Raw genomic sequence first — 72089 nt, 5'->3', positions numbered from 1 at the left:
CACCACCAAAAAATTTCCCTCTGGAGACCAATCTCGAGTAGCCTAATGCCCTTTAAGCACGCACGTTCACCACCTGCAAATATTTTTTTTCCCATTTTTTGAAATTTTTTATACTTCCTTCTCGCAGATTGTCTGGTGCGCCTGGGACGCGTTTCGCCTAGGATTTCATAACTAACGTGATGTTTGATTCTCTTGTTTTCCCTTTTTTGGCTTCAGGAGAGAAAAAAGAAAACTACAAAGATTTTTATTTCATTTAATGAACAAAAAATTTGTTTTTCAAATTTTTTAGTCGATTCCCTCCTCCCCCCTCTTCTAGGATTTCCAAGTAACGGAAATCTGAACTTTTTCGGCGCTCGAGCGGAAATTTTATGCCACTTTTTTGTGGAAATTTTATTTTTTGAGGCTCAAAAGCTTTTGACCTACACCATAGGAGCTGAACAACTTTGGTATTTTGCAACTAGGGTAATTAAGTAATTATATAAACTCAATTATGATAGATAGGAATTAAAATTTTTGTACTAACCAAAAATCATCTAAAATTATAGACTCTTCTAACTGACTTCTTAGAATTTAGAATTTTGGCATTTTGAAAATTTCAAGAATCTAGACACCTCCTTAGAGCGCATCTTCAACCATGGCTTCCAAAATTTTTTGCAACTTCTCACAACTCTTGTCAGAGATCCATCTAATTCTGTAGTTATGCATGACTCATTATAATTTTTTAAATGTGAAGAAATCCCACAAAATATTTGAAATCTGTGTTGTACACCTCCGCTTTTTGAGTCAGAAAATGTTCGTTAGTGTCTGCTTAGTAGGCTTAGCCGCTTTTTAGAGTTCTTGGGAGCTGCTAAGCTTAATTCAAAACGCGAGACTCAAAAAATAGTTTTGGAAATTTTTTTTTGTTTTTTTGGTCAGTACACTAACCAAAATGTTTGATCATTGTATTTTAGAAAGCTTATCCGACGAGTTTAAACCTCTATAGTCACTAAACCCCAAATATGTTTTGGCTAATTTTTTCAATTAAAATTTTTTATTGGCCAAGAAAAAATACACTGACAAAATTTTACACTGACAAAATTTTTGTGTCCGTGTACCAATCTGAGAAAAACTAGTAACCAGAAACCACTAGAGATGTTTTCCTCAAGTACACAGCGCCTTCACTGGGCAAAGCTATTTGGTTCGAAAAAGCGTTATTTTTTCCAAAAATTCTTTGAAAAATTATGGTGTCGACACCAAAAAAAGTTCACTGACTAAAGTTACACTAGCAAAACTTTACACTGACAAAGTTTTTTACACTGACCAAAATGTTTGTGTCACTGTAAATTAGTTACCGGAAACTTCTGGAGATCCTAAGCCAAGTCCTCAGAGCTACACAAGTTTTTTTTCACTTTGCCTAATTATCGTGCTGAAAAAATGATCACCGACGTAAAAACAGGAGTAAAATCCGATGTTGGTGTCAAAATTTTGAAATTTTGAGCCAATAACGGTGAAAATTTGTGAAAAAGCACTATCTACAAGGTTTTGACTCCATTTTCCGATTCTACGAAAGTTTTCACATTTATTTTCAAGTTTTCAAATTTCAAGTGTAAAATGTAATAAGATCCGGTGTTTGCGTACAATGCGTCATACTTTACGGTACTTTTTCTGATCGTGCTGAAAATTTGGTAAACCATGTAAAAGGTTACCCTAAATCTACCGCTGTTTTTAGATTTTCCAAAAAATTGGTTTTTATAGCGAAAATCGCGCAAATCGCAAATTGCTGTTACTTCCCAAGTTCAGTCTCAAAAATAACCTATTTTCAATTTCAACTTGTTTTCGCCAACCTTATTTAAGCACCTGCCTCATCTCCTCCCTCAATAGGTCACTGTGTCCCCAGACACCCCTGCGTCTCTTACTCTCTCGTCTTTTCCAGAAAGAGTCACACCTCACCACTACCACACACCAACTAACTAATCAAATTATTCAACTCCTTTTTTTCTTCTTTTTTTGCTCCCGCGGAGATGTTAAACGGGCTCTTTTTTCCTTTGACCGCCAACCAGGACTAGCTGACCTTTTCCCTCTCTTTTTTCTCTATGATTCTATTTTTGATGACAGCTTCTAGGAGTAGGGGCACCCCCCCCCCTTTGTATAGATGTATTATGTTTCATAATTGCCTTCTCCCTTGGACGGAAAAACTTGCTCTTTTTCCCCTGAAAGAGCGTCAAACACACTTCAGAAGTGGCCGGCGCGGACACTTTTTTTCTCCACTTTGATTATAAATTTTTTGAGAAGGAAAAAAGATTTTTGATTACTCAAGAGGTCCTTTGGCGTCCTTTGGTGTATCTCAAGGAATTTTTGGTATCTTGGTACCAAAAAATTTGGGTTTTTAGACTTGTATACCCAATTTTTCAGACGGACTGCACAAATAGTTGTACAATGTGAATTTTGACCAATAGACCTCAAATATTCAGGTTTTGGAGGTCAAAAGCTGATTTCCCGGCACCTTTTCCATTCAAAAACTGAATTTTTTGAAATTTTTCAGTTTTTCCATTTAATGTGAAATTTTGTGCATCTTAAGTTTATAAAATTTCAGTTTCGGCAAAAAACCATTATTTTAAGCCCAAAAAACACAAAAAAAGCCCTAGAAATCGAGATTTTCGGGTATCCCGTAAATCGACTCTAGACTCCGTAAATCTACACATAGCTAAATTTCGCATTTTTCTAGCGTTTTAAATTTTTTTAATGTTGAAATTCGCAATTTTCAACCCAAAGAACCTCTAACCCATCTAAAAAATTTAAAAAATCACAATTTTTAAAAAGTCTCGTAAATCTACACGAGAACCTCCGTAAATCTACACAGCAGTGATTTTTTGACTAATTCTTGAGGTTTTTAGTGGTTTCTATGCATAAAATCAGGTTTTTAATGCCCAGAAACCTCTATAAACCAGACCCGCCTCAAAAATTTTCAATTGTTCTTTAAGTACTTTTTTTTCAACTTTGAAATCCAATTTTGTATCCCAATTTCCAAATTTTTGTATTTTTCTCGCAGATCAAAAATTGCTCTCCATTTTTGTAGTTGGCACCTTTTTGATAACTCCGCCCACTTTTCAGATATGCATCTCTAAAAATAGGCAATCACAGCGGGGAGACGCAGACAGTCAGACGCTCTCCTTTCTCTGCGTCTCTCCTCCCAGGTGTCTAACTTTAAAGGCGCATATCTCGAAAGCGTGAAGAGCTATTGAAAAATTGTCAACTACAAAAATGAAAAGCGATTTTTGATCTACCAGAAAAATATAATAGTGAATATAATGGAAGCCATTTTTTTAAAAGTTTTTTGTTCCAAACGAACAATTCTCATTTCCCCGTAAAAACCTAAAATTTTTCCAAGGTATCAAAACAAAACCAAAAAAAGGTGTGTGTCTCCCGGGGGGACCTCCACAATTTTCCGCCTATACGCGCATTCCCCTCTCTCTGTGTGTCAATAGACCTGACTCCATTCCATCTCCACAATTTTTTTCCACATTTTTTTTGGTGTGTGCCTGCTTGCTCCTGCCTTCATAACACAATCTGGTGGAGCCTCCACAGCTAAATTCTTATTTTGGAAAAGGAGGAGAAGGAGGCGCGGGTGGTATGCGAAATTTGACACTTTCTCGTTCTGAAGACCGGATTCTCCACGGTTGGCTCAAAAATCCAAACTTTTGAACATTAGGCTTTGAGCACTTGATCATTTTATGAAAATTTTCGAAATTTCAAAGGTACCCTGAGATTCATAAGATTCAGCACCACTTACAGTGTCGTTAAGTATAATTTACCCATGTCTGCTCTTGAAAGTCCAAATTTTTGAGGATTAGATCCCAAAATTTTCAGGTTTTCGAGCTCAAAATCGGATTCCCCGTCACTTTTTACATCTATACCCAAAATTTTGAAATATTTTAACAAAGTGTCGTAAGTTATGACGCATTGTACGCAATCACCATTTATAGTGTTAGCGTACTATGCACCATATCTTACGACACATTTTCTAATCATGCTGAAAAATTAGTCAGTAATGTAAAAAAAGAGGCGTAGAATCCGATTTTAGCAGAAAAACGCTGAAATTTTGAGTCAAAGTCGGAAATTTTCAAAGTTTTGAGTCTATTTTCAGATTCTACGAAACTTTTTACATTTATTGCCAAGTTGTCAAATTTCAAGTGTGAAATGTCGTAAGATCCGGTGTTTGCACACAACGCGCCATATTTTACGACACTTTTTGAAAATTTGATAAAATACGTGAAAACGGGAGTAGAACCCGATTTTGATGACAAAATTTCAACAATTTTTCCCAAAAACGGGGATTTTTTCCAGTTCAAACTTAGAATTTGACAGTCTCTACATTTCGGCTGGAAATTTGGTGTGAAACCGATCTCAAAATCTTAGAATTTTATACATTTTTCCGAAAACCGGATATTTTACCAATTTTCTCGATTTGAAGGTTCGAAGCGGATCAGTAAGACCAACTTTTCGAAATTCTGAGAAAGCTTAAAAATTTCTGAAAATTTATTCAATATCGTTTTTCAAATGTCTTCTTTACTACTTCTTTGTTCTCTCTCACTTTCTATTTTTGAGTTTTTAAAAAACTTTTTTGGTGAGACGACGTTCGTTAGGAGGTTTTTTCTTCTTTCACTCTTTTTTTTACTTTTTTTTCAACTAGCTACATAACTAACACATCATCATACTCATCACAGAAATATTATTCACTACTCGTTTCCCCTTCACCCCTCCGGGCACTTTTTCGAGTAACGAGTAGAAGGAGAGGCGGATCGATGCACCAAGTGTATAATTATATGTGTACTCCTCCTCTTTTTTCTCTTTTTTTGCTATTTCGTTTGAGAAATTTTTCGCATTTTTCTATATATCTTGGTGAGAAAGATATTGATAACGAGGACAATAACGATAGTGACTAAGGTAACCGGTAGAGGGTAGCGTGTGGATTTACGGAACTGTAAATTTACGGAGGCCTAAGAGAGCTTAGTGTAGGTTTACGGGGAGAGGTGTGGATTTACTATTTTACACGTTGTAGATTTACGTCAATACCGTTTTTGGTGTCGATTTACGGTGTCTGAGGTTTTACGGTGTAAATTTACGCCCTGACGGATTTTAGTGTCGATTTACGTGGGCTGTGTAGATTTTCGATCGATACTGTTTTTCGGTGTAGATTTACGACGCTATATATGTTTTTAGTGTATACTTACGCCCGAATTGACTTTTTTGTAAAAATTCACTAAGTTTATCAGTTTTACGTGTACACAAGCTATCCCCACTCCGTTTCCCCCCAAATTATTGTTTTTCTGATTTAAAGAATTGAAGTTGTTCCTCGTCCGTCTGCCATATCTTCTTATAAAAAACAACACAAATTTTGTACTCTCTCTCTTTCTTTCTCTTGTCTGGAAGCCCATTTCAGTGATTCATATCATATTTTGACTGGTTTTATCCAGACTTGTCAAAAATCGGGCCGGGCCGGGCCGGGCCGGGCCGAAATTTCTCTTGGCCCGGTCTGCCCGGATTCAAAAATGGGAACCCGTTTTTACCAAATTTTATTTGAAATTTTTAGAAAAAATAGAGTAAAAATGCTTAAATTATCATACATATTCACATTTTTCAGAAAATTTCAAAAAATTCCAAAAAAAATTCAAAAACTCCAAATGTTTCAAAACAAGCCGAGCGGGCCGGGCCGGGCCGAGATTTTTTTTGACCGGGCCGGGCCGGGCCGAGATTTTTCCTGGTCTCGGCCCGGCCCGTGACAAGTCTGGTTTTATCGAAAAAAATTGGACAAAATTTCCGGTTTTTGAAGAAATTGTGAAGTTTTGTCATCAAAACCTGCCTCTACGCCTGTTTTTACGTTGGCGACCAAGTTTTCAGCACGATTAGAAAATGCGTCGTAAGGTATAGTGCATTGTACGTAAACACTATAAATGGTGATTGCGTACAATGCGTCATAGCATACGACACTTTGTTAAAATGCTTTAAAATTTTGGGTATAGATGTAAAAAGTGACGGGGAATCCGTTTTTGAGTTTGAAAACCTAAAAACTATCAGACTTGCAAGATTCCGGGCCGGGCCGAGAAAGCTCCGGCCCGGATTTGAATTTTTGAACTTTTTCCACTACAATTTTTTGTCCAAAAATTAATTTTCTGAAAATTTTTCATATTTTTCCTCAAGTATATTTTTCAAAAACCTTCGAAACTAACAAAAAATTGTTCTTAAGAAATATTTTTCAAAAAAAATCGGGAAATTTTCGAAAAAAATTTTTGAATTTTTTTCAGTACTGAACTTCCGGACCGACCGGGCCGGGCCGCGGGCCGGGCCCTAGAAATTTTAATTCCGGCCCGGCCCGGCTCGTTGCAAGTCTGAAAATTAGGGACCTACTGCTCGAAATTTTAGATTTTCGAGCCGCTGTAGAGCAAAAATGTGAAATGGCAAATAAATTAATTTCTTTTAGTACACTGACCACCTCTAATGTAGATTGTAGACACTGACCACACTAACACTCTCTATGATCCGCTTTGAAAGTTTATCCGGTCCCATCTTTAAGAATTAATTTTTAGAAAGAAAATAAGCAAGATTTAGAGAAGGAGCAGAGCAAGAGCACAGAATATCGGAAATGTGTCATTTCCTCGTCCTAACAAGCGTCATTTTTTTGCTTTTCTTGCCTTTTTCTCGAAACTTTGTGTTTTCTTATTCTTGAAAAAAATTGTTTTTTCGACAACAAATTAGCTTCGTCAGTATTCATAACTGTTTTTCATTTCTCTTTTTTCGTTTCGACACGTACTTTGCATATCCAGCGTATTCTCGGAACTCGAAACCTCCCGTCTTCGAGAAATTCGTTTTTTGTAGTTTTAGAATGCAAAACTTGAGTTTTTGACGCTCGAAAATCTAAAATTTTAAGCATTGGGCCCCAAAATTCCCGGGTTTCAAGCTCAAAAACGGATTTCCCGTCACTTTTCACATCTATGACCAAAATTTTGAAGCATTTTAACAAAGTGTCGTAAGTTATGACGCATTGTACGCAATCACCATTTATTGTGTTTGCGTACAATGCACTATACCTTACGACACTTTTTCTAATCGGGCTGAAAACTTGGTCGCCGACGTAAAAACAGGAATTGAATCCAATTTTGGTGTCAAAACTTTGAAATTTTGAGTCAACAACGGTGAAAGTCGGAAATTTTCAAAATGTAAGTGCATTTTTAGATTCTACAAAAGGTTTTACATTTTTCGCCAAGTTTTTAAATTTCAAGTGTAAAATGTCGTAAGATCCGGTGTTTGCGTACAATGCGCCATATTTTACGACACTTTTCCCGATCGTGCTAAAAATTTGGTTAACCATGAAAAATTTGGCTTAAAATTTAAGTTTGACGTCAAAATCTAAGAATTTTATATGTTTTTCCAAAAAACTGGATATTTCACCAATTTTTACGCAAAATTTGGTTAACCATGTAAAATGCAACCCTAAATCGACTGGTGCTTTAAAATTCTCCAAAAAATTTGGTTTTTATAACAAAAATCTAGTTCTAAAGAGCTTCTATTATTTGTTTTGATGTTTCCTTTCACTGTCAGAGTCCCCCCCCCCCATCGTTCTCTGAAAACGAAAAGAGAGAAGAGAGAGATGGAAATAATGAAAAAACTCTTGAAATCCCCTCCGGAGCCCTTGTGTAAGTAACTAGTTAACTATTCCTCTTTTCTTCTACTTTTTTTTGAGAGGGAAGAGAAAAAGGAAGAAGAAGAGAGGAGTCAGAAGTCAGTGTCACACTCGGGGACACAATTTTTTGTTTTACTTATTTACATGACGCTGATTTTTAGTCTTTCTATGTTTAGCTGGTTAAAAAATTGTCGAGAACTGCTGAAAATGTCGTGAAATTTTGTCATTGTATCAATTTTTTGAAATTTTGCGCAGGTCACACTGGATTTTTCAAAAGTTTTTACATTTTTCAAATTGTCGTAAAATACTGAACATTGTACGCAAACAGTATGAATGGTGATTGCGTACAATGCGTCATAAATTACGACACTTTGTTAGAATATTTCAAAATTTTGGGTATAGATGTAAAAAGTGACAGGGAATCCGATTTTGAGCTTGAAAACCTTAAAATTTTAAATTTTCGAGCCGACATGAAGCAAACAATGTATTATACCTAACGACACGTTACAGGATGCAAATGCAAATCACTTAGGCATAGTTTACTATTCTAAGATGCGATTTTTGAGTTTTTACCAAATTTTATGTCTCAAATTTATGTCCGTCGATTTCACGCATTACGGCTCAAAATTTGATGAAAACTCCGTCTTCCCTCTTAAATTACCCAAATTTCAAGTTTAAATAAACAAACTGTGAATTACCGCCCTGATTACCTTAAAATTATAACGTAAATTCAGATTCTTTGATGAAAATTTCGCTTCGAGATCCAATTTTTCAGGTAACGAGCTCAAAATCACCAAAATACCGTGTTTGCGTACAATGAATCATACCTTACGAAACTTTGCACAAATCTTGATACCAGGCGTAAAATTTTACGCTGAATCTTATTTTAATGTCAAAATTTCAAAATTTCCCGAAGAAAACGCTGTAAATTTGCTCCTAACCTTTCAAATCCCTGAGCTAAAAGGTTTGACGTCAACCTTGATGGATTAATATTAAAATCATGGTCGACGCCAAATATTTCAAAAATAAAAAATGTTGAGTCATTTTTAGTAATTCCATAATTAGACACTCCAAATGCGTCACACCTCCCGTTTTGATGATTTTACGCTAGTTTTTTCGAAATTTTCTGATATATGTATATCATATGACTACACATGTTTGTCCATTCTCTCCTGAAATCTGAAATCCTTCTTCTTCCCAAAATCCGAAATCCCCCAGCTCAGTTAACGATCTAGGTCGCACCAGCTGAGCTGGTGGAGCTAAGCACTTCTTCACAACTCTCTGTGTGTGCGTTGCGATGATGACGTCAGCCGCCCTTGGGTTTACACGGATAAGGATTTTTTTTTCTTTTTCTGAAATTTTTCTGAATTCGAGGATTCATTATACCGTCAACACTACAGTAACCCAGTATAATCTTCAATTAGGCCAACTGCCCTTTCTTGTGACTACAGTAACCTCATTTAACCACAATGCGTCATACTTTACGACACTTTGCCTAATTCTGCTGAAAAATTAGACGCCATCGTAAAAACAGGAGTAGAATTCGATTTTGGTGCCAAAACTGTGCCATTTTGACTCTTTCTTAATGAACGTTAATTTTTTCAAAGTTTGCAGTTCAAATACGTTAAAAGGAGTGAGGAACCGGATTTTGATTGCAAAACTTTTAAATTTTCGGATTCCTCATACAATTTTACATAGCAAGTACTAATTTTAAGATTTTTGCTCAAAATGCCGTAAAATACAGAAAATTGTGCCCAAATATCAAATACAGTACGTTATTGAATGGAATTTTGAAAATTTCGTAACATACGTAAAACTCGATGAGAAATTCAAGTTTTTATGTCGAAATTTGGAAATGTTTCCTTTTAAATGCTTTAAACTTAGATTTTCTCAAAGAACCTCAACACTCTGACCATTTGGCATAGAATGTGAAAACCTACCCTCATTTAGACATTCTCAGGCATCTAGACATTTAAATTAACAATAAAATATATGTTCGGTCACATTTTTAGTACCAAAATGTACCTCCCTTCATAACAAAATGAAATAAAAAATCAACTATAGCATCCCCCATCTTCCCTCATAAATAATTCCTGGACCCCTCCTCCTCGACCTCTATTATACCCCTCACTCCGTTTAGCAGCCATTTTTTTTTCGTTTTTTCAACTAAAGGTCATGTGGGCCGCCCGAAAATAATTTTTTGGAATTTCGGCGTCAAGGAATCCTTAGATCCCAGGAGAACAGCTTCTGTCATCCCCCGCGTCATATGTTTTTGGTCTAAAATTTGAAAAAAAAAAACTTTTTCCGTGTCCCCCAGTGAAAATATTCAAATTTCAAAATGATTTGAATTCTGAATTCCGACCAAAAAAAAAAGAAAGAAAAGAACCACCAAATGGTGAAATTGGAGACTTTTGAAAGCTTTTAACGAATTTTTGAGGTCTCGACGTCCCCCTTTCTGCCGTTTTTTTTTTGTTTTTTTGTTTAGTCATTGGTTTTGGCACTTTTGAGACCAGAGTGACAACATAACCAAAAATGTAAACGAGATACTTGAACTTTGAGGTTTTGAGGGAGGGATTCCATTTGTGTTCTATGAAATTTGTCACAGATTGTTTCATTTTTACACTGTTTACACTATCTTACTTCCCATTAAACCGCTATTATATCTACCAAATATAATTTGCACTCATATATTTACATTTTCAACATCAGAATTGATTTCTACGTCAAGTTTTACATCACATGCCGAGTTTTTTGAAAATTTGGTGCAAACTGTCGGAAAGTAACGATGATAGGAGGTTTTTTGAGAATTTTCATCCCGAGAACTGAAATTTTAAGTTTTCGTGTAAAATGTCGTAAGGTATAGTGCATGGTGCGCTACAACTTTGAATACAGATTACTTAGTCAACTTTGGCCGAAAAACTAGTGAATTTTTGAGTTTTTCATAACATTTTAGATTAGGAATCAGGTTTTTTTAAAAATTTAGTGCATCATATCGTAAGGCATGGTACACTGTACGCAAACACCGACTATTTTACGCTAGCATGCTCAAAATTATATAAAAACGTTGTTTTTTCTCTTAAATTACCAAAATTTCTGGTGTAATATCAATTTTTTTTTGAAAACTAGCAGTTTTCGAAAAATTGAATTTTCTCATCTGAAAACTTTGACAATTTCCATTTTTCACTGTTCAAAATGTTTCATTTTAATACCGAAATCGGATGCTACACCTGTTTTTATGTTGGCCACCACCTTTTCAGCACGATTAGACAAAGTGTCGTAAGGTAAAACGCATTGTACGCAATTAGTTCAAACAGTGTTTGCGCACTATGCATCATACCTTACGACACTTTGCGTAATCAAGCTGAAAATTTGGTTACCGACGTAAAAACATGCGTAGAATCCGATTTTGATGACATGACCCCTAAAATTCTTTATTTTCTCTCTCTTTCCCGAATCTAAAATGTAGCCATTCTCAAAGCTTTTAAATATCAATTTTCTTACATTTTCTCTATTCGCTCTGTATATCTCTACCGATTTCTCTATCTGAAATCTTTTCTAGCCTCATCCGACGGCCGGGAACACCGGTACCGTTCGCGTCGTCGTCGTCCACCAACGTTGTTGCAAAATTTGTTTCTGTACCGGCCAAAGCTGGCGCCGGCTGGGCATGGTACCGCCGTCCAGGCCACAGCAGGCGCCAACCACTTCTATACGACCGTCCCACCTCCAACGACAACAATTAATAACAACAATAATGTGTCGAAACCTGGTGTCACGACACCCCTACCTACAGTATCCCCGGGTATTTCCAATGACATGATGACAGACGCCTCGCGGACACAGACACCCTCCACGTCATCCAATCTCTTGGTGCCAAGCTCCCCTGGCGGTTCCCTACAGTACCTACAGTACGCCGAGTGCCCACCATCCCCGGTGTCACCGAATCCACCTATCAAACGGAGTATCTATCGGATAAAGGAGGCGTATGAAGATCGGAATGGTGGCAGGGAGAGGATCTACACAACGAATCTGGTTACGGTATATTTGGAGAAGGTGGTACCAGATGAGGAGGACGGGAAAGGTGTCAAGAAGCCTGGGCCATCAGGAACAAATCAGCCGGAGCTCCCAGAAGAGCCTTCCACTAACGTGTTTTTTGGCGACGGGTTTTCAGCGCCGGTGCACAAATCGATAAGCTATGCGGCCACCGACCAAAAAACATGTATCACCACATCAAAAACCGCTAGCAGTCTCCCACCAAAGTATCCTCATCACAGGGATTCCGACCCGATGCGACAGCTCCTCACATTCTCGAAATCCTTCAAAAAAGTGCGTCGTGTCAGATCAGCAATGCCACGCCGTCGGAAACGGCGTCGCGTGAAAATCAAGAAATCTCGAAGCTGTCCGATCCTCTGGAAAACTGAGAAAATCTCAACGATTCCGATGAAAAGCAAGAGTATGACGTGTCTACGGGTACCAAAACGAGTATTGATTTTGCCCCCTCAGAAGCCGAAGACGGTGAGAATGAAGATGCCGGCGGTGAGATGCGAATCGGATTCAAAGGCGCAGCATCATAAGAAAAAACAGCTGTTGGAGGTTTATAAGGATCGAGGAAAGGTGTGGGCTCCGGTGAAACGTACAAAAAAAAAGAAAAAAAGGAAAAATCGAAAAAAAATAATTTAGGGACAAAAATTTTTTTTGCAGGGCGATCTAGTGATAACGGTAGGTACGAGGTACCGTACATGCATTTTTGAGATTTTATGAAATTTACGTAAGATTCCGATGGAGCGCACTTGCAAAATCCCAAATTTAAGAGCTTTAGGCGCCAAAATTTTTTTCAAAATTTCAAAAGTTTGATAACGCACATAGTATGTACCGCACTTAAGCATTTTTTGAGATTTTCAAAAATTTACGTTCGATACCGGTAGAGCGCACTTTCTGCTTGCAAGCTTCTAAACCTAGCTTCTAAGTTTATAAGTAAAAAAATTTGGCGCCAAAAATGTTTTGGTGCAATTTTTTTTGCAACGCGCTCTAGTGATAATGGTAGATGCCGTACTTACGGATTTTTGATGATTTTCAGAAATTTTCGTAAAATCCCGGTAGAGCGTAATTGACAAAAAAGTTGGGCGCCCAAAAATGTTTGAGAAGATTTTAATGAAACGCGCACTACAGATACCGTAAGTTCCTTGAAAATTTTGAAGCAAATTTTCAAGCAAGTCAGATGGAGCGCGCTTGCAACCACACCTACTAAATTTGTTTTTTTTGCAGAGCACAGTACTCGACGGCAATGGATGCTCGGCAGCCAACGCCTTCTACAAATCAATCGATGCGGCTCCCAACATGAATGTGGCTCGTACCAAAACGAGCATCCCATTGGTATCGGAACTTGTAAGTTTTTCTTTTTTCTTGAAATTTTATAAGCTCGACACAGTTCTTACAACTGCGCTCCACCGAAATGCCTTTGAAAAATGTCTCTTTTTCTCTGTGTCTCTCAATTTCACACACAATTTTCTTCGGTTTCGGTAGAGCGCAATTGCAAGAAGCGTGTCGTGCTAATAGAGATTAGTAAGGAACTTCTAATATGATTGATGTATTTATAATTGCACCAAAACTACTACTTTGTGAACTTCTTCTCTGAAATTTCTATTTATTGTGTATTAGAAGCTTTTGATATGATTCTAATATTAAATATTTTAGGAAAATGAAAATTTAGGAAACGTTTGGAAAAATTTGGGTACAGTACCTAAACTATAAAAAAACTTAGAGGCCTAAATTTTCCAAACTTTTGATTTCTCTACTTTAGCCATAAAATTTTTTATTATAACCTAAAAGACTTGATTCCCGGAATTTAAGTTTCTAGGCCTTCAGGCAAGGGACTAATTTTCAAATGCTCGGATTTCTAGGCCATCACGTCAAAAAAGTTTTTAAACTAAAAAAAAAACAATTTTTGTGACCTCGAAATCTAAAAATCTGGAAAAGTTAGGCCACCAACAAAAAAATACGTCTTCGTTCCAAAACCCAAAAAACGTGCGGGGACTAGTTTTTCACCCGGTGGCCTAGAAAACCAAAACTCGGCCACTATGCTGAAAATCATCAAAGCTTCTGCCCAAACCCTTTAAAACCGCTAAAAACCTGTCAAACCCTAATTTTTAGCTAATTCTGAGTGATGGCCTAGAATTTCACTTGATGGCCTTGAAACCCAAATAACTTTTTTGCGAACAAAAACCCAAAATTTGATATTTATAAAAAAACTTTTGCACCAATAGGTTCCTAGAGGACCTAATGAAAATTTGTTTTGGTGAAAACTCTACTGTGTAAGAATTTTTTCGAACAATTTGAGTCCACTTGAGCACACTTACCCCTTCAACCTTCTTCCCGTGTTTTTTCCTATCTATCCCTCAAACCATCACTATCTTCTCCTAATTATACTAATTATACCATTTTTGCACAATTTCAGGTTCTAAAGGTAAGAAAGACACCCAACCATCAGCCGATAGGGGATACCGGTAAAAAATGTATTGGCTGAAAACGAATTTATTTTTTTGCATCGCTTAGACCATTTTATTCTTTAAAAACGCTATTTTTTGGTTATATACTTTATATACTGCAACAATATTTTTCGAAAAAAATTTCAAAAAAATTTTATACAAAAAAATAGTTTTTAAGTTTCTACTTTTTCTTTGCATGTTGCTTAAATACGCTGATTTTCTGGTTTCTCATTTTTTCTTCATTTTCCGCTTCTCCCTTCCGCCCCCACCCTTGGTTGCTTTAACAACGTTTACAGATTTAATTTTTCAACCAATTTTTCAAAAAAAAAAAAACGCGCTCTGATGATTATCAACAGAGCGCGCTTGCTATACCTGATTTTGCATTATACATAACTACTGCATGAACTACAAGCTTAGCATGACAGGGGTTACTGTAGCAAAGTTGCGTAATTTTATTTTTTGTAGACAATGGCGACGAAAAGAGCGCAAGCCGGGTTGGCGAATGCGGCGAGGACGACGTTTGCGGATACGGAACTGGTGAGTGGGTTTTGGAAGATTTCAAAGGAATTTGGGGTGGTAAAACTCAAAAAAATAGAAAAAAATCAATAATAACGCAGAAAAATTATTTTGAGCAAAAATTTTTTTTTGAAACTTTTGGACCAAATTTTTATTTTAAATCGTCAAAATTTTCAGTTTTGGGATTTTTTTCAATTTTGATTCCTTATTTCACTGAAAACCAATATCTCCCGATGTGTATTTCACGTGGACAAGTTGAATCGCAATTTTAGATCGGTCGTATCAATTTTGGCGATTTTACGGGTTTTTAATGGATTTTTACAGGTTTTTATGGATTTTTGTAGCAAATTTGAATAAAAACAATGTGATAACGTTTTTCTATAGAAAAAACCTTTTAAAAACATGAAAAACTATCAAACCGTGAACTATTTCAACATGTCCACGAGGAGTACACGAGGAGTACACCACTGGAAAATCTGGTCTCAGTGGAGCGCGCTTATAAATACATATTTACTCAAAGTCTCCGCTAAGAATCAACAGAAAAAAGTTATGAAAAAATAACTAAAAACGGACTAAAATTTGGTCCAAAATTTTGAGCTCTTAAATTTTTTCAAAAATGTTTTTTTTGGTTACTCCACGAGGAGTACGCGGAAAAAAGTTTCAGGAAAATGTTAACCACGTTTGTATCAGTCTCTTTGAGCATAATTAAGTAGCACTGAGAGAAAAAAAACAAAACTTTACATATAAAATTTTTAAGGCAAAAAAATGTTGAGCACCAAAAAATTTTCAAAATTATTTTTTGATTACTCCACGAGGACTACACGGGGAAGCATTGTAGTGATAAACACGAATAACATTTAAACCAGCTAGTATGAAGAGAACTAAACTAAACAAATTTCTGGCAAAAAATTTAGGGAAAACAATTTTAGGGCAAAAAATTTTGTAACAAAATTTTGTAACAAAATTTTTTTTGACAAAAATTTTTTCAAATTTTTTAAAGCATACAGACGTAATCCACTTCCAATTTTTCTAGAAATCGCACGTGTACAAGAAGACGCTCCAAGCTTTGATCTACCCAATCTCTGCCACGACCCCTCACAACTTCGCGACGACCACCTTCCAAACACCGACATTCTGCAACGAATGCGAGGGATTGCTATGGGGATTAGCACGACAGGGACTACGGTGTACTCAGTGTAACGTCAAAGTACACGATAAGTGTCGCGAATTGCTAAGTGCGGATTGTCTCCAACGGGCGGCCGAGAAGTCGTCGAAACACGGAGAGGCCGACAGGACACAGTCGTATCAGAATGTTATCAGGGATCGAATGATTATTCAGGAGCAGAATAAGCCGGAGATATTCGACATGATCCGAAATATATTCGATGTGCAGGAGAGCGTACAGAAGGACACGTTGAAGTCGGTGAAGGCGTCGATTCTGGAGGGAAGCAGCAAGTGGAGTGCGAAGATTACGTTGACAGGTGAGCATTTACGGTGGGGGATTGTGTAGATTTACGGGAGCCTGTTACTGGTTAATTTAAGTTTTTTTTTCAAACTTTGCAGAAAAATAAGTGAAGTTTTGAGTTTTTTATATTATTTTTTGTTAGAAATCAGGTTTTTTAAAAATATAGTGCAACATATTGTGAAGCGTGGCACATTTTACGTGAACATCGACTATTTTACGGTAATAACACATTTCGGATCAAATTTTTTATATAAAAACATTGTTTTCGCTCTTAAATTACCGAAACTTAAAGTTTAACGCGTTGTTAACCCCTGATTTCCTCAAAATGATAGATTTTCAACGTCGAATTCAGATTTCTCGTGAAATTTTGCTTCGAGACCCAATTTTTCAGGTCGTGGGCTTAAAATGTCATGCATGTTTTCTAAAATCCATTTTTTTAAGTTTTTAAAGTGTCGTAAGGTATGATGCATTGTACGCAAGCACTAAATACCGTGTTTGCGTACAATGCACAATACTTTACGACAATTTGACAAATGTGAAAACTTTTGAAAAATCCAGTGTGACCTGCTCGATATTTCAAAAACTTGATACAATGCCATAATTTACAATGACAAAATTTTACAATGACAAAATTTTACAACGACAAAATTTTACAATGCCAATTTTTGTTTCGCTGTCTAATGGTGATTTACAAGATCTGTGTAGATTTACGCTATTCCATATCAATTTACGCCGTTTTATATAAAAAAAAAGTTTCCAGTTCTGTGCGCACAAGGTCTCATCGCAAAAGACAAAACCGGCAAGAGTGATCCGTACGTGACGGCTCAAGTGGGAAAAACGAAACGAAGGACACGCACCATACACCAAGAATTGAATCCCGTCTGGAACGAGAAGTTTCATTTGTGAGTTTTCCCGTTAAAAGGGCGGAGCCTCAAGTTAATTATGATGAGTAATTACAGTGAATGTCACAACTCGACGGACCGTATCAAAGTGCGGGTGTGGGACGAGGACAACGATCTGAAGTCGAAGCTCCGTCAGAAGTTGACGCGGGAATCCGACGATTTCCTTGGACAGACTGTCATCGAGGTGCGGACACTCAGTGGAGAAATGGATGTGTGGTATAATCTCGAGAAGCGTACCGACAAATCAGCCGTCTCCGGCGCCATACGTCTCCATATCAATGTGGAGATCAAGGGAGAGGAGAAGTTGGCGCCCTATCATGTACAGTATACCTGCTTGCACGAACACTTATTCGCAGCTCACTGTGTCGATGAGGAGGTCAAATTGCCGAAGGTCAAGGGAGAGGATAGCTGGAAAGTGTGCTTTCAGGAGACGGGGCAAGAGATTTCGGATGAATTTGCGATGAGATATGGAATTGAGAGTATTTATCAGGTTATTTATTTATTTATTTATTTATTTATTGACTGGGTATAAATCAAGAAAATTAGACAGGAGACCAGATCATGCCCAGGTTGGTGCAGCAAGAGAATTGTGTGGATTTACGAGGCTAGCTGTAGATTTACGGGGGAACACGGATTTAAGTTTACGGGAGTGCGTGTAGGTTTCTTGAGGTCTAGATGTAGATTTACGAAAAAAGTTTATCGGAAACTTGTGTAAGTTTACGGACGTTAAATGTAGATTTATGGGAAATCGGCACCGATTTATGGGAAAACAGCACTGACTTGTATTTAAGGAGAGTTGAGTTTACGGGAGTTCTGTGTAGATTTACAAGACTCAATGTAGATTTACGGAGGTTGAATGTAGATTTACGGAGGCTGTAGGTAAATTTACAGACAATAAATGTAGATTTACAGGGTGTTTTGTGTAGATTTACAGAGATTGAATGTAGATTTACGGAAGTTCAATGTAGATTTACGGAGGTTGAATGTAGATTTACAGAGGTCTCGTGTAGATTTACGTATATCAAAAAGTAACAAGGTATTCTGTAGATTTATTTAGTGTAGATCTTTTTCAAAATAACTATCATTCAAAGGATCGGGGGTTCGATCCCCACAGTGGTCGAAACTTTTCGAATAATTTGTTTTCTTGTTTTTTACCCGGTTCGACGTGTAAAATAACCTAAAAATTAGTGGTTTTTGAGTGTTAGCACTTTTAGATTTGGTGTTTTGGGGGGTAAAATAAAAGATTCACAAGATTTTGTGTGTTGATTTACGGAGCCTCTATTTATAAGATAACGCGTAGATATACGGAGTCCTGTATACTTTTATAAGACTTTGGATAGATTGACGGTGCTTAGGTGTCGGTTTACGGAGCCTTAAGTGTGGATTTACGGGGGTTAGCCGTGGGTTTACGGTGCTGACTGTTGATTTACGCCGTTCCGATTCCCAAATTTTTAAAAATTCCAATAAATTCCAGGCGATGACCCATTTCGCGTGTCTCTGCACCAAGTACATGTGCGCAGGTGTCCCAGCAGTCTTGTCAACACTTCTTGCCAATATAAATGCGTAAGTTTTTGTTTCTTTTCCTGATGAATTGTTGTATGTAATCCGATACCTTTCTCTATTCCACATGATGGAAGAAAAAGGTGACGTCTTCTGGCAATAGAATAAGAATAGACACTTTTTTTGTATAGGGAGCGTCTAATCTGCTAGACAAATAGACGAAGAAATTTGTATTATTATTACTTATTTATTTTTTTATACCTTTTTGTGATATCAGAAGATTGACGTGTTAAGAAGCCATGAGGTAAGTTTTTTTGTGGGAAAATCAAAAAACAGGCTGAAAATTAGAAAAAATCCTAATTTGAGTTGAATTTTCATCATGTCCCCTTGGTGACACGTTATGTCCCAACTGTCCCAAATTTGAATTTTTCTGGTAGATCAAAACAAGGGCTATATTTTTGTAGTTGACAACTTTTCTATAACTATTCAGGCTTTTGAGATATAGCAGTTTCAGACAAAAAATGGAAAAAAAAATTCCTAAATTTTTGATGGATTTTACAGAGAAGCATTGTCAAAAACACAACTTTCAACCAACAAAATTCAAAAACTTAAAAAAGAACAACATTTGACCAAAATCCACCTAAATTTAGCCGAAAACTAGTTAAAAAATCCGCCTATTTTGACAGTTTCTAACTTTTTGAATTTTTATATAAATTTTTAAATTTTAATATTTTCTGATAGATCAAAACCGGTGCTACATTTTTGTAATTGTCAATTTTTTGATAGCTGTTCACGCTTTTGAGATATGCGCCTTTAAAGATTAGGAGACGAGAGAGCGTGCGAAACGAGGAGGGCGTCTAGCTTCTCTGCGTCTCTCCCCCTCTCTCTCTCCCCCTCTCGCGCACTCTAAAAGTAGGCTGTCTTTAAAGGTGCATATCTCAAAAATGCCAATAGTTATAGAAAAATTGTCAACTACAAAAATGGAGTTCTAGACTTGGTCTACCAGAAAAATATAAAATTGAGACAGTTGGAACATAACGTGACACCAAGAGGACATGTTAAAGTTGGGCGATTATTTTCTTATTTTCTGGTTTTTATGAAAGTTGTGAAGGGATTTCAAAGTCCGCAAAATCCTTAAAATCTATCTTTACCAATAACTTGATTCGACGTCTTGACTTCCATTCGAAATTTTTAACTCAAAATAGGTTTTTTTTCTAATTTTCATGCGGATTTTTAGAATTTTAGTCTTATTGACGCTGTCTCAAAGAACTCCTTTTTCCAGCTACTACGCTCACACCACCGCCACATCCGCCGTCTCAGCTCCGGATAGGTTTGCCGCTTCTAATTTTGGAAAAGAGCGATTCGTGAAGCTACTCGACCAACTGCACAACAGCCTACGGATAGATCTGTCCGCGTATAGGGTGAGTATTTCTACTAGTACGCTTCTCGCAACCGCGCCCTACTGAAACCAAAGAAAAATTGTGTGCGAAACTGAGAGATTCAGAGAAAAAGAGAAATTTTTCAAGAGGATTTCGGTGGAGCGCAGGTGTATGTCCTGTCCCAAGATAATATACGTAATTTGTTATTCTTCTTATTCTTCCAACCCACGGATACAAATTCCCATGTAACCTACGTAGGTCGCGCCTAGAGAATTCCCACACACTGCTTATATGAGTTTCAGATTTTTTTTGTGTTGACAACATATGTATTATTACTTTTATTATATCATATATGGTTTCTAAGCCTCCATTCTGAAATTCTTACGTCACCGGACACCCCCCCCCCCCTCCCATTTCGAAAAGTTTACGATATGGTAAGTTTCCGGTTTTTTTTTTCAAAAGTCACAAAAAATGTTCCGGGTTTTGAGAAAAAATAACAAAACAACATACGCTAGCGGCCTAACTTCCCAAATTTTGATTTTTCTAGGCCACAAGCACGTTTCCTCAAAAATAATCCTTTATTGACGTAAGTGAAACCCTAGAAAACTGACTTCCTTGCATTTTTTTATGAGAATTAGTCAAATTTTTGGAGTATTGTTCTTATAATCAATGTTTCGAATTTTTTGGTAGTTTTGCAAGGATTTGAGATATGAGTTTTTAAAATTCTGTTATTTTAGTGGAAAAAATTGATGAAGTTTGAGATTTCCGTCCCGGAGCTACTTCTAAACCAGTTTTCTCCAAAATCCTGAAAATCACTTAAAATGCAAAAAAAATGGCAGTAAAATCAGTGAATTTTAACATAAAAACCAACATAAAAGTTAGAAGTAAGCCTATTTTGAGTTAAAAATTTCGATTTTTATTGAAAAATCGCTCAACTTTAACATGTCCCTTGGTGTCACATCATGTCCCAACTGTCCCAAATTTATATTTTTCTGGTAGATCACAGTCTGGGCTTTATTTTTGTAGTGGACAATTTTTTGATAACACTTCACGTTTTTGAGATATCCGCCTTTAAAGATAGGCGCCCACAACGGGGGACAGAGAGAGAGACGCAGACAGTCAGACGCTTTTGTTTCTCTGCGTCTCTCCTATCAGGTTGTTAACTTTAAAGGCGCATATCTCAAAAGCGTGAAAAGCTATCAAAAAGTTGTCAACTACAAAAATATAGCGCTGGATTTGGTCTACAAGAAAATGTTAAAAATTTTCAAGTTGTGGCAAAATTCGAAAAGTTAGAAGCTGTCGAAATATGCGTATTTTTGACTAGTTTTTGACTGATTTTGGTGGATTTTGGTCGAATTTTTGTTATTTTTAAATTTTTAACTTTGTTGGTCGAATATAGTGTTTTTGACGGTGTTTCTCTGTAAAATCCATCAAAAAACTGGAAAAAAGTCAACTGTGCTCAACAGTGGTAACGTGACGGAATCTCAAAACCTGACAGTCAGCCGCTCTTGTTTCTCTGCATGTCTCCTCCCACTTTTGAAGACGCATATCTCAAAAGCTTGAGGAGATAGATGGAAATTGTCAACTACAAAAATGAAGCCCTGATTTTGATCTACCAGACAAATCTAAACTTGGGACAGTTGGGACATAACGTGACACCAAGGGGACATCTCAAAGTTGTGCTATTTTTCAATGAAAATCAAAATTTTTAACGAAAATCAGTTTTTTTTTTTGAAATGTTTATAGCTCAAAGAGGGTTTCGTGACGGGATTTCAGTTTTCAGCAATTTTTCACAAAGATTATCCAGAGAACACCCCGTTCCACACGTATTTCCTCTTCTTTTCCCACCAAAAGATGCACATCTCTCTCTCTCTCTCTCTCGATTTTTGCCACATAATTCATTCACTAATCGGGGTGTGTCTCTCTTCCTTTTTCCTTCTTCAATATTAGATATATGTCCCTCTATCTCTTTTCTCAGAATACATATGTATCCTTCCATCCCCTTTTTTCCACCACTCCTCACAGCTCTTAGTTGCCGGGGGAAACCGAGAGAAGTGTCTTCCCCCCCCCTTTTTCTGGCTACTCTCAATCCTTCCCCGTTTTTCCCTATTTCCTAGCATGTCTTATGTCTTTTTAAATGAGATTTGACGGCGAAAAAAGGGCAATTTCGGAATTGTTTGTCAATGGGAGGAATGAGATCTTCAGAGGGAGGGGGGGGGGGGGGGATATTGAAATTTGTACGCGTCATTTTGTTTGAGATGCCCCCCTCCCTTTTTTTGGTGTTCCTGGTTTAAAATTGAATTTTAGAGATTCTGAAGACGTCTAGATTCTGAATTGACAATTATATTGGTTAGGGCTAGTTTTTTTCATACTTCCAAACCAGGCCGAACCGGGCCGACCCGGGCCGGCTCGTAACTCGCTTCAAACTCAATATTATGATTTGAAAAATATACCAAAATGTAGATCTCGACGAGTTCTATGTCACTGACATAATACGGACCGAATGTCTATTCGTTAATGTGCCGCGGGCCGTGCTAGAATGGCTTTTTGGTCATTTTCGCGTTTTTTGGCACTTTTTCCCAGCCCGCGGCACATTAACGAATAGCCATCCGGCCCGTATGATATCAGTGACATAGAACTCGTCGAGATCTACATTTTGGTATATTTTTCAAATCATAATATTGAGTTTGAAGCGAGTTACAGATTTTTTAAATCATAAAAACACTTTAAAAAATTTTTTTTGAAACTTATCTCAAAATGACCGCCATTTTTTACCGAACAGTAGTGATTTGAATGCTCAAAGTGCTCGTAGCAGGGTTTTAGACGCAGTTTAAGTTTTTAACCTTAGCAAAAATATGACTCGTAAGTTTTACAGATTACATATATCACAATCACACAATCCGCTATTTTTCAGCGATTTTATCAATGCTATATGTTTTTTTTTAGTAAAAACGGTCTGAAATCGGAGGTTTCTTGAGTTTTTAGCGCAAATCAAAATGTTGTGTCAAAACCTTTGTACCACGAGTAAAAAAACGCGTCCAAACATTTTCGAGCGATTTTTTGGCTGAGACGTAAAAGCTAAAAATTTTAAGGCTTAGAAAAAGATTTTTTAAAAATTTTATGTTTTTAACTTCATGTCTATTACCATTGGTTGCAAATTTGAGCCTTTTGTGCTAAGGACCAAGTCGGAATTGTTATAGGCACAGATTTACGGAAGTGCTTGCAAAAAATTTCTAAAATTGAAATTTCAAGAAGACATATAAGCTTCCCGTGACATACAACAAGTAGACTGACAAAATTTTGAGCATAGCCTAAAAAACTTGAGGTCTGATGCTCCTTCTTTGAGATGATATCCAAAGTTTTCAAAATTTTCAAAAATAATTTTATGATAAGCCTATTGTCGAGACACTTCAAGTTTGTGCAGGCTTAACATTTTCATCAGAACGGTGTGGAGCCTAAACTTTTTAAAATTAACTTTTTTAATTTTTTTCAGTTTCTGAGTGACAGTGGCACAAAATTCCAAAACTCTAATATTTCAAAATTTGCCTTAAAATGTCCGCCATTTTTTTTGGCGATTCTAAGAGTAGTGATTTCAAAACTCAAAGTGCTCATAACCGGGTTTTAGACACAATTTAAGTTTTTGAGCTTACAAGGGAATTTTTTGGGTCGCAAGTTTGGAATCGTTCCAAATTGTTACCTAGTTTTAAGGACACTTTATTAGGCATATCCCAAATTTTTGTGTTGTGCTCGTTAATTGCCGCTGAGAAAAACCGTCTTCATCTCTGGTTTTGCAAGCCATTTTTCGGCTTTTACAGCGTTTCACTACAGGAGTGACCTTTTGAGACTGTTTTTCTCAGCGACAAGTGACGAGCACAAAACAAAAATTTGGGATATGCCTATTCAAGCAGTCCTTAATACCTGGTAGCAATTTGGAACGATTCCAAACTTGCGACCCCTTGGGGTTCCCTTGTTAGCAAAATATTGGTGGTCATAGCCTACATACCGTATGACACTACTCATTTTCAACTTCTCCTCAAAGTAAATCCGAGCAAATCCTCCATATCTCAAAAATCCCCATGTGCTAACCTTTCTTTTGATAATCTATAATCCCCTTTCGTTTTTGATTATCATTCTCCTCTCAAAGTGATTGAGTACTCAATCAAAGAGTACTCACAGAAATAGACATCTTAATGCTTCCATTCAATTCTCTCTCACGTGAGAAGAATCTCTGCGTCTCTCCAATCTCTCGTCTTCTAAGGATTTCGTCATTAGGAATAGACAAATTCTGAAAATCTTGTCGATTCGAATTGACAATTTTTTTTTTGTTGAAAAAAGCGTAGTTTGTCTTCTGTTTCATTGAACTAAACACTAAGCACACCCACTAGAAAAAAGAAGATGTCATTGAAATTCAAAACTCTTTTTCGCTCTCGACTCGACCCACCACCACCCACAACTTTTTGGGTCAACCCATAGTAAAATGCATAATATAAAAGAGGTGGGAAGAAAGTGGTCGGTCACTTTGGAAGCATTCTTTTGGAGCGTTTGTGTTGGATTTTTTTGACGCAGCAGCGCCTTATAAACATTTTGAGAATGGCGCAAAACTACAAAGCTTCTCAGTAGGGCGCACTTGCATATCTTAAATTGCAGATGTCTACTTTTGGTACTAAAAAAAATTGTCAAATTTTGACTCTAACGCCTTAAAAATTTGATACCCCCCGGTGGCCAAGGAGTTTTAGAGTTTTAAAAATTTTCCTAGGCCATGTCCACCAAATTTTTTTTGCTAAGCCTAAAAACTTAAATTGCGTCTAAAACCATGTTATGAGCATTTTGAGCATTGAAATCACTACTGTTGGAATCGGAGAAAAATTGCGGTCATTTTAAGATAAAATTTCAAAAATAAATTTGAAAAATTGAGTTTTTACGTTTCAGGCAAAAAAAAGCGGTAGAAAAGTTTTGAGCGCGTTTTTTTAACTCGCGATACAAAATTTTTGACAAAAGTTTCAATTCGCGCTAAAAACTCATGAAACCCGATTTCAGACCGTTTTTACTGAAAAACATCATCATTTCTGAAATCGCTAGCGCTTTTTTGCCTAAACCGTCAATTTATTAACTAAAAAAAATTTAGTTAAAAAAAAATTAATTTGGAATGACCGTAATGTTTTGCCGATTCTAACAGTAGCAATTTCAATGCACAAAGTGCTCAAAACAGGGTTTTAGACGCAATTTAAGTTTTTAAGCTTAGCAAAAAATTTTTTGAGTTTTACGTTTCAGACAAAAAAAATCATTAGAAAAACATTGAAAGCGTATTTTACTTGTGACAAAATTTTTGAAAAAATATTTGAATTTGCGCTAAAAACCCAGGAAGCCTGACCGTTTTAGATCGTTTTTACTGAATAAATAAAACTTCAAATAGCACCTCTGCAAGATCAATAAGAACTGATCATTCAGAAGAATAAATAACAAAAAAGAAATAAATATTATCAGAAGAAGATTAATTCCTTCCCCTTTTCCACTAACATTCGTCATATCCCCCTCCCCCCCCTCATCCACTTCTTATCCTCTTCAACTAAATTCAATTTCTTCTCTTCTTCCTTCCTGCTCATTTCTTTCCTTTTTCCCACTTGGCTTACTAAATCTTGTCTCCATCTTCTCGCCCCTTTTGGTCAGAGACTGCACTCCCCCCGCCCCTCCTTCAACTATTCTGACACATTTTCGAAAACACTTGACACCCTCCTACAATTTTTGTGAAAAGACAAGGAGAACTTCCTGCGCTTTTTGGTGTCTTTTGCTTTGTTGGACTTTATGATCTGCAAGTTAACCGCAGATTTTTGGGTGAAAAACACTCGACAATTCTGAATTTCGAGGTTATTTGGCACGTAAAAGTCGAAAAAAGCAAGCAAAAAAAGATTTCTAAAGTTTTGACCACCACGGGGATTGAACCCCCGACCCTTTGAGCGATAAGCCTCGTTACCTTAACCACTCGGCCAGAAACAAAATTTTTCGAAAAATCACAATTTTTGGGTGAAAAAATTGCTATTTAATGTGGGCGGTCTCTACTAAGACGGTTTGTTAAGTGACCCTACTTTTTAGCTCTGCACAGTTCATACAACTGCGCTCCACCGAAATACTCTCGAAAAAATGTCTCAATTTCACACACATTTTCCTTCGGTTTCGGTAGAACGCGGTTGTAAGAAGCCTGGTATGCTATTATATACTGACAAAAGAATCCAGGACCATGCAAGAGCGCTCAATTGGCCTGTCAAAAATAAAAATTTGAAAATTTGAATTCCAGAATCATTTCCCGTCATCGTCACCGGCGAAACTCCAAGATCTCAAGTCGACCGTCGACCTCTTGACTTCGATCACGTTCTTTCGTATGAAAGTGAGTTTTTCTTTTTAATTAGGGATGATTATAGTGGAAAATGTGAAAAATCCTCCAAAAAATTATGTTTGAATTTCCAAGAAAATAGCTAATTTTAAGGTGACCTACAGACAGATTTAGACTAATTTGAAATTAAGTGTTTCGTGAAGGTCAAAAAACTCTATTACGCTGGTTAGTCACTTTTCATATACCAAAAAATGGCAAAACTCTCATAAAAATCTATCAACTTTGACATGTCCCCTTGGTGTCATATGATGTCCCAACTGTCCCAAATTTATATTTTTCTGGTAGATCACGTCCTTATCTCAATTTTTGTGGTTGACAACTTTTTGATAGCTCTTCACGCTTTTGAGATATGCGCCTTCTAAGTAAGGTACTTGGGCGGAGAGACGCAGAGAAACGAGAGCGGCTGACTGTCTGCGTCTCTCCCTTCCTTCTCTCTCGAGTCGCTCTCCAGGTACCTATTTTTAAAGGCGCATATCTCAAAATCCTGAAGAGCTATTGAAAAACTGTCAACTACAAAAATGTAGCCCTGTTTTTGATCTACCAGAAAAATGTAAATTTGGGAGTGTTGGGACATAACGTGACACTAAGGGGACATGTCAAAGTTACCGATTTTTAACGTTTTTCGCGAAAGTTTCGGAATTTTCGATTCTTGTGACGGAACCTTGAAGTAATTTACCTTAACACCTATTTTTCCAGGTTCTCGAATTGGCGAGCCCCCCGCGAGCGTCGAACGTCGTTCGCGAATGCGCAAAGGCTTGCATGCAGCAAACCTACCAGCTGATGTTCGAATCATGCGCCGAACAATTCCCGATTCTGGACACCTCTGTCCAATTCTGGTACGAATTCATCGACTACATCATGCGAGTGATCGAGGAGGATCAGAAGAACTACACGCCCGCGTTGAATCAATTCCCACAGGAGTTGAACGTCGGTCAACTCTCCGCTGATACCCTCTGGACACTTTATAAGACAGATTTGAGGATGGCGTTGGAAGAACATGCGCAGAAGAAGAAGTGCAAGACACCCGAGTACATGAATTTGTATTTCAAAGTGAAAGGGTTCTATTTCAAGTATGTGGCCGAGTTGCAGTCGTATAAGACGAGTATTCCCGAGTTCCCTGCATGGTTCATTCCGTTTGTGATGGATTGGTTGAATGAGAATGACGAACACTCGATGGATATTCTCAGGAATGCTTATAATGTGTAAGTCAGGGCAAATATCAATTTGGGAAGCCCTTCAGTAGCTTTTTGAGTCGCTACGCAGCCAAATATTGTCCCCTGCGAGTATTTCACATTGGTTTAGAGTTCAGTGACTGCTAATTATGTAGATAGATGAAATGACTCCGTATATTTTTGAGTCGCTACGCAGCCAAATACTGATCCTCGCTGGTTAGGCTTAGGCTTAGGACATTGTTAGTTTAAAAACCGCTGCTTAGTTTGGGCGGTGCTCAGAAAAGTAAAAAATAAAGAATTCTGCGATATTTTATCATATGGCGCTGCTTAAGGAGCGGCATAGGTGCTTAGGAGCTGCTTAACTTACGTTTTTTGCAAAAAATAAACAAATACAAGCATTCCAACTAAGAATACGAAAATTTTCAACATGGAATAGCGTAAATCTACACAGATTTTGTAAATCGACACTAGACAGCTTAAATAAGCACAAAGTGTTGTAAATTTATAGCGTAAATCTACAAAAGATCCCGTAAATCTGCATAATCTTCCGTTAATCTTCATTAATATTTTTAAATTACAGCTCTATAGGTTTTTTAAGGTATAACAATTTGAGAAAACTTAATAAAGAAAGAGTTTTCCGAAAAATGAAAAGTTCGATTTCCACTGAAAAATAGCTCAACTTCAACATGTCCCCTTGGAGTGACGTTCTGTCCGAACTGTCCCAAATTTATATTTTTCTGAAAGTTCAGAAACAGGGCTACATTTTTGTAGTTGACAACTTCTCTCTATCTATTTGCGCTTTTGAGATATGTGCCTTTAAAGTTAGGCACTTGGGAGGAGAGACGCAGAGAAACGAGAGCGTCTGACTGTCTGCGTCTCCTGCCCCCCCCCCCCCCCTGGATTTACCTATCTTTAAAGGCGCATATCTCAAAAGCGTGAATAGCTACCAAAAAGTTGTCAACTACAAAAATAGAGCTCTGGATTTGATCTACCAGAAAAGTGCAATTTTGGAAAAAATGGATTGGAAATAGCGCCGTGACGGAGTCTCGAACTTTATCCATTTTTTAAAACTAAAATCAGAAATAACTTTCCAATTTTTCCAGCGACAAAGCGGACAACTTCCCTCAAACCTCCGAGCACACCAAATTCTCCAACAGTGTCGTCGACGTGTTCACCCAACTCAACGCCGCCTTAAAACTCCTCAAACAAATGGACTGTCCGAACCCAGAAGTCGCCGCGGACATGATGAAACGGTTCAGCAAGACTCTTAACAAAGTGCTGCTCGCCTACGCAGACATGGTCCAAAAGGATTTCCCGAAGTTCGCACATGACGAGAAGCTCGCCTGTATTCTGATGAACAATGTGCAACAACTCAGAGTGCAACTTGAGAAAATCTATGAGACTATGGGCGGTACGGAGTTGGACGAGCATATCGGACAGGTGTTGACTGTCCTTCAAAAGAAGTTGAACTCAGTTCTCGATAAGCTCTCCGCAGAATTTGTGGCCACTTTGGAGCCTCATATCCACGAACAGACGATAAAACTAGGTATGCTCTTGGTGAAAATCAAAGGACCACAGTTACAAAAGACACAAGTGCAACCGGAAGCCGATGCGGTCCTGGAACCCCTTATGGATCTTCTAGAAGGATCTTTAAGAAGATACGCCGATCAGTGTGAGAAGACTGTGCTGAAATATATTCTGAAGGAGTTATGGAAGATAACTATTGTGAATATGGAGAAACGAGTCGTCCTGCCACCGCTATCCGATAAAGCGCTCCTAAAAGCTCTACCCAACGCGAAAATTGGAGATGTCACGAAACTTATGTCTACTAACATCACAAGTATAAAGAATATGAACGCGGTGAAGGAGATGATGGATATAGCCAAAGAATCTGAAAAGTCTTTGACACCCAAACAGTGTACGGTACTTGACTGCGCGTTGGACGCTATTAAAGACAGTTTCCACGCGTCGGGCAAGGGATTGAAGAAGTCGTTCTTTGAAAAGTCGCCAGAATTGCAGTCGCTGAAGTATGCGTTGAGTTTGTACACCCAGACGACGGAGCAGCTTATCAAGACGTTCATTACAAGTCAGAGGCAGCAAGGTGGGTGGTTTAGAGTCGCTACGCAGTGAAACTTAGAAATCTAGAGTCGCTACTCAGCGAAATTAAGAAACTCCGTATCTTGAGTCGCCATGCAGCGAAATTTATCAATTTTGGATTTTTTGACTGAAAATAAATCTTTCGTCAATTTTTGATGATTTTCATGCAAAAATTCGGTAAAAACGCCGAAAAAGTCAAATTTTCGACCGCTAATTGAAGATTTTAACTAAATTTTAGCACTACAATGTGCTTATGCAGATTTTTCAGCAAAAATACCAAATTTCTACACATTTTTCGAGCTGAAAATGAAAAAAAATCCGATTTTCTGATTTTCTGAACAATTTTTGTCACTTTCAGCAATTTTTAAACTTAAAATCGATCTAAAAATATAGTTTTTGGGCTTAAAAAACCGAAAAAATCAGATTTTTCAACGAAAATTTCAATTCCAGGCTAAAAATTACATTTTCTACGTATTTTTCGTGCTGAAAGTGTCAAAATTTTTAAATTTTCAGCTCTAACACGGGTCGAATCAATCTTAAATTTTTGAAATTTTCAGATCTACCGAGCCAAGAGCAACCGGTTGGAGAAGTCAGTGTACAAGTCGACTTGTTCAGTCATCCAGGCACCGGCGAGCAGAAGGTTACCGTTAAAAGTGAGTGTACTTTTTGACTTACTCCGTATCGTTTTGAGTCGCTACGCAGTCGAATTTTGACTAGGGTACTTGTAACTGGTTAGGCATAAGTCTTTTCATCGATTTGAGACTTTCAAAGACGTCCGAGGCGCACCAGTCAGCAGAAAAAGACCAAAACTTGGCTCAAAATACACAATTTTCAGATTTTTCCGAAAAAACGTCAAAAGCGCGCCAGCCTCGAAAAAAGTCGGAGAATCCAAACAACTAATCAAAAACTCAGTTTTTCCAAAAGCCGATTCCGTATCCTTTTGAGTCGCTACGCAGCCAACTGTAATCAAGTTATGTCAAAATACACTATGCATCTTTTGAGTCGCTACGCAGTCTAACCACCACCGCTATTACTCAAATTTCCAGTTCTCGCCGCGAACGACCTCCGTTGGCAGACATCCTCCGCCTTCAAACCGTTCGTCGAGGTTCATCTCGTCGGTCCCCATCTATCCGACAAAAAACGCAAGTGTGCGACGAAAAGTAAACCCGGCAACTGGGCTCCGAAGTTCAATGAGACATTCCATTTGTGAGTTTACGCTCGTAAATCTACACAGGACTACTGTAACCATACATATTTTAGCTTCCTCGGCAACGAAGGAGAGCCCGAGCACTACGAGCTCATGTTCCAGGTCAAAGACTACTGTTTCGCCCGTGAAGACCGTATTGTGGGCGTCGGCGTCCTACAGTTGTCGGCTGTCGTTGATCAAGGTACTGTAGCACACAAAAGGATTACTGTAGCATCAAAAAAATTTAAAATTTTCAGCGGGATCGTGCGCGATGTGGGTCCAACTCGGCACTCGTCTTCATATCGACGAGACCGGACTCATTTTGTTAAGGATTCTATCGCAACGACAGACTGATGAGGTAGGGTTTGGAAAATGTCACAAATCTTGAGTCGCTACGCAACGAAACTTAGAATTTTCCATAATTTGAGTCGCTACGCAGCGAAATTTAGAAACTCCGTATCTTAGGGTCGCGCAATCCCAAGTTCGCTATCTTCGCTATCTTTGCTATTTTGAGTCGCTATCTTGAGTCGCTATCTTCGCTATCATCGCTATCATCGCTATCATCGCTATCTTCACTATCATCGTTATCATCGCTATCGTTGCTATCTTGAGTCGCTATCTTTGCTATCATCGCTATCTTCGCTATCTTCGCTATCCTCGCTATCATAGATATCTTCGCTATCTTCGCTATCTTTGCTATCTTCGCTATATTTGCTATTTTGAGTCGCTATCTTGAGTCGCTATCTTTGCTATCTTCGCTATCATCGCTATCCTCGCTATCCTTGCTATCCTCGCTATCATCGTTATCATCGCTATCCTCGCTATCATTCCCATTCGTTTCGTTTCCAGATAGCAAAAGATTTCGTCCGTCTCAAAACCGAATGCCGTTACGAAACGGAAACCGTGATGGCGGCGTCCGCCTCCAGCCAAAACATCAATCGATCGTGATTCAAGTGCCTTCATCCCGACCAAAAGCAATAACTTTTTGATCTACATCCTCCCTCGATTATCGATTACCTGTAAATTTTGTCTTTTTCTTTGTTTTCTTTTTCTTTATCCCCAGATTTCTAATTTCTAAAAATTTAATAATTCAAATCATTTTCCTCCCTCTTTCTCACCTTTCGATCAAAATGGGTTCCCCTCTTTCTAATTGACCAATCATTGACATTCTAGCGAGATTTTTTATTTTAATGGTTTTTCAGGTCAAAAATCCAAAATGTTATCTGAAAATTCCCGAATTCCCTTTTTGACCGTTGCTTTTCATGTGCCTTTTCCTTTTGATGAGATTTTCAAAAGATAATAACCGTTTTGTTTTAAATGGAATATACAGATTTTTAATAAAGTTTTATGGAATTATAAAACTATTTCAGTTTTTATTTGATTTGATTTGATGTGCAGTCGAAAAACGTTACTTTGAACACTTTTTACGGTATTCACTACCTGATTCATCATTTTACCATTACAACACCCTGATTCTTACAGTAAGACTTATTTGGTAGCTCCTAGGACTTATTCGCACGACACGCTTCTTACAATTGCGCTCTACCGAAACCCAAGAAAATTGTGTGCGAATATGAGAGACGCAGAGAAAAAGAGACATTTCTCAAGGAGATTTCGGTGGAGCGCAGTTGTAATCACTGTACAGAGCTATTAGGTCAAACACTCAAGTAATCTACGTCCCTCTTACAAAGTTTGCAAAAATTTTGCAGTAACGAACCCACAGCCCTACGACTACTAGGCGCGCCCACAATTACTGCACTTCCGATGGTTGGAAAATGTAGAGATAGGTTGTGGTAGGCACTTCGGCAGATCGTGTGTCTAGCTTAATATGAAAAAGTTTGACGGCTCATAACTCGGCCCAGGGAATCATTTTGCAGACTTTTATTGCAGATTTGAAATCCTTAAGGTCAAAAGTACCTATGGTCAAGTTTATAGAAAAAATTCAACTCGACTAGTTAAGTCAAAACAATCGACTTGGTCAAAAAATACAATTCATTCTTTACTACTCAAATAAACTTCTAAAAAGAATCGCAACAGCTAAACCAGTAAAACCACAAAAGAAGTTCAATCCTCCTGCTCCACTCTCCGTAATTTCCACTTCAGCTACAGTAGTATTCATCCGAGATTCCAGGTATTCATCAATTTCCGCCTCCTCATCTTCATAATACGGAAATGGCCAAAGTCCTTCATCTATTGTCACTTTACATAACCCCCCAGGATTACTAGTCGTCCCATTTGTGCATGCGGATCCGGGTTTTCCATATTTGATTTCGGATTTGCGGATTTTTCCGCTGGAAATTTTGTTTTGTTGTTGGAACAATGCTGCCACCTACAGTACCGGTCAAAAAGTTGTAAACTTTGGCCGTTTTCAGTTGAAATTTTCCAACTTTGAAAGGGTGTTACGGTAGCATTGATTGTCCCATCAAGAAGATTTTTAATGAATTATACAGATCAAAGGTTTTACAGAGAATCACCGTCAAAAACACTATATTCGACCAAAAAAGTTTTAAAAAACTTAAAAAGAACAAAATTTTGAGCAAAATCAACCAAAAACTAGTAAAAAATACACGTATTTTGACAGCTTCTAACTTTTTGAATCTTGCCATAAATTGAAAAATTTTAACATTTTCTTGTAGATCAAATCCACCGCTATATTTTTGTAGTTGACAACTTTTTGATAGCTCTACACGCTTTTGAGATATGCGCCTTTAAAGTTAGGCACCTGGGAGGAGAGACGCAGAGAAACGAGAACGGCTCCTTGGAGGTACCTATTTTTAAAGGCGCATATCTCAAAAGTGGGCGGAGCTATCAAAAAGTTGTCAACTACAAAAATGTAGCTCCGGTTTTGATCTATCAGATAAATATAATTTTGGAACAGTTGCGACAAGATGTGACACCAAGGGGACACGTTAAATTTGAGCTATGTTTCAAAAATCAAAATTACAAAAAGGTATATTCTTGGTCTTTTCGGCCCCATAAAACGTCATTTTGTGGGACAGTTAGTTTTACCATGACATAGTCTCAAAGTTGGACAATTTCAACTGAAAAAGGCAAGATATATTTTTGGCTGGTACTGTATTAACCTGCTCACCGTGGACTCAACATATAAATCATTGGACCGCTGTATCCTCGAGGACATCCATCTCTCATTTCACATGCGATAAAACCAGTTTGCAGTGGATGGAAATCCCCAAAACCTTTATTCTTCTCATATTGGTCTAATTTATCTGTTTGATTAGTTTCCAACAGAAATTGCTCAAAAACTGCATTTGTTTCTTTTAAAGCAACGGCAATTTGGTAGTTGAATCCGTCCTTCAAATCATCACAAGACTTGAAACTTCTAGCAATTTTTTCGAGATTTGGATCGTATAGCTATAAGAAATTTCAAATTGTCTGTCATTTTTGGTGCATGTGTTAGCACGGCACGCTTTTTACAACCGCGCTCTACCGAAACCAAAAAAAAATGTGTGCGAAATTAGAGATTCTGAGAAAAAAAGACATTTTTTCAGGGAATTTTGGTGGATCGCAGTTGTAAGAACTGTAGAAAACTAATATTTTGAACTCACCAACTCATTCATGTTTGCAATATTGTATTTTATTGCAAATTCACTCCGCTGAGAATCAAAATTATTTTTTATATTCATCGGGTCATCTTCTTCGTAGCATCTATTAACAAATGCTGAGTCAGCTAAATGAGCTGAAATGAGACAGGCGTGGCTTTAGTTTTTATTAACTAATCGCAGAAACTCACCATAAAGCAAAATGATACCAAGAAGAATGTTCATCGAGAAAATCGTTTGCTTTGATTGAATGATACGATGGGGAATGAATTAGTATTGAGGACATGTGGAAATAAAAAAAAACAAATTAGTTCACGGATATAAACATGAGTTTGTAATGAAAAGCGTGAAAATTTTCGTATGTTTTTCCATATCATCTGACCTTTCACGCTGACTAGGGAAGGTCCATGGACTCGGTCTGGAGTTATGAGTCGTGACCTATATCATTTGAAAGCTGAGAAAACGATGATTCCAAATATATATTCAGTTTTTGCCCTCGACGTCTGGTATTCAAGAAAAACAAGGTCAAAGTTCGGAAAAATGATAAATTATTGCTTTTTTAACACGCGAAAATGGCAAAAGTATTTCAAAAAGTTTTTCGCGTGTTAGAAAGGCAATAATTGATCATTTTTCCGAACTTTGGCCTTGTTTTTTTTGAATACCAGGCCTCAAGGGCAAAAAACTGAATATGTATTTGGAATCATCGTTTTCTCAGCTTTCAAATGATATAGGTCACGACTCATAACTCCAGACCGAGTCCATGACCTTCCCCTAGTGAGTTTTGTCCCTGGCTATTTTTGAGAAAACAGTATGACAAACGTTTGAAACGCTCGAGGATCACGGAAAACGGATCAAAGTTTTTGAAATGGATAGAGAAAAAAATTCCCCGCATTTTGATATGCAATGGTAATATATGCGCTATAATTTTATCGAAAAAACTATTAGAGGCATTTTTCTGTCCGCAGAGATACCGTACAACTAATCACGACAGTTGCGTTTTCAACCGGATTTGTGGAGTCTGGCGCGCCTTTGACGCGTTCTAAGGAATTTCTGTATGTCTGGCGTGTCTTTGGCGCGTTTTTAAAAAGGTTTGTAGAGTCTGACGTGCCTTTAACGCATTTTCAACAAGTTCTCCGTGAAAAAAGTGTTGACCTCTGGAAAACAAGAATTTCCAACGTAAATTTGAGAAATACAATTCATTTCTAGCCATTTCAATCAAAATTTTTAGTTTTTATATTTTTCCTCCTTCTCAATAACGGTTGCAGAATGGGTAACGCATGTTCTTGTGAGTTTTTTTTGAACTGGACGTTCCCTGACAGAGAAAATTAGTTTCAGGCAAAAAGAAGAAGAAGAACGAAATAATTGCACCGGCTACAAAAAAGCCGACACAAATGAATTATCAGAATAAGAAATTGAAAAAGAAATCAAAAAAGCAGCAGATTATTGTTGAAAAAGACCGGAAAATCATTCAAAAGGAGAAAGAGTTGTATCAGGTACGTTTCAGACACTGAAAACGCGCCAAAGGCACGCCAGACTTTTGGGATAGCGTCAGAGGCGCGCCAACCGGATTTCAATTTCCAAAATCTAAAAATTTTAGGTTATATTCGACGCCGAAGGGTTCAGTGTACACGATTTGGCATTGTTAGGGCAGAAGACTTCACCGGAATCTATATTTAGACAGGATTTGGTAAGAATATCAAGGGGTGGCCTAGTTTTGTAGACAGAGGAAAAGTTAGGCCATTACTGAAAAACGCAAGAGCAGTACGGGCCGGGTTTACGTACAATAATTGAAAATTGTGAATTTTTTTTTGAATTAAAAAATTTTGCAAAGCAGTAGAATTTTGACTACGCGTCAACGGTGCGCCAGTCATAGAAAACCTTTTTGAAATCGCGTCAAAGGCGCGCCAGCCAGAACCAACTTTTTTGAAATCGCGTCAAAGGCACGCCAGCCAGAACCAACTTTTTTGAAATCGCGTCAAAGGCACGCCAGACAGAACCAACGTTTTTGAAATCGCGTCAAAGATACGCCAGCCAGAACCAACTTTTTTGAAATTGCGTCAAAGGCGCGCCAGCCAGAACCAACTTTTTTGAAATTGCGTCAAAGACACGCCAGACTCTACAAACTTTTTGAAATCGCGTCAAAAGCACGCCAGACTCTACAAACTTTTTTGAAATCGCGTCAAAGGCGCGCCAGCCAAATCCAAATTTTTTGAAATCGCGTCAAAGGCACGCCAGACAGAACAAACTTTTTTGAAATCGCGTTATAGACACGCCAGATTCCAGAACCAAATTTCTTGAAATCGCGTCAAAGACACGCCAGACTATACAAACTTTTTTGAAATTGCGTCAAAAGCACGCCAGACTTCACGCACGTGTACAAGGAAATTAAGGAGTCTTAGGTGCGCCAACTATTTTGAAAGGCGGAGCCTAAAATTTAAATAAAATTCTAACGCAGCAAAATCCAAAAAACACATAACAATTTTTTTGAAAACATGCATAGTTTCAGTTTTAAGACTATTTGCACTGAATTCTCGGAAAAACGTGAATAACTTTTTTTCTCCGACTTGCCTTGCAAAAACTGATTACAGATTCGGAATCAGCGTAAAATTTGCTATGAGACACTCCCATTTTTTCGCCAAAAAAACATGAAATTTTCCAGAAACCAAGACGAATGGGACGAGTGAAACTAATCGAGGACTTGACACCCCACCTGACACCAACCAGTTCACGGACACCTGGAAAATCATCAAAAACCAACAAAAACCAAACGGCGGAAGAGAGTGCGTCGAAAGAGGAGTTCGAAGTGGACGAGGTGCTCGACTACGTTGATGACTTGTATTTGCAGTTATGTGAGTGATTTTTAATTGCATAATTAATTGAAATTAATTGAACTTAAAGGGGAACTGCGGTATTCCAAAAATCGAGATATTTTGATATGAATCGACTCAGAATTTTGCGGAAAAGAGAAAAGTCTTTTGGAGCCAGGTCCGAAAATTAGTCTAAAGCGAATTATGAGGCCTCAAAGTGTCAAAAAAGGGTCTCTCGCATGAAATGTTTAATTTAATTTTTTTTTAAAGTCTCTCGCCGTGCAGATGAAAAAGGAAGACCCTTTTTTGACACTTTGAGACCTCATAACTTTTTTCAGACGAATTTTCGGACCTGGCTCCAAGAGACTTTTCTCTTTTCTACAAAATTCTGAGTCGATTCATATCAAAATATCTCGATTTTTTAGAATACCGCAGTTCCCCTTTAATTACATTATTACATAAGAAAATCTAAAAACCTTTCCAGTAGACCCTGATCGAACGGTAATGGAAGATCAAAAGGAGAACAACACGTCGACGACGGAGAATGCGAGCTCGAAATAATTTTGGCGCTCTTTTCCATCTGAAAAATTGTTTCTAATAAATTTTTTTCGTTTGGGGGCAACTAAAATAACAAAATTTCGGATTTTCGGTATTTCAAAACAGAAACAAATTTCAAGTTTTTGAAAACCGTCAAAGGCACGCCAGACTCCATAAAGCTTTCTAAAAACACGCGAGTCAAAGGCACGCCAGACTCCACAAACCTTATTGAAATCGCGTCAAAAGTGTGCCAGCGATACTAAAATTGCTTAAAACACGTTCAAGGCACGCCAGACTCCAAAAACCATTTTGAATTTGCGTCAAAGGCACGCCAGCTTCCATAAACCTTTCTAAAAACACGCGCGTCAAAAGAACGCCAGACAGATCAAACTTTTCTGAAAACGCGTTGAAGACACGCCAGAAAACAGAAAATATTGAGAACGCGTCAAAGACACGCCAGACTCCAAAACCATTTTGAAAGCGCGTCAGAGGTGCACCAGCCTTCTTGGATAGCGTCACAGGCGAAAATTGAGCAAAAAAGACGCTTTTTTTTAAATTAACAACAGGTAATTATTAGTTTATAATAATTTATTATTATGACTATTATGAATAGAAATTTTTGAAATGTTTGAAAAAAAACGAAGAAATTTTACACGTGTGTGTGATCAATACCACGCGGGGGGATTGGGGGAGGGTGGGGCTTCATGAAAAAAGGGGGCGGAGCTAAAATAGAGAGTGGGAAACTAGAAGACAAAGGCACTTTTGAGAAGGAAAGAAAAAACTGAAAATTTTGAAAAAAAAAAGTGAAAAAACATGTACAAATTTTCGAAAAACAGAGAATCAGAGAAGTTTTTTTTGGGCGCGGGAAAAATAGAGAATTTAGACATCGGAAACTTCAGAATCCGGATCGTAGAGGGGATTGTCGACTCGAAGTGGGTCCTCCTTCTTCTCCTTCTTGTTGGGTCGAGCCGGCACCGGCGGTTTGGAGATTTCCGCTTTTGGGACTGAAAAATTGAGATTATTTATAAAATTTTGGTTGGAATTGGTGAAAAGCCGGCTGAAATTGACTGTTATACGCGATTTTTAGTGGTGGCCTGGGTTCTCACTCGGTGGCCTAGAAAACCAAAACTCAAAAAAAAAAAAACAAGCTTTGAATTTACGTAAACTAAAAAAACATTTAAAAAAAATCAAATTAGAAATGAAAAAACACCCAACTTTGACATGTCCCCCTGCTGTCCCATTTTGTCCCCACTGTCCCAAAGTTATATTTATCTGGTAGATCAAAAATAGGGCTACATTTTTGTAGTTGACAACTTTTTGATATCTCTTCACGCTTTTGAGATATGCGCCTTTAAAGTTAGGCATCTGGGAGGAATGACGCAGAGAAACGAGAGCGTCTGACTGTCTGCGTCTCCTCCCCCTCCTTTTGGAGGTACCTATCTTTAAAGACGCGTATCTCAAAAGCGTGAAAAGATAGAGAAAAGTTGTCAACTACAAAAATGTAGCCCTGGTTTTGATTCACCAGAAAAATATAAATTTGGAACGATTGGGTGAAAAATGACACCAGGGGAAAATTTCAAAACTTGTCTTTTTTTTTACTAAAACTGTAAATTTTCATAAATTTCAAACACCTATAGCTCAAAAGCATGTGGAGCAATCTAAAAATTGTCAACTACAAAAATGTAGAACTATTTCTGTTCTACCAGAAAAATATAAATTTGGGACATTTGGGACAAAAAGTGACACCAAGGGGACATGTCAAAGTTTGTCCTTTTTTTTCGTTTTTTTTCTGGGTTTATTTGAAAGTTGTGACGGAATTTCAAAGTCTATTTCAAAGATCATAAAATCTCCTTAAAATCTATTCTTACCAATAACTTGATCCGACGTCTTGACTTCCATTTCGTCTTGATTAAAAGTCGGTGGCACAAACGAGTGAGATGTTGATGGTCCAGTTGGAGATGACATTCCAGCTGCCGACGTGGTCGGCTGATCATCCGAATTATTCGATCGTGGCGATGACATATCAACGTCTTCCAGATCGTATACTGGATTCGTGAATGTTGTGGAGTCCTCGTGCATCGATGTCATCTGTTGCATGCTGAACTCGCTTCCGGGGGCGTCCTGGAAAACGGGATTTTAGGTGTAAAGTTTTTTTTTCAAAATTTCAATACGATATTCAAAACGCTCGTAAAATTCTACGTCGAATAACTTTTTGAAATTTCGGAAAATTTTGAGTTTACACCGTTTTGCAACACCGCGACTGGAAGGAGGGCAATTTTTTTCAAATTTTCAAAATGTTGTCCTATTTAGATTATTGTCAGGATTTCGAATATGCCAATTTTAGACATTTTCCACCTAAAAATTGTTTTAAAAAACCCAGATTGTCACTATAAATTTGCTTAAAATCGCTTTTAAATTGATTTTGAGGGTGGAAAATGTCTAAAATTGACTGAATTTGGATGAAAACCGTTGTGTTTTAATCGATTTTTAGGTGAAAATGTATGAAACTGACTGAAAATCGGGGTTCTACATCGGTTTTTAAAAAATATGTAGAAAAATCCACGATTTTCAGTCAATTTCAGACATTTTCCACCCAAAAATCGATGGAAAACCGCGATTTTCAGCCAAAAAACTATAATTTTTAGTCAGAAAACCACAATTTCCAGCCAAAAAACCTCGATTTTCAGTCAAAAAACCAAGATTTTCAGTCAATTTCAGACATTTCCCGCTTAAAAATCAAAAGAAAACCGCGATTTTCAGTCAAAAAACTACAATTTTAACCAAAAACTATAATTTTTAACCAAAAAACCACAATTTCCAGCCAAAAACCCACGATTTTCAGAAAAAACCGCGATTTTCAGCTAATAATCGGTTTAAACTGAATATTTTTTGAAAATTTGAAAATGTTATCCTCTTTAAATTTTTACGAGAATTTCGAATATCTTTATCTGTAATTCGACTGACCTGCTTCGACTCCAACACCGGATTACTAAACGATATCACATTTCCATGGAACGAAACGCTTCCATCGGCCGCCTCATTCTTCTTAAACAACAATTGTCTTCTTCTATAAACATTGAGTCCAATAAATCCGATCAATCCAAGTGCCGCTAAGAACGCCAAAATGTAGAGTAAGACAGTGAAGAAATTCTCGGAAAGCGTTCCAATAATCTTTCTGCTCACACTCGATTCCTTCTCACACTGATCACCTTCAAAGTCCGATGTGCACTCGCAGGATCCATCCAATCGACACTTTCCTCCATTCGTACATTTACATTGTTTCGGCATGACTAGGGCCTCCACATGTTGTGTCGCACAAGATCCATCCATCTGCGCGACGATTCCTTCTGGACACAGACAAGCGAATCCGGATGACGGAAGGGATACACAGATGTGAGAGCATTGTGCTCTTTCACATCCGGAGACCATCCTCTGAGTGTCCTTTGCATACTTCTGACTCACTCTTACAGTATGACCATCTTCCAGGTCGGAGGCTAACACCGACACTCTGCCTCGTCCGAATTTGTCCTGCACGTAAAGAGTCTTGGATTCTCTGCTAAGCCAGTAGATATGATTCTCGAACACATCCACTGCATACGGTATGTTCTTGTCGTGAACTACCGTAGTTCTATCAGTACCATCAATGTTTACTGCATCAACTCTTCGATATTTGGGATCCACCCAGTATACTCGATTGTTCTTTCCCTCATCGATTGCCATTGATGTTGGACTGAATACTAGATCCTTTACGATAATCTGACGGTGAGTTCCATCCATATCAGCACACTCAATCTTCGCGTGGAGCCCGGCGTCCGAATAGCAAATTCGTCCGGCAGTTGGTGCAGTGATAAGCGCGGTTGGCTGTTGGAGGTGCCCTGCTACAATTTTCTTGAGGTACCGCCCATCTGGCAATGCGACGAAGATAAATCCACTGTTCTGATTGTCAACCGGCTCTGACATTCGTTTCTTTCTAGCCATTCCAATCTCGATATCTTCAGATACCGCTGCTACGAATAGGTTACCCGTGGTATAGTCAATTGCGATAGCGGTAGGGACTACACCCATTCCTGCAAAGTCGATATCCAACTTTTGTCCTTCATGACTTTGGTTTCCATTGGCTATCGCTGAGCGGTAGATGGTTCTCTCCGAGCCATCGATCCAATACATCATCTCTTTCCTGGGGTCAAATGCAATTCCAATTATATCATTATCCTCGTCATTTGCCTTTGCAGCAGCGTGTCTGTTGGTTCCAGCACCATGAAGAGATAGTTGAACCAATGAAGAATCCGCACCAATCATTACATTCGCCGCATCGCCCTTTGCTCTACAATCCTTTCCAGTCATCGACCCGACGACTACATTGTTCTCATAATCTTCGTGGCATCTGCATAAGTAGGAGCCCTTGGTATTCAGACACAACTGAGTGCAAGTGTTGTTTCCAGCACACTCATCGATATCGATACAGTCCTTGGGGCTTTGTGGGTCTGGACGGAATCCGTCACGACAGTGACAGTAGAAGCTGTCGGTGATGTCGGTGCAGATGTGTTTGCAGCCACCGTTGTTGCCAAAGGATTCGCAGGACGTTTTGCCGCCGTGTTTCGCTGGAAATAGTGGGGTTTAGTAGGGTATCACGATGAGACCAATGCAGCCGCGCTCTATTGACAAGGATGGCACAATTTTTGAGTCACGGTGAACATTCGAATTTATATAGCCAGTATAGTATGCACATACGTTCGCATATTCAACGTGACGCAAAAAGTGTACCGTTCAAGTCAATAGAGCGCGGTTGCATTGGTAGCCCTGGCCTCATCGTGCGGAATGGACTTCAAACAATGCTCCAAAGCTTTTTGTGCAGTGTTCCGTAGAGCGCGTTTACAAGATTTGACAAGATTTGAAGAAATTTTAACTAGATTTTAGGAGCCGACACGGTCCGCAGTGTAACTCTCTTAAAACTCAATCTTATGCGCTGAAAAATTATCAAAATATAGATCTCAGTGAGGTCTATGTCTGTGATTTAATACGAGCCGTATAACGGATCGTTAATGTGCATCGGGCCGGGAAAAAGTGCCAAAAACGCAAAAATTACCAAAACGGGTTTTTAGTCATGATTGAAATACAGTGGCATAATTATAGTGACCAAACCTATTTGTCAGTATAACTTGGTCACTGTAATCTGGGTAAGAGTGGATTTTTTAAAGCAATTTCGTGTTTTTGCCACTTTTCTCCGGCTCACTGCATATTTACAAGTAGCTAACCGACTCGTAGTAGGTAGCAGGTATAGAAATCGTCGAGGTCTACATTTTGGTATACTTTTCAGCTAATAACGTTGAGTTTTAAGCGAGTTAAGCGGGTTTTTTGAAATCTCAGCCAATTTTTTTTCTGACGCGGAGCGGTTTAGTCAGGTGCGTCGCGTGTTCGCCTTTTGTTTGAACTTCAAACATTTTGGTTCCGTGATATTTCAGAGCTGCGACACTCCGATGCACCTGACGAAGCAAAACTTGTGGAAAAACGCGTCGCAGCCGCTCCGCGTCAAAAAAATTACTGAGATTGTAAAAATTGCTCCGCGTCATGTTCACCACTAGCCATTTCGCAACTGCGACGGTTGTGAAATGTCGCAGAGCCGTTTTCCCAATCTCAGCCAGTTTTCTGACGCGGAACGGCTGCGTCGCGTTTTTTTCCACAAGTTTAGCTTTGTCAGTGTGCGTCGCCTGTTTGCAACCAACGTTGATTAAGAAATTTTTAGAGAAAAAAGCACTTATGCCTTCTTAAATATCGAAAAGCTCTAAAATTGCGCTTTGTAATGAGTAAAATATCGTAGAGCGCATTTGCTGAGCCCCTTCCCCAGACGTGTCGCCTAACCTTATAACAGAATACTCAAATACTCAGCTGCACCCTTCACCACCGCAAAAAAATAAAACCTACAACATCCGATCTCATCCGACGCATCACCACAATCATCCTTCCTATCACAAGCCAGTGTTCCATTCACACATCTTCCATTGGCACACTTGAACTGATCCGATGTGCAATCTCCGTACTCTGAGAAGCTCGAGCACATTGACAAATGCTCATCCGACAGGTCATTCTGTCCGCAATCATTGACACCGTTACACAGTTGAAGAATATTCAGACAGAGACGAGAGTGAGCACAACGGAAGCGAAGGGGCGGGTCGCATTGAGCACTTCGGCATTCTGTGGATGTCTCGTCCGAGTTGTCGCCACAGTCGTTGTCTCCATCGCACATGAATTTGCGGGGGATGCACACGGAGTTGGAGCACTCGAATTCGAATGGTGAGCAGGTACGCCGGGACTGTAAAACAGATTATGTGATATTTGGGGTTACTTTTTGAAATTTTGAAAAATTTTGTGGTTTGACGGTCTGTCGGGAATGAAGGAAAAAGTGTAGGTTTGCATAAACTACGTATCTTTTGCTTAAAGTCGCTACGCAGCGAGGTTTCTATTGGCTCGGCACGCTGATATTTGAAAACCATAAGAGGATAACTTTTTTGAAATTTGAGTTTAGACCGTTTTGCAACAATTTATCAAAAGGAGGGGAAAGACCGCCGTTGACACCCTCCCTCTGATAGCGGACATTCAAAAAAGTGTCGGTAGCCGGTCATAACTCAATTTTTCCAAAATTTCAAGTTGATATTCAAAATGCTCGTAGAATTCTACATCAGGTAACTTTTTTGAAATTTCGGAAAATTTTGAGTTTAAACCGTCTACCGATACTTTTTATGAATGTCCGTATCTGTTGTTTAGAGTCGCTACGCAGCAAATTTAGGAAAGAAATTATATTTCTAAACGCGCTCTACTGTACAATCAGATTCACTGTGGTAAGTTGCTACTCAGCGAAATTCTAAGGAATCGAAAAAAATCGGGAGTATTTTGAGCAAAAATGACATTTTTTGAACATTTTTTTCTCAAAAGAACGATAAAAAACTCAAAAATGACGGATTTTGAGCAAAAAAAAGACATTTTTGACCATTTTTTCTCGAAAAACGATTAAAAAACTCGGAAAATGACACATTCAAAGCAAAAAGTGACATTTCTCGACCATTTTTTTTCGAAAAACAATTAAAAACCCCTATATAACTTTTTGAGACGCTACGCAGCGAAATTTCGAGAAGAAAAACGCCGCGCTGCTATCTCTACTGGACTCCAAGGCCCTTGGTCTCAAAGTTAGATTAGCGATGCAACTTCGCTCTACCGGACATTTGAAGTTTGCTACAGAGTCCATTACTTTACCACATTATCTACCACGCTACCTATGATCTTGTGCGTTCAAAGGCTTTCTCGATCTATCAAAATTTGGCTTAGGTGCCTTAGAGCGCACTTACACCTCTCCCCTTACTAAAACTCACCACATCATCACAATGCATCTCATCGGCCGCATTCGCACAATCCTTCTTCCTATCACACCACTTGTGCTCGGCAATACACGTTCCATCATCACATTGTCGATGTCCAGGCATACATCTTCTGAGTGTACACTGCGATTCATCCAATCCATCGCTACACTGAATCGTGCCATCGCACACCTTGGAGCCAGGGATACATTTTCCATCGTTGCACCGGAATTCGGATTCGGAACAAGGGCGTGACGTTCCACCGCACGTCGCGTCCAACTCATCCGAGTTATCACCACAATCGTTCTCCGTATCACACATCCAACGCCGCGGAATACATTTCCCGGTTGTCGCGCATCGAAACTCTCCGACATCATCGCACGACGGGCATCGCTGCTTCTCCTCATCCGAATTATCCCGACAATCATCCTGACCATTACAGAACGCCCAGTTCGGGATGCAACGATAGGATGTGGAGCATCGAGTCCACCCCTTCTTACACTCGATTTGAGCGCATTCTGGCGTCTCGTCGGATCCGTCGCCACAATCGTCGTCGTTATCACATCGCCATGCTTTTGCGATACATTTGTTATTATTACACCTGAATTCTTCGGCGGTACAGTTCCGGTCTGCAGACATACAAAGTGTGTCCGCTTCATCCGACCGGTCTCCACAATCATCGTCGCCATCACAAGTGAACCGTCTTGGAATACATCTTCCAGTCGCCGCACACTTGAACATCCATGGATCACAAGCCTTATCACAGTTTTGTTCATCGGATCCATCTCCACAATCATCGTTTCCATCGCATATTTGGAATGGTCTGGTGCAATTGTGGTTTGTGCATTGGAACTCTCCAACCGGGCAGATTCTTTGGCCACAGATGGATTCACCAGGCTCATCTGATCCGTCACGGCAATCGGGTTCACCGTCGCAATACCATAACTTTGGAATGCATTTTGCATCGTCTCCACCGCACGCGAATTGTCTTTCGGTACAATTTGGCTCACAAGTCTTCTGATCCGTCAATAGAATAAATTGGTCTGGGCAGGAACAGGTATAACCATTGCCTCCAGCTCCAATCAAACAAAGATGTGAGCATCCTCCGTTGTTATCCCCACATGGATTCGGGTAGGCGGGTTGTTTCATTGGGTGGACGATTCTCAAGTCATTCGGGAGCTGTACGGTTTTCTTGAGGACTGTCTCGTTCTTCCCTGTCCACTTGTCACAGCGAATCACTTCTCGAAGATTCCAATCCGTCCAGTACAAGTAATCATCGAAGACCACCATAGAGGACACATGACTCGTTCGTTGAGCGGGGATATGGCGCCGTCCGTTTCCATCGAAATCCATGAATCCTATCTCGTTAAGATGAGCGTCTCCCCAGAATAGTCTATCGGAGAAGTAATCGATAGCGATCGCATTCGGCCATCCGAGATCATGCTCCGCTAGCTTGAAGATTGGGTCTTGCAACTCTGGAGAGCCATCTAACGCCATTCTTCCAATATATGGCTGTAGGGACCACTCGGTGAAGAACAGGTATCCCTTTCCTGGATGGACAGCGATAGCCTTCGGTTGTTGGATTCTGTCACGGATGAGGGTCTTGCAGAACCGCCCGTCTAGTTCACAGACTCTGATGGATCTCTCTTGACGGTTTAGCATATAAAGTTTCCTGGCAACCCAGTCAACTGCAATACCCTCGGTTCCATATACATTGTGCCGGAGGACAGTCTCATAGGAGGATAGTGGAGAGTCCATTTCGTCGAGATTCACTCTCAGCAGTCTCAGTTTTCCTTGATCGATGAGATAGGCCTTCTTCTCCGTCAAATCGATGTCTAGAGAGACAACGTTGTCGAATCCTTGAGCCGCCATCTCGTACTTGTTTCCGTCCATTGAAATCTTTCGGATGTAATGCTTATTAGCGAGAAGGAAGAAGGGTGTGGGTTCCATGTCGACTCGTTTGCAGCTATGGTCGTCACTGGATAGTTGGTAGCCTTCGACACACGCGCATTTGTAGGAACCGATTTTGTCGTCGCATTTTTGACTGCAGCCGGAGATTCCTTCTGGAAAAACATAAGATTGTTGAAAACTTTGAAACTTTGTGGAAACCTGATCCTAGGTACCGTAACCCGGATCCTAAAATCGGATATCCTGGAGCTCAGATACTGTAACCTAAATCTTCATTTTTCAGAATCTGATCCTAGGTACAATAACCCAGATCCATGGAAATCATCTCAAAACTCAAAAATTTTCCGAAATTTCCAAAAGTTACCTGACGTGAAATTTTACAGGGATTTCGAATATCATATTTTCAAATTAGCCCACATACGATTTCTGTGAGAAAGATGTCAAAATCGGAATGTCCGCGACCAGAGGGAGGGCGTCAACGGCGCGCGTAGATGTTCCCCTCACTCTGGTCGCGGACTTTGAGGAAAAGTGTCGCTAGATGGTTTTACGTGCCAATTTTAAACAAAAAACTAAATTTTTCAGCATTTTTCACTCCAAAAATCATGTTTTTGGCTGTTTTACAGACCAAAATGGCTGAAAACTGCGTTTTTAAAGCGAAATTCGTCGATTTTTTAGCAAAAAGTTGGGTTTTTCAGCATTGTCAGGTCTAGAAACGGCTGAAATCAAGTTTTCGAAACGAAAATCACAGATATCTGACATTTTGAGCAGGAAAACGCGGGTTTCACAACATTTTGAGTGTGTGGCGCACCTGAGACGCGTTTTTTTTACAAAAAAAAAAACGTTTTCGAGCAATTTTCCGAACCGCGGGCATTCACGGTCATGGTCTAAACTCAAAATTTCTGAAATTTTTCAACTCACCGAAGCATTCATTAACGTTGTGACAACTCTTCTGATCCGATACATCAATCGCAAATCCTTCATAGCAGTCACATTTGTATCCGATCTTTTGGTCAATGCATTTTTGTTCGCATAGCGGTTTTTCGGCAAGTGAACACTCGTCGATGACTGAAAATGTTGAAAATATGGTAGGGATTAGGTTTGAGGGTCGTCTCGTAAACCGATAGCGTAGTGTCGATTTACGAAGGTACAGTATCCTTTCGTAAATCGACGATAAAGGTCTAAGAATAGAGCGTAAATCAAAATATGCTCCTTGTCAATTTACGGTGAAAAAAAACTACGTAAATCTACATATGAGATTGTCACGAATTACGGTCGCCCAACCTTACGCCTTCCGCCATTTTGAAAATTGCGTAAATCAACATTTATCTTATGTCGATTTACGGAGCCCTCCACATTCCTTCCCCCTTTAAAAACTCTTTAAAAACTCACAACAAAGCGAACTCTCATCCGATCGATCCGAACAATCAAAATTTCTATCGCAAACCTTCGCATCATCGATACACTCTCCAGAAGTACACTGGAATTGACTCTTCGAGCACTTTGACGATTTCTGCCCAGCTGCCGAATTCTTCGGACACTCCTTCTCATCAGACCCATCCTCACAATCATCATTTCCATCGCATCGCCAGGAATTCGGCACACATTTGTGATTGGCGCACTGCCAGAAGTCCGGTTGACACGAGGAGTAGGTGCAGTTTGCGTGCTCATCGGACCCATCCAGACAGTCATTGTCACCATCGCATTCCCATGAGGCGTGGATACAGTGTTGATTGCTGCATCGGAACTCTCCCTTATTACATTCCTTCTTTTCAGTCTTGCAGAGATCCGTCGACTCATCCTCGCCACCAGCGCACGTCACATCGCCATCACATAGCCATGCTCTAGGGATACACTCGTATTTCGGTTGAGCGAGCTTTGCATTCGAGGCGCAATGGAATTCTTGATCGGCGCAAGTGCGGTTACCACATCCATGTCTTGTGTGCTCATCGGAGCCATCTCCACAATCATCCTCTCCATCACAGATAAACGCGCGAGAGATACATTTGAGATTGTCGCACTGGAATAGGTAGTCGCCGACACAAATCTTCTTTCCAGATGTGTCAGTGCAGTTGGTATGCGTCTCATCCCACCCGTCACTACAATCGTTGTCACCGTCGCACTGCCAAGTCTCCGGGATACACCTTCCTGATGGGCACCGGACATAGTGTTGGGCGCATTGCTGGTTCATGCAGAACAACTGATTCTCGTCGGCCTTATCTCCACAGTCATCATAGCCATCACACAAATCAGCGGGTTGAATACAGATATTAGTATTCGGACACCGAATCTTCACTCCTCGACAATCAATCGGCAATCCAGGGCATGTCGACAACGACTCATCGGACACCTGCTCATCATGACAATCATTATGCCCATCGCAAACTTTCGTCTGGTTTATACAATGACCATTGCTACACGGGAACGTTCCTTCGGCACATGACACCGCGGATGGACAGTCGAGTTCATCAGATCCATCGCCACAGTCATCGATGTGATTACACTTTTTGGCTGAGTCAATGCAACGACGGTTAGTGCAGAGGTGGTAGCCATCTGGACACGCACGAGTGTTACAGTAGTTTGGATTCTCATCTGACGCATCTGGACAATCCGGCTTAGAATCACACGTGGCACCGAGTAGGATACATGAGCCATCTCCACACTGGAAGTTGTACGGTGGAAGACACTCCTTGGCGGGCTCCGCGTTACTTCCTCGAAGCACACATTGAGTTGGGTAATCCTTTCCAGGCTCCTGCACCAATTCGTAAGTGTCATTACAAGAACATTGAACCTTGCTAGCAGCCAATCCGATATCATCAGCAATTACACTACAAAGTTGGTCACATCCTCCATTATCCGTTTTGCAGAGTTGAGCGGTCAAGGCGTTGCACACCTGGTTCCTTGTCCTGACATCGGTTTCACTTGCGAAAACTCGAAGAGCTCCAGGGATCCTTCTATCAGCCACCACACTCTCCAACCCAGATCCAGATTCCTTATCGATTCTGAAGACACCGTTGCTCAATGGGTCACTCATGTAGAGCCAGCGATCCCAGAGGTCCAGGGACTTGGCACGATATCCTGATGCGATAATCTTCCGGTTTTCTCCATTGTAATCCGCGACTTCGATATTGAGTCGGTTGACATCTGCCCAGTAGATCATTTGGTTTCGGAAGTCTACTGTGATGGCAGCTGGCAGGGAGATGGATTCGGAGACGATTACTTTCCGGTTTCCACCAGCTAGATTAGATCTTTCGATTCTTGGCTCATAAAGTCCACCGGAAGTTTTATATCCTGAATCCGACCAGAATAAGAGTCCGGAGCACGGATCGATGGCAAGGGCGTATGTCCAATCTCCAGATGCAATAGTTGACAGGTGCTCTCCGGCAGTATCGATTGCCATCACTTTTCCACCTCGTCCTGTTGTGAAATAAATCTTTTGAGTGAGCCAATCCAACTTCATATCAGAGATATGACGGATCTCCTTGGCATGTGGTTGTTTGGTGGCGCCGAACACGAGACGTGGATTTTCAGCGTTGTTCATTGAGAACCAAGAGATGTTAACACCAATGGGGGATTCCACCACAAAGTACACTTTTCTCAAGTTGACATCAACATCAAAGGTTTGGAGATTGGTAATTTCTGGGAACGGCTCCTTAAGCGGTCTCGACGCCTTCACATCCGGCTCGATAGCGGCGTCAATGATCTTATCACCATCGGAGAACATCAAATAGGTATCCGGCTCCTCGCAAGTTCTTCCCTTAAGCACTCCTCGAGCACACGAGCAAGTTGGTGTCTGGGTACCTGGGGTGGCGAAGCACAACTGGGTGCATGGACTCTTTCGGAGATTGTCGGTGATCTGGCAGGGACTTGAAGATCTTGGTTGATTGGTGGACGAGAAGACGGCAACGTCTCCTATATCCTTCATGGAAGCGGCCACGGTGGTTGGGGAGAGGAGAAGTGAGGTCTGGTTTGGTTTCGAGGTTGCGCGGAACAATTTCTCCAGTCTGTTATCCGTCCAGTACATATTCTGGCCATGCAATGCCACACCGGCTGCCGAGGCGATATCTGCACGGACTAGTTCAGGTGATCCACCTGTACTTCTAACACGGAAGATTCCATCCATCTTGGCGTCCGACCAGTAGATCATACGACTCGCTACATCCACTACAAGATCTGTGGGCTCCCCGATGCCTGTAGAGACGATAACTTCGCGTCGAGACCCGTCAAGGAAGGATCTCTGGATGCTTGGCTTTTGTCCTTGATCCGCCCAGTACAGATAGCGACCGATTGGGTCTACAGCGATGGAGGAGGGGGTCTCAGTTTTAGTGGTGAGGAGAATCTTCCGATAGGTACCGTCGAGTTTCGAGACTTCGATATTAGTCCTTTCGGCGTCATGATTGATAAAGTACATGTTGTAATTGATCCAGTCGATTGCGATACTTTTAATTGTCAAGGATCCAATTGAGTCACGAATCACAGCTCTTGGCGCCGATTCTCCGATTGTGTAGGCAGTGATACCCTTGTTGATTCCAGAAGCTTCCGCCACGTAGATAGTCTTTGACTCGAAATCATAGTCAACTCCTGTAATCGATAATCCACCGATTGGCTCCATAGCGACTCCCTTCGATTGGACTTCGTCAATTGGGTAACCTATGACTTTGGTCTTGGTGGCCACGATGACAAAGGATTCGTCGTAAAGTTTGCAGGAGGTTGGACCATCCTTGACATATCCGTTGGCACAGGTGCACGTGTGTTGGGCGAACATTTGTGGGATACAGATGTGAGCGCAGTTTCCGTTATTGATGTGACACGGATGGCTGCTTGACGAGGCTCTTGGTTGGAGCACTTTGATGTTGGCGAGATTCTCGACGTCGCGCTTGAAATGTGTCCATTGTGGTGGTTGAGAGTCGCCGTTGATTGTGGCGACTTCGATGGAGTCGAAGGCGGAGTCGGCGTAGAAGAGACGGTCGCCGTGGAAGGCGAGACCGTTCGGTTGGCGACCGCCGTCGCTGAGCACGTAGTGACGGTCTTGGCCATCGTAGGTGACCGAGGAGATCTGGAATAGTTTGGTTAGCCGGTCGGTAGAAATTCTTGGGAAATTTTGAGTTTAGACGCTTTGACGGGAATATCCGCAACCACAGGGAGGGTGTCAACCACGCGCGCCGCCTTTCCCCTCCCTGCTGTGGTCGCGGATATTGAGCAAAAGTGTCCATAGACGGTCTGAACTCAACATTTTTAAAAGTTTCAAAATGTTTTCCTATTTAGATTTTCACGCGCATGTGGGCTAGTTTGAAAATATGATATTTGAAATCCTTGTAAAATTTTTAATCCGGTAACTTCTTGAAACTTTGGAAATATTGAGTTTAGACCGCCTGGCAGCATTTTGAAGTCTAGAAATGGCTGGAATCAAGTTTCCGATTCGAAAATTGTATTTTTTAAACATTTTTTTACTCCAAAAATCAAGTTTTTGGCTGTTTTACAGATAAAAATGGCTGAAAACTGAGCTTTTTAGAAAAAATTTTGACCTTACAGCATTTTCCGGTCTCTATTTTCCGGATTTTCAAGGAAGCCTAAAAATATTGAAAAATATCGAATTTTGATGAATCTGATGGTCTTCCCCCGCAAATCCAACGCGTCTCATGTGCACTAGACATTCAACATTTTGAAAAAACCGCGTTCAATTTTTAGCTAAAAAATCGTTGAAAATCGTCAATTTTCGCTTTAAAAACTCAGTTTTCAGCCATTTTTATCTGTAAAACAGCCAAAATGTTGATTCTTGGAGTTAAAAATGCTGAAAAATGCAAATTTTCGAGTCGCAAACTTGATTTTAACCAATTCTAGACCTAAAAATGCCAAAATTCCAACTTTTTGCTAAAAAAATCGTTGAAAATCGGCGATTTTTTGAAATTTTGAAAGATTACTCAGAATTCAGGGAATTTTCCGCCTTGGAAAATAATTTTGTTTTTAACTCACTCTTCCAGCTTTGGCTTCCGAGAAGTAGACTCTTTGATTAGTTGTATCCAGAGCGATATGATCCAACTCAGCCAAATCATTACTTGCAATCACCAACGGGTTGCTTCCATCCAATCCAGCACGAGCGACCTTAGCATCCGAAGCTCCGCCCCCTCGATCCAACCAGAACACGTATCCTTTGTCGGCGTCAACGGCGATAGAGACCGGAGTGACGACTGCCGTCGGGGATTGATCGTTGGAGAGAATAACCGATCGATATTGTTTTTCACGGGTGGAAATTATTTCGATGGTCTGGGACACCTTGTTTCCGACCACCAGATTCCGACCGTTCCAATCGAAGCCGAGACAATAGGAGTCGTCAGGCACTGCCGATGAGAACATCTTCGTCTTGTTACCACCGTTCACGGTACTACGGTAGATTGCTGAGTCGGTGGTGATCTGGGCGAGGGTCTTCGCGTGGTTAGTGTGCTCCAGAATGAAGATTTCCTCACTGAGTGCATCGTAGGTGACGTCGAAGGCGTTGCCGAGACCGGAGAGGGGAACCATACCGGCGAGGACTGGCGTCTCGTTGGCGCTGAAAAATTTTAGCTATAGAGCGCGATCCTTCGAACAGAAAAACTCACGCTGCTTGATTCATTTCGACTCCAAATACATTTGTCTTCTGAATGATGACAAGGAATGGTTTGGCGTCATCGACACATGTCTTTCCGGATCCATCCAATTTCTGTCCCATTGGGCATTTGCAGGTGTAGGACTGAAAATTGAGAGGTATAACATTTTCATTTTTCGAAAATCTTGTATTTTAGCCGTCTAGCGATAAATTTCCGCAAAGTCCACGATCAGAGGGAAGGCGTCAACCATGTCACAGGTCTTTCCCCTCCCTCTGATCGCGGGCATTCACAAAAGTTGTCGCTAGACGGTTTAAACTCAATTTTTTCAGATTTTCAAGTTGATATTCAAAATGCTCGTAAAATTCTCTATCGAATAACATTTTGAAATTTTGGAAAATGTTGACTATAGACCGTTTTCTCCAATATCCGCGACCACAAAGAGGGAAAAGACCGCCCGCGCGGTTGATGCCCTCCTTCTGGTCGCGGACATTCCGATAGGTACTTTTAACACCATTTTTGTCACAGAAATCGTATGTGGGCTAGTTTGGAAATAAGATAACTGAATTCCTTGTAAAATTCAACGTATGGTAACGTTTTGAAAATTCAAAAAATATTGAGTTTTGAGACGATTTCTATCGATCTGGGTTACTGTAGCCTGGATCATGATTTCCTTGATTCTAGGTTACTGTACCTGAGCTCCAGGATATCCAATTTTAGGATCCGGGTTACTGTGAAAAAAATAAAGTTTGGCCAAGGATTTTCAAAAAAAAAATTCGCGCCCAAAACACTTTAGTTCACAAATGCACTAAAGTGTTTTGGGCGCGAAAATTTTTTTTGAAAACAGTACTGTAGACAGGATCTTGATTTTTTGGTTCTGGGTTACTGTACCTAGGATCGGATTCTCAAAAATGAAGATATAGGTTACTGTACCTTAGCTCCCTGATATCTATTTTAAGACCCGAGTTACTGTACCAAAGGATCAGGTTCTCAAAAATGAAGATATAGGTTACAGTACCAAGGCTCTAGGATATCAGTGGTATTTCCCCTTCCTCTGATCACGGACATTGACAAAAATTGTCGTTAGACGGTCATAACTCAATGTTTCCAAATTTTCAAGTTGATGTTCGACATTCTCGTAAAATTCTCCATCGGATAACTTTTTGAAATTTTGGAAAATATTGAGTTTAGACCGTTTTGCCACAATGAAACTAAATGTTTTCAAGTTTTTTCTCAAAAAACTCACATTCTTATTATTCAACAAACAAATGTGACTGCACTGGTTATTCATACACGGATTATTCTTGATCTCTGGCTGAAGAGCCGGATGAACTGCAACAACACCAAGCGCCTTGCTGAACGTATGACTCGGGTACTCAGTGGTGGTCCCGTTCGGGTATTTCGGGTAGACCTGAAGTTTCTGAAGCCGCCTATCCGAGTAGTACATCATATCCTCAAAAATAGCCAAAGCATGCGGGTGTTGCACGAATTTCGATGACGACAACACTTGCGTCCGTCCAGTTCCATCATAATTCACAAAATCGATAAAGTCAAGTTTTGAGTCCGCAAAGTACACACGATTAGTGGTCAAATCTAGAGCGATAGTGTTCGGCCAGTAGATCTTGGTCTTCACAATAATCTGACGATCCGTACCGTCCATCGACGCCCGTTCGATGCATGGATTCTGTCCCCAATCCGTCCAGAACATTAATCCTTTCCGGGGGTCCACAGCGATTCCACGTGGCTGACTGATATTCTGGTGGACTAGGAGAGTGCGCTTCGTGGGGTCTTCAAGATTGGCAACCTCGATTGTGTTCAGGGAAGAATCCACCCAATAGAGATTCCGACCCACCCAATCCAACGCGATTCCTTCTGTGATATCAAGTCCGTCTGCTATGAAGACAGTGGCGTTTGTACCGTTTCGATCTGCACTTAGAATCTTCTTCTCTCGAATATCCGACCAATAGATTCGGTTTGTTAAGCTATCCCACGCAAGCGCAATCGCATTCTCCACGATAGCTCCGAACGTGTGCCAGTTCTCCAGCTTATGGTCACTATAGTAGATACGATTTCGGTTTGACACGTAGATTCTGGTATCCGCGACATTATTCGTCACTTTGCATGTCCGTTTGTTAGCGTCCAGCTCGTATCCCTCGTCACACGAACAGGTGAATCCGTGCTTCTCGTCTTTGCATCGTTGGGAGCAACTGCTTGCGTCGAGACACTCGTTTTCGGGCTCGCATTTGGTTTTGTTGACGAGCTGGAAGAGTAAAGCGATTATATTTTCAGAAAGAGAGTATAGTATTTGGAAAGCTCGTGAAATTCTATATAAGCTAGCACTTTTCAAATTTTGAAAATGTAAAGTTTAAACGGTCCAGCGACACTTTTTGTAAATGTCCGCGATCAGAGGGAGGGAAAAGACCACGCGAGTCGTTGTTCTCCTCCATTTGGTCGCGGACATTCAGGAAAATTATCGTTAGACGGCTAAAACACAAGGTTTTCAAAAAAATATCGTAGAATTTCAAATTTTGTGGTAGAAATTCTAGTTTTAAGCTTATAAAATTGATAAATTGCTCGTGTCTGTCTGTTTGTCTGTGTCCAGATGTCTTTTGCATACATTTTCCATGCTAAGAATTACTGTATTTTCAACTTTCTGCGCAAACACCGCCAACCCAATGCATCAGAATTTACGGTACCTTACAGAAAACGAGTTTTTTGTGTTTTCTGCATTTGGTCGCTCGGTGTTTGCACAGAATTGGGATTACAGTAACTTAAAACAAGGTTTCTACCTAAGAAGAAATTTTCCAAATTATCGTGGATTACGGTAGGCTTATTTGTCTGCAAACACCGAAAATCAGATTTTACGACAAAATGCAGATCTGTGAATTTTTTCGTCGGTGGTTGCACAGGAATTAGATGTTACTATTTTTCGAAAATCTTGTGTTTTCTTGTGTTAGTCAGATATTTTTCCGCGGATATTCCCGGTTGATATTTATCAAAATTTCTAAGTATAAAAATTTCAACAAAAAAAATCACTCACCTGTTCACCAGACGGACAACTACAAATCGGTCCATTCGGACTGTTGTGACACTTGAACGCACATCCAGCACGATCCGCCGAGCACAAGTCTCTAGCACACCGTCCTCCTTCATCCGTACCGCCCGGACAATGACGTTTACCGTCGCACAGTTGGTGAAGTGGGATACAGACTTCTGGATTGTTCTCACAGGCGACATGTTCAAATGGACATTTTCTGGCGTTCATCGGCGTCTTGCATCCACGTTCAGCGGACTCGTCGGAGCCATCACCACAATCGTTTTCACCGTCGCACAGCCAGTTCTGGAAAGTCGGAGTCTTAGAGTCTAAATTTTATCAAAATTCCAAGAAAAATGCTCAAAATTGTATTCTAAAGCCCTAACACTGAAAATTTTGTCAAAAACGTTGCGCGACCGCTATTATCAAAAATTCACATTTTCACGCAAAAGATTACTGTATTTTCAGATTTCTGCAAACACCGCAGACCTAATGCATCAAACTTTACGGTAACTTACAGAAAACAAGTTTTTCTTGTTTTCTGCATTTTGGTGTTTCCACTGATTACAGTAACCCAAAGCAAAGTTTCTACTTAAAAAGAAATTTTTTAAATTATCGCGGATTACGGTTGTCCGCAAACACCGCAAATCAGATTTTACGACAAAATGCAGAAAATCATGAATTTCACCTTTTTGTGCATGTTTTCGTAAGATCTGCGCTCTGTTGAGCTCAAGCTTAGAATTTTCAACAGACAACAGCTCCGCTTTCAAAAAACCGCAAAATTTTAGTCTAGAGCGCTAAAACTGAAAATTGTTGGCGTATGACCGCAAGAAAATTGTGTTCAGAAAGTCCGGTACGACCAGGAACGCATAGACTCAAAAATGTTGTCCCTGATACTTTCGAGCCCGTCGATTCGGCTCACAGAAGGATTTTGCAGAATTGTATTTCAGATTCGGAATTTACGGACCCTAAAGTATTAGGGGGCCAAGTTCTTGACTCCTTTGTTAGTTCCGATAATCCGCTTTGCGGCGGTTTTGAGCTATTAGCTTGGTACCGTTTCTTACAATTGTCTCTCTTTCTCTAAGTCTCTTAATTTCGCACACAATTTTCCTCTGTTTCGTTGAAGAGAGCGGTTGTAAAACTGTGCCGAGCTAATAGTACGACATTTCAAAAACCGGATTTTGCGTTTTGTGATTTTCAGCTGTGTAAACTCACATTCAGTATACACCTTCCATTTCCACACTTAAACTGATCCGCTTTGCACTGTCTTCCACTGGTACATCCGAACTTTGGCTCATCGGACCCATCATCACAATCCTGCTGACCATCACACTTCCACGACGCCGGAATGCACAGACCAGATGATTGACACTTGAACTGTTCCGATGTGCAAGTTTCTGTAGAGACTGCGCAGGAGTCCTCGTCGGATCCATCTTCACAATCATTCTGTCCATCGCAGTGATTTCTTAGGGGGACACACTGCCGGCCGTTGGCACATCGGAATTGGAGAGCCGAGCACTGCACCGGTGGGCACCGTTCCTTGTCCTCATCGGTCCCATCATAACAATCATTGTCACCATCACACAACCAATAGATAGGGATACATCTTCCATTTGCACAGGAGAATTGGTTGGCGGCGCATGTCGCGTTACCACACAGCTCAATTTTCTCATCTGAGCCATCACCACAATCATTATCACTATCACACTTCCATTGCTCCGGAATGCATCTGTGATTGTCGCATTGGAATTTCTTGGCGGCGCAGACTGGTTTCTGGCCGTCCTTACAGTATTTGACGTCCTCGTCGGAATAGTCACCACAATCGTTATCACCGTCGCAACCGTATTGAGCGGGGATGCATTTTTTGGTATTCCGACATTTGATGGTGTTCTCCGCGCATTCTGTCTCGTGGAAACATTTTTCTCCTTTCTCGTCAACTTCATCGGATTCATCCAGACAATCATTCTCACCGTCGCACTTCCACTCTTTTGGAATGCATCTTCCATTTTTACACTGGAATTGGGTGGAGTTAGAGGTACACAACTGCTCGATGGGCTCCGATGGGTCCTTCTGACAACTGTGATTATTGTCCTTGTTGATTTTGAAGCCTTGACGACAGGCGCATTTCGCTTCAAGCTCGTTGGGATTCGATTCGGAGGGCGTGGCGAAACAGAGTTGGGTGCATTGCGAGGCGCGGCATGGGTGCTCACGGGAGTCGTCGGGGATCGGTTGGTTTTGATGGGAACAGGCTTTGAGGGAGAAGATTGAGCGCTCCTGGAATTTAATTTTTTACAATTCAAACTTGATAATTCTGAAAATTAAAAATGCCACCTTATTCAGAATTTTATGAGAATTTCGATTACTTCATTATTTTTTCGAAAATTTTGTGTTTTAGCCATCTAACGATAGTTTTCCCCAAGGTCCGCGATCAGAGGGAGGGCGTCAACGACGCGCCAGGTCTTTCCCATCCCTCTGGTCGCGGACATTCAGAAAAATCAGAATTTACGGTAGACAAGTTTTTGTGTTTTTTGCATTTTGTCGTTTGGTGTTTGCACAGAATTGGGATTACAGTAACCCAAAACAAAGTTTCAACTTAAGAAGATAGTTTCCAAAATGCGGATTACGGTATCTTTGTTTGTCTGCAAACACCGAACATCTGATTTTACGACGAAATGCAGAAAATAGTGATACAGTGCGCGTCATAAAGATAGCCCCCCTTGCGATTATGTCAGATCTGGCTCAGCCGTAAGTTTTCCTGAAAAATGGGTAACAGCATTCGATTTCTCATTCGAAATAACCCCTGGGTGCAAAGTTTCATGAATCTCCTACAAAAACTACGGGTACACCATCGAAAACTTGAAAAATAGGCCGCGTCATAAAGATAGCCCCCCTTGAGAATTTTCAATTTCTCCATGATTTTTTACCATTTTTTCACTAAAAAATGTTCTCAATCAATAAAATTCGCATTTTTATCAGCGTTATCTTATTTTTCTCCATACTTTTACAGCAAAAATTCTACTTTGAAGAGCCAGTTATGCTAAAAACTCCAAATATCGGTATTTTTGAGGAAAACGATCGTAATTCGCATTTCAAATAGAGGGAGCAATCTTTTTGCACGGTATTTTACTTTTTTCGGTACTTGTCTGATAATTTTATCTTACTTTTGGCTGAAAAAAGCGGCTCTGAATGCTCAGAGGCCATCCCAATGTGAAGGAAATTCACTTAGGAAGACGGTTTTGAGCTTCATCAAAATGAAGAACGTCTGAGAATCTGTTTTGAAGTGAAATCTTTTTGAGAATGATTTAAATAAACTTTAGTTATGTCACTAAGACATTTCTAAGAGACCTTACCAGGTTACAGATAAGTACTAGCAGTAGAAATCATGGTCAAGTTATTTTCACAAAGGAATATTGTGTTCTCGAATCAATAGTAAGTTTAAGAGATATAAAATTATTCGAAATGAGTGAAAAACCTTCAAACAAAAACAATGTTTGTAGTTTCTTTTCAAAAAGTTGTCTACTCATCGTTAAACTCACGATATCCAGTGTTTTACTAGTGAACAAAGATTTGGGACACTGGATCATGATTTGAAAGACTAGTACTTGTTACTAATTGGTCAAAGTAGTTCATCTATGTCTTGGTAATAACATGAGACTTGATTCTACTATTTCTTTCAAAAACTATACCATAAAAACAGATTCTCAGACGTTCTTCATTTTGATGAAGCTCAAAACCGTCTTCCTAAGTGAATTTCCTTCACATTGGGATGGCCTCTGAGCATTCAGAGCCGCTTTTTTCAGCCAAAAGTAAGATAAAATTATCAGGGAAGTACCGAAAAAAGTAAAATACCGTGCAAAAAGATTGCTCCCTCTATTTGAAATGCGAATTACGATCGTTTTCCTCAAAAATCCCGATATTTGGAGTTTTTAGCATAACTGGCTCTTCAAAGTAGAATTTTTGCTGTAAAAGTATGGAGAAAAATAAGATAACGCTGATAAAAATGCGAATTTTATTGTTTGAGAACATTTTTTAGTGAAAAAATGGTAAAAAATCATGGAGAAATTGAAAATTCTCAAGGGGGGCTATCTTTATGACGCGGCCTATTTTTCAAGTTTTCGATGGTGTACCCGTAGTTTTTGTAGGAGATTCATGAAACTTTGCACCCAGGGGTTATTTCGAATGAGAAATCGAATGCTGTTACCCATTTTTCAGGAAAACTTACGGCTGAGCCAGATCTGACATAATCGCAAGGGGGGCTATCTTTATGACGCGCACTGTATTCAGGTTTCTGTGCATGGTTTCGTAAGATCTGGTACATTGTGTGGATTACGGTAGCTCAATTTCTGTGCAAACACCAAAATACTCACATCAGCTCCGAACTCCCTAACAATCTTGCTGCCACCTCCATTCTTCTTATGCACTCTTCTGATGGAATACGGTCTCTGATGAACATAATAAATGTGCTCGTTCATAATTGTGATAGCAACTGGAATCGGATTGTCAATATCCAGTTTAGCCACATTCTTTCCGTCAAAGTCCATGCAGGAGATGGTTTTCAGAAGGGTGTCTCCCCAGCAGAGACGGTTTTCGGCGAAATCAATGGCCATTTCGGATGGCCGGCCCAGGGTGGTGTTACGGATCACTTGGCAATTGGTACCGTCGATGTGGCATCTGGAAAATTTCAAAAAAGTTTTAAAATTTTCGTCTTAGCTTGGAAAAATCAAAAATTTTGCGAAAAATCGGTTTATGTCCCCCTGGTGTCAATTTTTGGTCCCAAGTGTCCCAAGTTTATATTTTTCTTGTAGATCAAAAGGAACACTACATTTTTGTAGTTGCCAACTTTTTGATAGCTGCTCACGCTTTTGAGATATTCTCCTTTAAAGTTAAGCGCCGGAGAAGAGAGACGCAGAGAAACGAGAGCGGCTGACTGTCTGCGTCACTTCCCCTCTCCTCGGAGGTGCCTATCTTCAAGGGTCCATATCTCAAAAGCGTGAATAGCTATCAAAAAGTTGTCAACAGCAAAAATATAGCCCTGGATTTGATCTACAAGAAAAATTTGAATTTGAAAAGTTGGGACAAAAAATGGCATCAGGGGGACATGTCAAAGTTGGAAAAAAGTTCAAAGTATCCAAACCAAACTCACTTATAAATAGCAGCTGGTCGCATTGCCTCAGCGTAGAACAACAATCCCTTCCATGGATGAATCACAACAGAAACTGGATCACGGAGTTCGGTGAGCAACTGACGGCGGACCAACTCATCCGGATGAACCAATCCGGTCTCTCCAATCTTCACAACTTCCAGACTGTTACGGATGTTGTCGACATAGTAGAGTTGTTTGCTGATCCAGTCGAATGACATCGAGAAGAGTCCGTCGTTATGGGTGACAAGTACCGGTGCGGCTCCTTCTCCATCAGGACGGATTCTGGAAGGAAAATCGTATATTGAGGCTAGAATATTCGGAATCTAAATGAAATTCTAAGCTAGATCGCTTTTTGAAATTTGAAAAAATGTTAAATTTAAGCCGTTTAGCGACACTTTTATTGCAAGCGGACATCGACGAATATTTTCAAAAAAACTATGAGATTTTGTGGTAGAAATTCTGATTTTAAGCTTCTAAGGCTGATACGACTCGTGTCTGTCTGTGTGTCTGTATGTCCAAATGTCTCATTTTCAATTTTCTAAAAAAAACACCGCAAGCCCAATGCATCAAACATTACGGTAACTTACAGAAAACAAAATTCGCAAAAAATAGGTTAAAAACTCGACTTTAACTTTATAATATCAAATAATTTGTGCATTTCTGTGTGTCTGTGTGTCCGGATGTCCTAAAGCATCTACTTCCTTAAAAAGTGAAGAAAAACACTATTTTCAGTGCAAAAATGTGAGTTTTTACCAATTTGACTTCATTTTTTATCAAAATTCGCATTTTCACGTAAAGGATTACTGTATTCTCAGTTTTCTGCAAACACCGCAAACCCAATGCGTCAGACTTTACGGTAACTTACAGAAAACAAGTGTTTCGTCTGCAAACACCGAAAATCAGATATTACGACAAAATGCAGAAAATCATGAATTTCAAGTTTCTGTGCATGTTTTCGTAAGATTTGGTACATTGTGTGGATTACGGTAGCTCAATTTCTGTGCGAACACCGAATGTGTCTGATCTTACGACAATATGCACAGTTCGTTACGGTAAGAAAACAAATTTTTGTGTTTTCTGCATTTTGTCGTTTAGTGTTTGGGATTACAGTAACCCAAAAATGCCAAAATTGAAAATTTCTTACTAAACTCAATTTTCACAACAATTCTCTTAATTCCTTACCTATAAATAGTGTTATCCATAATATCGGCATAGAAGAACGAGTTTCCATGCACATCACACTCCACTTCAAAGTACATTCCAATTCTTCTTTGAGAAATCGGCGAAATCGGGAGAACCGCTTCAGCCAACGCCTTCTCATTGATCTCCGGGAAGATACCTCTGACAATCTTATTGCTGGAGAACAATAAATAGTCAATCGAGTCGATGCACCGTTTTCCGTTGACCAGCTTTTGACCGATCGGGCACGCGCACTTATAACCGACACCGAATCCTCCCTGATCTTTTGAGAGGATACACAATCCCTCACAATCCGCGTTGGTACACGGATTCTCGATTTTCATGGCCAGACACTCGGACTGTCCGGGTCCTGGTTGAGCCATCGGGTGGTAGGCGGAGATTCCCATTGGGAAGACGTTATTCTCGGTGTTTGACCAGAGAAGTTTAGTGTCGGAGCCGAATTTCTCGACTTGGATGACGCCGAGACGAGTCCAGTCCGTCCAGTAGAGGTGTTGGTCGAAGAGAGCAAGTCCGAATGGGTGGGGGACGGTGTTCATTCCTTGGGCCACAATTCGACGGTCATTTCCCTACAAAATAGGAAGTTTTCATTACATTTTTTGTTAGATTTCGCATTCTTGAGCCAATTTTCAGCTCCTTTGGTTTAAAGCGTCGTCATGTATAGTGTTTGCGTACAATACACAACAACTTACGGCATTTTACTCAAATTTTGTGAAACATTGGTTATCAAAGTGACTTCAAAAATAAATGAGTCTGTAATGCTCCTGGAAGTCAAAATTATAAAACTTATGGGATTGTTAAAACTCAAAATTCTACGATTTTAAAATGCTCGTTCAAAATTACTGAAACTTGGGTTGCTGACGTAAAATGTGAAAATGTTGGCATTTTTGTGGTCCAGGCTCATTTATAACTACTAGCAACATGTTCACTTCAAATTCCCGATCAAACTATCCATAGGTATTGTCATAAGGTACAGTGCGTTGTACGCAGTTTTTTGCAGTGTACCATTCGAAGTGTTTGCGTACAATACATCGTACCTTATGACAGTTTTGTTGATTTCAAATTTGCAGAGCCTTCAACTTGAAATGGCGTAAAGTTGCTTAGTACCTTATGACAGATTGTTCAAATTCGTAAAAATGTTATAAAATATGACGCATTGCACGCAATCACAGTGCTAGCGATTTAGCTTTGGACTACACGTCAATTTCAGACTATCTATCAAATTTTGAATTGGTGTTCAGGCTCTCCAGCTTGAATTGTCAAAACGTTAAATAGTTAGTGTCAAATTCAGGATTTCAAGTAAACCTGACTTTTTGAAATGTGGAAATTTTTGAAAAACTAAGGTTACCATCGGGAAATCAATTTTAAGCTCGATTGGACAAGTTTTAGTAAGGTACGGCCCATTGTACGCATTCACTGTACAGAGTGTTTGCGTACAATACATCGCATCTCACGACACTTAATTCAAATGGGCTCGAAACTCTAAATGGCTCAATTTCAATAAATGAAACTCTCACCTGATAATCAATCGACTCGAGTCTATCAACTTTCGGATCAACCCAATAAATCCTCTTGGCAGTGATATCGACCACAATTCCAGATACTTGATGAGTGTGAGTGCTGACCAGCGTACGTCGGTTTGTACCATCCATAGCGGCCGCCTCGATTTTCAGTTGGTTTGTGAAGAACATTTCTCTGGAAACAGAAATAGAACATTTTGAAAAAAAAATTTTTTTTTGAAATTTTTTTGGCACCTTTATTAGCCTTACCCTCTCAACGGATCCAAAGCGATGTCAAGTGGAAGAGTGAGTCCGTCAGCCAACAAAACGGTCCGTCTATCCCCGTCATAAGAGGAGACGTCGATACGTCTGGATCCGGATTCAATGATGTAGAGAGTGTTGGTGATCCAGTCGACTGCTAGGCAGCGTGGGTAGACGAGCGATTTCAGGCTTAGTTTTCTGGAAAAAATATGGGAGAAATATGGTGGAAAATCGGGAAGATGAAGCTACGCCACAAACTTTGAAAAAAAAACGAGTTTTAAGTAAAAATCAACTTTTTTTGGCATGTCCCCTTGGTGTCACTTTTTGTCCCAAATGTTTCAAAATTGTGTTTTTCAGATTGACCACGTTTAGATCTTCATTTCTGTAGTTTACAACTTTTTGATAGCTATTCTCGTTTTTGAGATATGCGCCTTTAAAGTTAGGCACCTGGGAGGAGAGACGCAGAGAATCGATAGTGGCTGACTGTCTGCGTCTCTTTCCCTTCCTCCTTGGAGGAATCTTTAAAGGCGCATATCTCAAAATCTTGCAGAGCTATTAAAAATTGTCCACTACAAAAATGAAGATCTAGATGTAATCTACCAGAAAAATATAAATTTGGGACAGTTGGGACATAATGTGACACCAAGGGGACATGTCAAAGTTGAGCTATTTCTCAATGAAAATCGAAACTTTCAACTCAAATTAGGTATTTTCTTATTTTTATGTTGAGATTTTTAGGATTTTTGGACTAAAAAACATGAAATATCCTTGAAATATACAAAAACTGTAAAACTAGAGCTAAAACTAGTCAAAAAATAAGCCTATTTTGACAGTTTCGAACTTTTTGAATTTTGACATAATTTCAAACATTCTTACATTTTCTTGTAGATAAGGGATAGATCTTCATTTTTGTAGTTGACAACTTTTTGATAGCTGCTAACGCTTTTGAGATACACGCCTTTAAAGATTGGTACCCGTAGCGACTCGAGTGAGAGACGCAGACAGTGATCCGCTCTCGTTTCTCTGTGTCTCTCTTCCCAGGTGCCTATCTTTGAAGGAGCATATCTCAAAAACGTGAATAGCTATCAAAACGTTGTCAACTACAAAAATAAGGCCCTAGACCAGATCTACCAGAAAAATATAAATTTGGGACAGTTGGGACATAATGTGACACCAAGGGGACATGTCAAAGTTTGAATTTTTTTTAAACATGAAAGTTGTGGCGGGATTTCAAAATCTGAGGTAAAACTCACTTAATCTGTGAAATCTCTCCCTCATCATCCACATCAGCACTAAACGCCGAATGAGCCAATCGATCGGTCCAGAAGATTTTCCGATCCCCATAATCGAAATCAATTCCATAAATGAATTCTCCACTCGCCAACTTCTTCACTTCCTCCTCCGGATTCTTCGGATTCAGACGGTACAGTCCTTCACGTCGTGCGATGAACAGTCTCATCTTATCCGCATTATTCGATACACAATATCCCCGCATCGTCAGATTATCCTTCCCTGGTCCGTGTTCCATTTGAAGAGTGAAACAGTCGCCGAGACAGGAGCACGTGAAACCGGGACGGTGGTTGGCACACAGTTGGTCACAGTAACCAAACTCGGCGCATTCGTTAATGTCGGAACATGTCCGGTGAAAACGGTCGTCGAGTTTGTATCCACTTGGACACGTACATTCACCTCCGTGAGGGGATGGGTGACATCCGGCTTGGCATCCGAGGGATGGACACAGGTTTTGCGCTGGAATTTGTAATTTTTAAGGGTTTTCGACTTCAGAATTAGATTCTCTATCAAATTTTACATTGGTGACAAAATTTTGAGCTTGATAGCAATGGTCGTGGTGTTTGCGTACGATGCACCATACCTTACGACAACCTCCCAGAATCCTAAAATTTTTCCTCAAAACCTCGAAATTTTTAATTTTTAATTTTGGAATCGGATTCTCTATCAAATTTAACATAGGTGACAATATTTTGAGTCCTTTATCTCAAGTTTTCGTAAGGTATGGTGCATCGTCGTGGTGTTTGCGTACAATGCACCATACCTTACGACAACTTATCCAATCGGGCTCAAAATTGATTTCCCAGCATAATTTTTTACGTAGAATTTCATGGCGGTCTTAGATTTTCAAAAAAGGTTGATATTTAAAAAAGTTATTTTTCTCGAAATTTTGAATTTAACAACAAAAACTTGAAATTTCGAAAAAAAAATTTAATGTCAAAATCGAGTTCTCCGTCAAATTTCACATTAGGGACATAATTTTGAGCTCGCTAGCTCTAGTTGATGCATCGGTCGCGGTGTTTGCGTACAATGCACCATACATTACGACAGTTTGTCCGATTGGGCTCAAAATTGATATCCCGACGTAACTTTGCATGAAAATTCTATTGGTAACCTTTTATTTTCCAAATTTTCACATTTCAAAAAGTTTTTTTTTCGGTTTTTCCAAAATTGTAGCACTTACAGCACTGTTGCTCATCGGCTCCATCCGCACAATCCTTCGCTCCATCACACAAATTCAGCTGATCAATACAGTGTCCCGTTCCAGGACAATTCCATTTTCCGGGCGGACACCGGTACTCGCCACACTCCTCCTCATCCGAATTATCGCCACAATCATCGTAATAATCACAACGGAATTTCCGGGGTTGGCAACGTTTATTCTTGCATTGGAACTCGTTCGCCGTGCATTTTTTGAATTCTGGAATCATTTTTTGAGATACTATAAACTACAAACTACAAACTACATACCACAAGTGTCCGGCTCATCGGATCCGTCGGCACAATCCTTCGAACCATCACATACCCACGACTTTTGGATGCATTGAGTTTTATCGGCACATCTAAATTGGTATTGGAAACAGGCGGTGTGGTTTCGTGAGCATGAATCCTGAAAATCACAAAAACTGCGTCAATGGCACGCCAGGCACTACCGTACCTTCTCATCACTCAAATCTCGACAATCATATTTTCCATCGCATTTCTTGGTCATGTCGAAACATTGACGCCCGTCGGCACACATGAAGACGTTGGGGGAACTGCAGTCCACAGTGGATGCCGCTGGAAAAAATTATTTATAAAGTTTTGAGCGTAGAACTATAAGTTTTAGCCAAAAAACCAAAAAAAAAGAGAAAAAATGAAAAAAATCGACTAACTTTGACATGTCCCCTTGGCGTCACATTTTGTCCCAAGTGTCCCAAATTTATATTTTTCTTGCAGATCAAAAATAGAGCTACATTTTTGTAGTTGAAAGTTTTTTGATAGCTATTTACGCTTTTCAGATATGCACCTTTAAAGATAGGCACCTGGGAGGAGAGACGCAGAGAAACGAGAGCGGCTGACTGTCTGCGTCTCTCACTCGAGTCGCAACAGGTACCAATCTTTAAATGCGCGTATCTCAAAAGTGGGAGGAGCTATCAAAAAGTTATCAACTGCAAAAATGTAGCCCTGGTTTTGATCTACAAGAAAAATATAATTTTGGGATACTTAGGGCAAATCGTGACACCATGGGGACATGTCAAAGTTGAGAAATTTTTTAATGAAAATCAAATTCTTATATCTCGTCACCCTTTGTAGCTATCAAAAAGTTATCAACTGCAAAAATGTAGTTCTGGTTTTGATCTACAAGAAAAATACAATTATGGGACACTTGGGACATGATCTGACACCAAGGGGGCATGTCAAAGTTAAGCTATTTTTTCTACAACTTCTTTATTTTTATTTTTTAAACACTTCAAAAAACTAAAAACTCACGACAATCTTTCTCATCCGATCCATCTGCACAATCCGTGATATTATCACATCTTTGATACTCGGCGATACACGAGACACTATGCCACGTGTACGTGTCACATTGCCATTGGTCGGATTTGCAGCCGGGATGTGCTGAAAAAAAAGTGGCCTAGAAAAACGGTAGGCCATCTCAGAAAACTTACGACAATCCTTCTCGTCCTCGCCGTCCGAACAATCACCGGATCCATCGCACTTCCATTCGGCACGAATGCATTTACCGTCACTACACCGGAAATCGTTCTCGTTGCACACTGATGAGGCGGTGTTCACTGAAGCGGAGATGATACGAGAACGGACTGATGGTGGGGAGTCGACTAAAAATTGTTTGGATAACATTTTTAATGAAAAAATGTGTGCAAAAACCGCGTTTTTCTCATTAAAATTGACTGAAATAAAGTGAAAATCAGTCAAAAAATTGACCAACTTCGAAAGTTTGTAACTTAGCTTATTATAACTCAAATGTTACAAAACTAGTATAATTGTGTAGATCAAGTCCCGATCTTCATTTTTGTAGTTGACAACTTTTTGATAGCTCCGCCCACTTTTGAGATATGCGTCTTTAAAGATAGCCTACTTCCAGAGTGAGCGCGCGGTGAGAGAGAGGGAGACGCAGAGAAGGGAGACGCCCTCCTCGTTTCGCACGCTCTCTCGCCCCCACCTTGTCGCTTGCGTGCCTAACTTTAAAGGCGCACATCTCGAAGGCGTTTAGAGCTATCAAAAAGTTGTCAACTACAAAAACAAAGATCTAGACTTTATCTATAAGAAAATGTTAAAAATTTTTCAAATTATATCAAAATTCAAAAAGTTAGAAGCTGTTAAAATAGGCGTATTTTTTGACTAGTTTTTGCCTAATTTTAGTTGATTTTGGTCAAAATTTATCGTTTTTTATAGGTTTTTGAACTTTGTTGGTTGAATATTGTGTTTTCTGACAATTTTTTAAAATAAATTCCATCAAAATTTTTATTTTTTTATAGTTTTTGCAATTGTTCACTTCTTCCCATCTCGGTTTGTCCATCCCTTGCCCAAGCTGAACAGATTCATAAGATTACACCGCCCTTCTCATTCTAAACCAATTCCCATCATCCGATACGGTGTATTGGTCATCTGTGGTCAGAAAAGGAGAAAAGGAATCCAGTTTTTTAGGCGCCAATTTGAATGATTGTTTGAAAAAAGAGAGAATGTAAACATGTCTCTCTAAACTTGTATCAATTGATTGACACCCCTCTTTACATGTTTTTTTAGATGAAAAACAATAAAAAAAACCAAAAAACCAAAAAACACCGACATACTTTAAGAATGCGTCACGGTGTTTCAATTGTAACAAAAATTAGTGTTCCAAATTTATATCTATCTTGTAGATCAAAACCAGAGCTACATTTTTGTAGTTGACAACTTTTTTATAGCTCTTCACACTTTTGAGATATGCGCCTTTAAGGTTAGGCACCAGGGAGGAGAGACAAAGAGAAACAAGAGCGTCTGACTGTCTGCGTCTCTTCCTCTCCTCTTTGGAGGTACCTATCTTTAAAGGCGTGTATCTAAAAAACGTGAATATCTATCAAAATGTTTTCAACTACAAAAATGTAGCCCTATTTTTGATTTACCAGATAAATATAATTTGGGACAACCGGGGACAAAATGCGACACCAAGGGGACATGTCGAAAGTAGCCGATTTCGAAAGAAAAAGTTTTCGCTTTTATGAAATTTACAGGTTTTTAAAATATTCAAGTAGTCCGCATGGCTACAGTGCCCGAAAATTTGAAAAAAAAATGTCCAATTATGGAAAAAAAACTGTCCAAAATTCGAAAAAACCAAAATTATTTTTAAAAATTTTCAACTTGTGAGAAAAATTGTACAATTATGGAAAATTTGGCCAAAATTTTTGAAATCTTTGAAAAACAAGGCGTAAAAAACCTTAAAATCCTGAAAACCCTAAAAATCCTGAAAACCCTAAAAATCCTGAAAACCCTAAAATCCCCTAAAAACCATTTCAAAAAATCCTACGGTCTCGCCACATGCCGTCACATGTCTGTCTGTTTGTCTGTCTGTGTATCCGTATGTCAGGATATCCAGATGTCCATGATCCCTCAGTCCACCTTTGGCCCAAAAGGTGTGAAAATCTCCCTCAACGAACAAGGTCAATTAGTGTTTCTCTGTGTCTCTCTCTGTCTCTCATTCTCGTCTCGAATATTATCATATTTGTTCACTTTTGTTGTTCTAACTCTGACCATTCCCCCCCTCCGTTCTTCAATTGAGACACTATTTGTGCTATGAGGTGTGCGGCGGAGCCGACGCGTGCAGCAGAACAAAAGTGCGCTCACGAAGAAGCTGGACAAGAATCTGTGAGAGAGAGTGAGACAATTTGACAGAGAAAAATTAGAAAAAAACAGTTGAGTGACCTTTTCTTCTCAAAAAAAAAAGACAGTAAAATTGGAAAAGTTTGAAAACTCCCAAATTTTTGATGGATTTTACGAAGAAATACCGTCAAAAAACACAATATTCTGCCAATAAAATTCAAAAAAATTTAAAAAATATCAAAACTTGACCAAAATCAACCAAAATTAGGCAAAAACTAGTTTAAAAATACGCCTATTTTGACAGCTTCTAACTTTTTGAATTTTTACATAAATTGAAAAATTTTAACATTTTCTAGTAGATAAAGTCCAGATCTTTATTTTTGTAGTTGACAATTTTTTCATAGATATTCAGGCTTTTGAGATATAAGCGTTTGAAGTAAAGTACCTCCAAGGCGAGAGGGAGGGAGAGACGCAGAGAAACGAGACACCCTCCTCGTTTCGCACGCTCTCTCGCCTCCTAATTTTTAAAACCGCATATCTCAAAGGCGTGAATAGCAATCAAAAAGTTGTCCACTACAAAAATGATGCCCTGTCTTTGATCTACCAGAAAAATATAAATTGGGGACATTCGGGACAAAATGTGACATCAAGGGGACATGTCAAAGTCAGCCGTTTCTTAAGATCATGAAAGTTGTGACGGGATTTCAAAATCCAAAAAAAAGTTTTTGAATTGAATAAAATGTAGATAAAGGAACTGTATACTACATTTATTAAAGCTAAAAATATTTTTTTCGATTTTCCAAAAAATTGTTTTACTAATATTAAGGCTTATCATACTAACACCGTAAAAACTGTGAATGCTGGTGTGGCTTTACGCCGTAAATCCACACTAGCCATAATTTTTTCAATTGTTTAAACATTTTGGTTTGTACTAAGGTTCCTGCAACTTAGTAAATACTAAAAAATTTCAAAACACTTTTTTTTTCAAAATTTTCAGCGCTAGTTTATTTTAGATCAGTTTTATGCAATTTTGATTCTTTTTTTTCAATTTTTAAAACTATTTCCCGTTAAAAAACCATAAAAACTCCAAAACAGGTCATTTTGGGGAAAAATTGCAAAAATTGTTTTTTTTTTAATTTTTAGTACCAAAGTTTTTAACGCTATTTTTACCAATTTTTCTAAATTTTTTCTGAATTTTTATCAATTTCTTATCGTTTTTCCATAAAAACCCATAAAAACTTACCTTGTATCGAGTGAAACGATGACGACGAAGCTGCCTGTTGCCGTGTACTCGAATTGACAATTGTCACGGCGAGAAGTGCCGTGAAAATGAGAAACCTGAGAATCATCGTCTGTCTTCTTTGAGTTAGACTGTG

The 72089-nt window shown here is 39.5% G+C and overlaps 6 protein-coding genes across 6 annotated transcripts; 4 read left to right on the top strand and 2 right to left on the bottom strand.

Moving 5' to 3' along the window:
* Positions 1-14607: 14607 nt before the first annotated feature.
* GCK72_000104 (uncharacterized protein) lies at positions 14608-31692 on the top strand (the record flags this gene model as incomplete). Its single annotated transcript, XM_053722268.1, has 14 exons — positions 14608-14676; positions 15689-16136; positions 16881-17022; positions 17080-17512; positions 18497-18585; positions 19805-19943; positions 26194-26283; positions 26986-27491; positions 28565-29562; positions 30116-30211; positions 30605-30764; positions 30819-30946; positions 31002-31102; positions 31594-31692. The coding sequence occupies 14 exons, from the start codon at positions 14608-14610 to the stop codon at positions 31690-31692; spliced, it is 3498 nt and encodes a 1165-aa protein (XP_053590913.1).
* Positions 31693-32746: 1054 nt separating this feature from the next.
* On the bottom strand, positions 32747-34529 carry GCK72_000103 (uncharacterized protein; the record flags this gene model as incomplete). Its single annotated transcript, XM_003093811.2, has 4 exons — positions 32747-33035; positions 33836-34116; positions 34311-34441; positions 34496-34529. The coding sequence occupies 4 exons, from the start codon at positions 34527-34529 to the stop codon at positions 32747-32749; spliced, it is 735 nt and encodes a 244-aa protein (XP_003093859.2).
* Positions 34530-35570: 1041 nt separating this feature from the next.
* Positions 35571-37161, top strand: GCK72_000102 (uncharacterized protein; the record flags this gene model as incomplete). Its single annotated transcript, XM_003093813.2, has 4 exons — positions 35571-35589; positions 35640-35797; positions 35902-35991; positions 36964-37161. The coding sequence occupies 4 exons, from the start codon at positions 35571-35573 to the stop codon at positions 37159-37161; spliced, it is 465 nt and encodes a 154-aa protein (XP_003093861.2).
* A 1366-nt stretch (positions 37162-38527) lies between these two features.
* Positions 38528-68754, bottom strand: GCK72_000099 (uncharacterized protein; the record flags this gene model as incomplete). Its single annotated transcript, XM_053722265.1, has 23 exons — positions 38528-38652; positions 39517-39769; positions 40613-42249; positions 43571-43958; positions 45013-47060; positions 47824-47970; positions 48295-51958; positions 52876-53449; positions 53499-53629; positions 54730-55743; positions 56524-56823; positions 57733-58791; positions 60885-61188; positions 61661-61942; positions 62843-63426; positions 64375-64552; positions 64627-64815; positions 65871-66366; positions 67091-67327; positions 67378-67516; positions 67565-67686; positions 68380-68511; positions 68562-68754. The coding sequence occupies 23 exons, from the start codon at positions 68752-68754 to the stop codon at positions 38528-38530; spliced, it is 14196 nt and encodes a 4731-aa protein (XP_053590910.1).
* Positions 56653-58785, top strand: GCK72_000101 (uncharacterized protein; the record flags this gene model as incomplete). Its single annotated transcript, XM_053722267.1, has 2 exons — positions 56653-56830; positions 58196-58785. The coding sequence occupies 2 exons, from the start codon at positions 56653-56655 to the stop codon at positions 58783-58785; spliced, it is 768 nt and encodes a 255-aa protein (XP_053590912.1).
* Positions 65921-66379, top strand: GCK72_000100 (uncharacterized protein; the record flags this gene model as incomplete). The annotated part of the gene is made up of 1 exon (XM_053722266.1): positions 65921-66379. One exon carries the CDS (start codon positions 65921-65923, stop codon positions 66377-66379), a length of 459 nt encoding a protein of 152 aa, XP_053590911.1.
* Positions 68755-72089: the final 3335 nt, after the last annotated feature.

This window comes from Caenorhabditis remanei, chromosome I (assembly GCF_010183535.1).
Source record: "Caenorhabditis remanei strain PX506 chromosome I, whole genome shotgun sequence".
Classification (NCBI taxonomy): domain Eukaryota; kingdom Metazoa; phylum Nematoda; class Chromadorea; order Rhabditida; family Rhabditidae; genus Caenorhabditis; species Caenorhabditis remanei.
This window is presented reverse-complemented; position numbering and strand designations above follow the sequence as displayed.